Source organism: Helianthus annuus, chromosome 11, assembly GCF_002127325.2.
Source record: "Helianthus annuus cultivar XRQ/B chromosome 11, HanXRQr2.0-SUNRISE, whole genome shotgun sequence".
Classification (NCBI taxonomy): domain Eukaryota; kingdom Viridiplantae; phylum Streptophyta; class Magnoliopsida; order Asterales; family Asteraceae; genus Helianthus; species Helianthus annuus.
Genome location: NC_035443.2, coordinates 169,297,409 through 169,369,497, shown reverse-complemented (window position 1 = coordinate 169,369,497; position 72,089 = coordinate 169,297,409). Strand labels below are relative to the sequence as shown.

The window sequence follows — 72,089 nt, the reverse complement described above, 5'->3', positions numbered from 1 at the left end:
AAAATAATATTATTATTTTTAAATCGATAACATTTTTACTTTTACCCGGATAAAACTCATTTTTCATTTAGCCCAACTAACCCTATGTAAACCAACCAAAAAGTCACAATTTATAACCCAACTGGATAACCCAATCTAATTTATTTAACTCTTTAAACTTTATCGTTTTGCTACAATAGCTTTATTTTGTTTATTCTTATCACAATTATCGTGGTATTATTCATTATTTTATTTGTATTTGTTTATATTTTAGAGGCTCTTTTGTTCTAGTCGAATATGACCCCTGAATTCTCATGGACGACCTGCAAACAGATGCAACATGGCACATGCATGACATAGGGGTGGGGATGGCCAGGGCCGGCCCAAGCATAAGCGAAAACAAGCTAGGGCTTTGGGCCACTAAATTTTAAGGGCCTCGTTCTAAAAACAATCAAAGCGTATAATGTGTATATTAATCTTGTTTCGACAATAATAACAATTAATTTGAATGCAGTCTGGTGGAAGAGTTGCTTTCTTTTCCCACATAGGCCTGGGTTCGAATCCCAGGTTTGACTACTCTGGCAACAATTTTTTTTTTTAATTTTCCTATTTATGCATTAAAGTCCTTAAATTCTGTGTAAATTCCAATAGGCACTGGAAATTTGAAATAAATTTTATTCCTTTTTTGGTAATCTATCCAAATTTCAATAATAAATTCATTTTATTTTAGTTTAAAACATTAGTTTTTCATCTGTTCAAGTTTCAATAAGAAATTCATGAATATTTTAGCTGCATATTGCTACTTTTATAGTAGAATATTACTTTTACAAATATTAATATTGTTTGTGTTAATTATAAAGAACAATAAAAAAATGTATGAAAATGTATCAAATATTAGAGAATGTTTATATGTAGCTGGTTAAACCTATGATCCTCGTAGACTATAGCATATTTCGAGTAAGCGATTTGAATAAAGTAAATAAAATAGTCTCTAAATACCTCTAAGTTTCCTCATACATAGTAATATTATCAAAGAAACACTCATAACTTTATTTGACCAAAAAAACACTTAGTTTATAAATTCATTAGTAAGCCCAAAATATAAGTGAAAAAGGGGCCTCGGTTTTTTATTTCGCTTTAGACCTCCGAATTGGTTGAGCCGGCACTGGGGATGGCAGTGATGGTGGTGGTCAAGGGTGGAGCCACATGGTAGCAAACTCAGTTTATATAGTTACAAGTTTGAGGTGAACAAACTTATTGGCTGCGTGGATCAGATCAGATCAGCCAAGTCTAATAGTGGGTTATGAAAGAATAGTGAACTAGATTAGATTGCCTGTCATCTTATCTCAAAAAGACAAGCTGACAAGAAGAAACAGTAGTAAAGTTAGAAATGTATTTCTAGATGTTGAAACCCACTTAATTTCCAGAATCAATCAGATGTTATATGGCACCCCGTTGTCACAATGATAAGCACCTTTTAAAGAGTTCACTTTCAAACTAAGTAGAATTTTTAAATGTTGTTCAACATGTAAGAAAAAACAAACCAAAAAATACTCAAGTTAGATTCATTTAGCTTATTAATGTGAAAGATAACTAACTATAGGTGTCAATTCCTTACACGACACTAAAGTAATTACTAATTAAATTTTGTGTTTTCTTTTTTAATTACCCATTTAATAAACATGTTGTGTTCGGATTGACATGTTTGAATCAACCCGTATAAAAATTATTATATATATCAAATGACAACACCACTTTGGTACAGTGTTGTTGTCATTTATTAGAATAAAAACTATTTACTTTATAAGGTCAACATGTTACACCCTATAATAACTAACTCATTAGGGTGTTTATGACCTATTTTACTATTTAACTTGTTTACAGCTTGTTTATAGCTCACACACAACCTGCTAACCCTTTTACAACAGGCAACTCCTTTGACCCGTTTAAATAAATGGGTTACACGGGTCATTTTTGGGTTACATAACTTTAAGTGGGCTGTTAGGGTTGATGTTACTGATAATAGGAGTGTCAATTCCTTACACGGCACTAAAATAACTAGGTTTTGTGTTTTTATTCTTAGTTATCTGTTTAATAAACATGCCGGCTTTGAGTTCATCAGTTGTACCCATCAACACCATCTATTTCTACATTAAAAAATATAATGACATTGAGGATGTTGATTGAGCTTTCAATTATTAGTATCCTTCATTTTCTAATATTAGCAGGCTGCCAAAATTTGGTACATTGTAAAATGACTTTTTAATATTTGATTGAACAAAATTTGGAGTTTTGTATACTATAAGACATGAAGAAGTTTCTTTGCAGCAAGAGTCTATACTCCATTATTGTTAGCTGATTTAATACAGGTTGGAGACTAGTGACCATACCTTTAATATATGACATGATTGTTAAAAAAAATTACCTTTAATGACCATCTTCTTTAGGGACTTTGAGCTCCCTATATATACTTTGTCACAAAATTTGAAGTTATTTATTCATCTCTTAAGCAATGAGTAAGATCCACAGGCCCAAATGAAAACAACTGAAGATGGAGAAAGCCTGAAAATGCAAAAAACCAAAAGAAAACCCTCAAAATTTGATATATTTCATCAAACATATATATGAATTGTAACTCATAAGTCATAAGGGGGTGTTTAAGATCGCTTATTAATAATGTATAGTTACTTATTTTTTATATGCATGCAGTTTGGAATAATAAGCAACTTCAAACTCCTTATTCAGAACAGTTTACTTCACTTTCAAATAATCATATAAGCAATTAGGAATTTGGATACGCATTGCAAAACTAAAACATATGTGTTACTTACATTTTTACGTGAGGATGAATAGTCCATTCTTGGAAGTGCATAACTTTGTACACCAAGGTCATACACCAAAGTGCCACTAGGATAATACAACCCGAAGTTCCTCTCTGAAGTCGAACCGTTCTTCATATTTTCATTAAAAAGGGCAAAAATGTAAATGTCAATGGGCTGCGAAGGACGGGCCGGAGTACCTTGCCCTTGTTGCATCCTTTGCATCAGATTTCTATTATACATTCCTGCATTTTCTACTGTTGCTCCAGCTTCATTTTCATCGCCTTTAGAAGGCCATCCAGTCTCAGAGATTTTGACCTCAACATCAGTATGACCCAATGCTTTTATAGCCGAATAAACCGCATCAATTTGTGCATATAACATGTTATCATACTTTAGATTCGTATTTGGATCAACTGTCCCTTCGTTTGGTTCAAAAAGCGTGTATTCCAACCTGACATTGTCCGGGTCACTTTTGTATGCAAAGTAAGGGTAAGCATTGATGAAAAAAGGCGAGTCAACTTGCGAATGAAAGTCAAGAATCGGCTTTATGTACTCAACCATGTCTTCGCGAAACACCCCTTGTGAAGGGGGCGAAGAACTTGCCAAGATCTTAAGCGAATGAGCTGTGGTTATACAAACTTGTTTGTTTAATCCAAGATTAACTAAAGCTGCATACATAGTCTTCATAGCTGGAAGAAGATATGAATCATATGATGCTGATTGACCATCATCTGCTCCTAAAACTTCATTTCCGACATTGATACATGTGATTTTAGTTTGTGAAAGATAAGGTTGTATGTTTTGTTGGATCCATGTTTGAGCTTGTTGAGGATCACTCATTTTTTGAAGGAATTCGTTCCCTAAACCAACGATTAACTTAATACCAGTTCCTGCAAATGCTTGCAACACTTTGGGGTCGGAATCATAAACTTTTACTCTATTTATGTTCAAAGATTTAAGGAGGTTTGGAACTTGCGATGGAGATGGAAGATTGTTGGCAATCCGTCCATAGTTGACCCCAACTCCAATGCTGAAGATACCAACATATGATTCTGGGAAACATATATTCAATAGATTTTAGATTAAAATCACCAGAAAACAAAACAAAACAAATCTTGAATTCAAACAAAAACCAAGAGCAAACATCTCACGTATTTGTATATATATATTCTTGTCAAAATTATTGGTGTCTAGTACTAGTAGAATGGTCACCTAGTACTAATCTCGCACAGTTTTCTTTCCAACGTCCGTTTGAGGTTAGGCTTACGTTAAAGCCCCTACTTTTAAACGGCCGTTTGAGTTTTTCATCAATTGGCGTAGGATTAGGAGGGCCCCTAGTTCCCCTTGTAGAAAATAGGCAGTCATGTAGAAGAAAACAAAGAACTCTCAAATCAGTGACTTATTTGTGACCAAAGTCATTATCGACGCAACATTTACAACGAGCTAAACCGCCCAGTTTCAGTTGTCATTCGGTCACATAAATCGTAAAAAGTAACTAATTGAACCAAATTATAAATACCAGTCACCCGCATCAAAAATATAACATAAATATCAGTTGCTAAACGGTAGCTGAAACGGGTAGCATTAATAAGCAGTCGCAACTCAGTCGCAAAATAACATTACAATATAAAGTATTTGCATCCGTTGTTTCCGTCGCAAAGTCTATTTGCGACGGAATACGCAGGCACAATTAGTTTTCTAGTAAAGTAAATAGAATTTTAGAGTGTTACCTGATAAAGTGAGCAGGAAAAGAAGTGTACTGAAGATAGCGGCCATTAAAATTTAAAATTGGCTTCTCGGCCGAAAAAATTTCCGGTGTTCAAAGTTGAAAGCCGAATCAAACAATGATTAAGATGGTGTGAATGCATGACCCTTTTTAATAAGGACAGTGACGTCAGAGATCGATTTTTATTTTTTTTAGGACGGGCCAATAAGTGGACGACATACGACTCAAGCCCGCCGACTTTTAAATATAATATTAAAAAGATATTGAGATAACTAGAAAAAAAGATAACTAGAAAATCTTAAACCAGAAATATGTATGGTAAAGATAAATATGGTAAGTATTTGTACGTGGATAGTAATTTTGTTATTTGACATCCATATTTTTTAGTTTAAGTGATTAGTTTTGGTATCGATTTGTATACAAAAAAAAATTAATCATAATTAAGTAGGAAATCACGTAAATATAGAATTGAGATTTTAAAATAAAGAAAGATCTTATTGTTGTATTTAAATAATTAAACGTAAGTTATCAAATAATTCTGAAAATATTATAAATACTAGCATAAAAATGTAGAGAGTGAATAAGTGTTGCTAAACGTACCCTCTTCCCTTAATTTTTACTGAACACACGTCTCTCTCAAGTTTTACGTTAATACAATTCAAACTTTTTTGTTGTTTTTATCATTTTGTTATATATTAATATTGTTTAAAAAAAAGAAGGTTTTTTTGAATTTATTGTTTAAAGAAGGCTTTTTTATATTGTTTTTATAACATTAATTAATAATATAATATTTCTAAAAATAATTAACATCTAACTCTAATAAAAGACTCATGTTAATGTCACATGGCATTTTCTAATCTCATTCTAATTTCATTAAGTACACCTGGCATCTTCTCCTCACCTTGAACATTCCAAGCACACGGGTCTTCACCCACCCACATCCTTACCCGGTACCAATTTATCAGATTTCATTTTCACTCTAAACCCTAATCCTCATCTCCCTCATAACGCACATGAAAGTTGTCTCCCTCTTCCCCACCACCACCCCCAATTCATATCTATCACTCTCAGGCCTAATCAAGGTCGTCTCCGCCACAACACTTCTGAACATACACGGATGAGATGGTTTTCCGGCTTCAGCTTCTGGCAACGTCACCACCACTTTATATAGATATGAAAATTGGAAGTGATGGGCAAGATGAGAACACTAATGGCTGAAGATTTCAATTAGCATGCCCAACAATTCTTTCTTGCTTGAAGTAGATTCAAGGTAACTAAAAACTAAACAATGGTGAGGCTATTTTTAGTGGGAGGTCTTGGGTTCAATCCCAAGCAATGGTGAATTATTTGTAAATATAGGAGTTTGGGAGAGTAACGTTAGCTATTCAAAAAAAAAACTAAAAACTAAACGTTAAAACAACAGTAAGAATTTAAAAGGCTATTTTGTTATTAATGTAGTTTTCTGTTTTGTGGGTATTTTGTTTAGGTAGAAGGATCTAAGTTTGTGTTTGAATCAAAGACTATAACGAGAATGGAGCTTTTGGTGGTTGATTCTCTTCGATGGAAGATGAAGTCGATGAACCACATTTTCGTTTACCGATTACATTATGCGAAGGCTTGGTTTTATCGCTCATCATCAAGGTTTAGAGTTTATTTAGAGGTGTGAAAGATTTGTTATTCCTGGTTGTCTGCAATTATGCTTAAGGGGGTGTTTGGAAATGCTTTTTGGATGTGGTGGTTTTTAAGAATAAGATACTATTGAAAACCAATAAATTGTATTGAATCACATTTGAGCAATCCAAATAAATTAAATTTTATGTTTGATGTGAATATGAACTGAATTCGTAACTTGAGTTTTAAAATTTTGTTATTATTAAATATAAATATCTTTTCGTTTGATTAGAGTTAAAAGAGTGAATGCCATTTACTTCTGCTTTCGAATTAGCAACGGAGCTGCAAAGACAACTGGTATGTTTATTCAGTCAGTCAGGTTCGGTTGTTGGTAGATCGGGCGCGGGTCTCTAAAATTTTGATATTAAATTCGAGTACTGACCCGTATTTTTTTTAGTTAGCTTTTTGGATATGGTTGTGTGACAGAATAAGATAACCAGTCATGACAAACCAGTTTATCCTGCAGAAGATGGTGTTTAGATGTTCTTATGCAGTGTCTTTTCATTTGCCGGCGACGGCAACAGAGCTGCAAAAAAGACCGGTATGTTTATTCAGTTAGTCAGGTTCGGTTGTTGGTAGACCGGGTCGGGTTAACCGGGTCTCCAAAATTTTGATATTAAAATTGAGTATTGACCCATATGTTTTTTCAATTAGTCAGGTTCGGTTGTGGTTAAAAAGTGTTTTAGAGTAACTATTAGGATTATCGCTTGAGATACACATATTTTCTCTAAACTGAGATCATCAAATACCAAAGTCCTTTAACTAAAAAGCATATTTTTTTATTAATTTTTTAATGTACATTGGGTTACGGTTGGTTAGAAAAAAAATCAAGCCCCACACCTCAACCAACAACTTAACTAGGACATCGTTGTTTAAAAATAAGCGACGCTCATTAAATCATTGAAGTCGACCGAACCGCTTAAACCGAAGCATATTTGCTGGTTCGGCCGGTTTGAGATATATGCTGCTCAGTTCATTGTTCGGTTTTGTCCAATTCACAGGTGTTTTCAAACAAATTCGAGAGGTGCCCCAAAGATGACACGTGTATTACAATTCTTTGGTTCAGAAGTTTTTACTTTTTGAGGCGCTACAAAACTCTTTAGAGATCTATTTTTAAGTTTTAATAAACAAAGGGTAAACATCATATTATTATACCATCATTTGGTTTTATTCGTCAACCCGTGTAACACACGGGGCTATAGACTAGTATATTATATATATGGCCACGTGTAAGAAATATATCTCCCACATACAGTTTAATGAAAAGAGAACGCGTTCAAATTATGTGGATATGTAGGGTCGGCTCTAAGAATTTAAATGTTTTGTACGAGTTGAAAAAAGACCCTTAGGCCCTAACAAATTATATAAACTTTTTTATTAAACAACAATTGACGTTATAGCAATAAACTTAGTAAAATCATAGTATTAAAATGACATAACGTAATTCAGAAATCAAAAACATTATCAATTACTCAATTCAAACAAATACGTTCAATAAAACACCCAATTTAGGGCTCAACAAAACACGCAATTCTAACAATTAACCAATTAGTGCTCAAAATTTATAGTCGTAATATGCAAAAAAGGGCATCAAAACGTGTTCAGTTCGTTATTTTTTCTTATTAAATATTAGTTAGATAATAAAAAGAAAAGCATTTAAAAAATCATTAAAAATCGTTTAGTTAAACAAGTAAAAAAAATAAAAATCAAACCCAAACACTACTAGAAAACTGCATTATTCTCACGTCAATTTCTGTGGGAAATCCGTGAGTAACTACAATTACCCACATATTTCCTACGAAAATGGGCTGTAGGAATTCTACTTGTAGGTAATCTTTTTCTAACGCATTTTCTACGGATTTTCCTACTCCTTTCCAACATAAATGTTTCGTTGGAATTCTCCTACTTATTTTTCACGGAATTAATTTTCTTAACTTTCCAACGCATTTCCCATGGATATACGTGGGAAATTTCCGACACTTTTCCTACGCATAACAATTTGTGGCTTTTTTGTCGCTTTTTTGTCACAAAACTAAGACCCTTTGTTGTTCGTTAGGGATTTCGTGGGAAAAATGTCAGAATTTTCGTTTATAGGAAATGCGTATGAAATTTTGGTAGGAATTGTAGCAGATTTCTAGTAGTTAAAGTAAATGACTTAATACATATGAAAGGATGGAAAAACATATGTTAAAGAAATATATTTTTAGTGCTAGGCCATTCTAAGAGAAGCAGGAGCCAGGAGAAAGAAAAAAGAAGCAAAATACAAGGGAAGCATTGTCACACCCCGATATTTACAGCTCAGCCGGAGGGCCCGGTGGGGAGTATCTGTCACACCCCGATATTTACACGTATTACCGGTGGGCCCGGTGGGGAGTATCGTGACGTAGTTCATATCATCATAGTCAAATTATCACAGTTTAATGCACAGCGGAAGCTAAAGATAACGGCATTACAAACCGAATGAAAGTAATATCAATTATTACAAAAACGGTTGTAAGGGATCCACAGGCGGATCAAGATAAAAGGAACATTGTTCAACAGATTTATAAACATCTAAGCTTGCAAGACTCTTTATTGATGCTAGGAGTAGCCAGCCCATTTCCATTAGTACCTGCACTTAACCTTTTTGGAAAAATAGGTGAGTTTTCACTAGTAAATACAATTAACCGACTCATTTGGAAAATGTTTAAGAAAATTGATTTGAATACACAAGGCACAAAATATCTTTTATAACTTGGGATAATCATTTAAAAACAAACTTGTTAAAGAATTACATGTTTATTATACGTTCAGTCCCTGGTTGAATACCGGGTTAAAGATTAATAGACACACCACATAATATATCCCACGGCGAGTTATTCTCGAACAGGTGGGTACATTATTTTACATACGCACCGGCAGGTGTATGCCTACACCCCGTGCTTAAGTCGTGGCCATTTCAATGAATGAGCCGAGGATATCCAGGACATGGTCATTAACCCCCCAAAGGCTTAAAACAAACAAAACAGAATAAACGGGTTATCTCAATGATTTAACCTTCATACGATTAAAAATTCAATACACGACCAAGCGGTATTTTATATACCGTACCCCAAGCCCGTATAAGGGAAAATAAGTTAAAAATATTTACCTGAGCAAATTATACAAATTTATCCCAGCCGTACAAATCAGCAAGTGCAAGTATCTTTTACTGGTCTCCTAAATCTGGAACGAAGGTTTTAATTAACCTATTAGATTCCTAACGGGTCTTACTTAAGTTTAAACTTAGACCGGTTAGTTTTAAAGAAAGGTATTTGGTTCAAAACACAAGATTAAGTGAAGACCGGATTAGAATGTGGTTTAGACCCGACAAGTATGAAGACTTGTATAATATGGGTAAACTAAACACATTCTGGATTTTGAAATAAAAATGATAAGGTTTGACCCGTTTCGGTTAATTTATGCAAACTAGTTACATAAACCACACCGAACGCGAAAAATGCATAACGGGTAAACAAATGAGTCATGAACAGGTTTCCTAAGTTAATATGCCTTAAATATGTTGTGATGTCAGTAGGATACCTTCCATTATGCCTAAAATGAATTTAAACTCAAATTAAGCCCCGTAGGGGTATTTTGGTCATTTTAAAGGTTATAAAAGAGATTAAATATTAATATGAGGTTCAGGTCTGAAATGATCAGTAAAAATATTTAATTTAATAAGTTATATCAGTAGGGTATTGCATATATGTGAAATTTATCATTTATAACCAAACTATGCACCGTAAGGGCATTTTGGTAATTTCACATAAGCTTTAAAGGTCAAATTTAGAAATCTGAGTTCAAAACTTTTGCTTACTGTTAAAGTATAAAATTTTACTTAAAACATCAGTAGGTATTAAGTCTTATATGTTAAAAATAGTTTTAATCCATACTATGCGTTTAAAACGCGCAAAAATCGGTTTTAAGCGATTTTCAGGTTATAATAGGAAATCTAAGTTTTTGATCAGTGTATAAAGTTCAAAATATTTTATTTATCATATAAAATCAGTAGCAAAAAGTTTGGTATCAAAATGTTATGTAAAACTCATTTTATTAACAAAAAGGGTATAACCAACAATTACCGAATTAAAGCAAGAACCCTATGTTATCTTCAGTTTAAAAATAAATAAAAGTCTTCAAAAATCCCAAAATATTATATTACATCATTGGGTAAAAAGTTTGATGTCAAAATTTGGGTTTAGATACGCTTTATGCTAATAATGCCGTTTAATTAATAAAAAGCTTTCTAATTACGATATTGAGCATAACTCCTAATTTAGATCTCAAACTGATGTCAAATTTTTAGGACATGTTTATAAATCAGTAATAAAGCTTTTTGTCTTCTCACGTTTTCAAAAATCTCGTTTCAAGGTCAAAAGGGCATAATGGTCAACATTTAAGCAATTAACGGAAACATGCAAATGAACCGGATTAATTAGGAACCAAGTTGTACAACCTCAGAGGGTTATACTAACCTATAACCTGGTCCTAATGGAACTCTAAGGAATATCTAAACTAAGCTAAATCAGGTCAGAACTAAAAGTCAAAGCAAAAGTTTTCTTTCCAACGTCCGTTTGAGGTTAGGCTTACGTTAAAGCCCCTACTTTTAAACGACCGTTTGAGTTTTTTATCAATTGGCGTAGGATTAGGAGGGCCCCTAGTTCCCCTAGTAGAAACTAGGCAGTCATAAAGAACAAAAAAAAAAAAAAGAAGAACTCTCAAATTAGTGACTTATTTGCGACCAAAGCCATTATCATCGCAACATTTACAACGAGCTAAACCGCCCAGTTTCAGTTGTCATTCTGTCTAATTGAACCAAATTATAAATACCAGTCATCAGCATCAAAAATATAACATACTATCAGTTGCTAAACAGTAGCTGAAACGGGTAGCATTAACAAACAGTCGCAAAACAACGTTACAATATAAAGTATTTGCATCCGCTATTTCCGTCGCAAAGTCTATGTGCGACGGAACACGTAAATCGTAAAAAGTAACTAATTGAACCAAATTATAAATACCAGTCACCCGCATCAAAAATATAACATAAATATCAGTTGCTAAACGGTAGCTGAAACGGGTAGCATTAATAAGCAGTCGCAACTCAGTCGCAAAATAACATTACAATATAAAGTATTTGCATCCGTTGTTTCCGTCGCAAAGTCTATTTGCGACGGAATACGCAGGCACAATTAGTTTTCTAGTAAAGTAAATAGAATTTTAGAGTGTTACCTGATAAAGTGAGCAGGAAAAGAAGTGTACTGAAGATAGCGGCCATTAATAATGAAAATTGGCTTCTCGGCCGAAAAATTTTCCGGTCTTCAAAGTTGAATGCCGAAACAAACAATGATTAAGAAGGTATGAATGCATGACCCTTTTTAATAAGGACAGTGACGTCAGAGATCGATTTTTAATTTTTTTAGGACGGGCCAATAAGTGGACGACATACGACTCAAGCTCTATCCGCCAACTTTTTTAAAGATAATATAAAAAAGATATTGAGATAACTAGAAAATCTTAAACCGGAAATATGTATGGTAAAGATAAAATATGGTAAGTATTTGTACGTGGATAGTAATTTTGTTAGTGATTTGACATCTATATTTTTTAGTCTTAGTGATTAGTTTTGGTATTGCTTTGTATGCAAAACAAAAATTTAATCATAATTAAGTACGAAATCACGTAAATATAGAATTGCGGATTTTAAAATAAAGAAAGATTATATTGTTGAATTTAAATAATTAAATATAAGTTATTAAATAATTCTGAAAATATTACAAATACTAGCATACAAATGTTGAGTGAATAAGTGTTGCTAAACGTACCCTCTTCCCTTTATTTTTACTGAACGCACCCTCTCCCTCAATACGTGGGAAATTTCCAACATTTTTCTACGCATAACAATTTGTGGCTTTTTGTCACAAAACTAAGATCCTTTATTGTTCGTAGGGATTTCGTGGGAAAAGTGTCGGAATTTTCGTTTGTAGGAAATGCGTAGGAAATTTTAGTAGGAATAGTTGCAGTTTTATAGTAGTGAATAAGTGTTGCTAAACGTACCCTCTTCCCTTTATTTTTACTGAACGCACCCTCTCCCTCAATACGTGGGAAATTTCCAACATTTTTCTACGCATAACAATTTGTGGCTTTTTGTCACAAAACTAAGATCCTTTATTGTTCGTAGGGATTTCGTGGGAAAAGTGTCGGAATTTTCGTTTGTAGGAAATGCGTAGGAAATTTTAGTAGGAATAGTTGCAGTTTTATAGTAGTGAAAGTAGATGACTTATGGGTTGTTTGTTTACCTCTTAATGAGACTCTTAATGGTTCAGACCTCTTACTGGTTTAGCACTTAATGGTTCAGACTGTTTGTTTCGTGAGCAGATGTCTAAATGGTTCAGACTGTTTGTTTCGTGAGCAGATGTCTAAATGGTACAGACATTTACCTCTGAATGATTAAGTATTATACAAAGTCTGAATAGTTAAAACCTCTAATCTGAATTGGTCAGACATTTGCCTCTGAAGGGTTAAGCATTATACTGGCTCTTAATGGTTCAGACTTCTTACTTGTTCAGCATTTAATGATTTAGACCTCTTACTGGTTCGATACTTAACCATTTATAAATTGCCAAACAGCCCCTTAATACATATGAAAGGATGGAAAAACATATGTTAAAGAAATATATTTTTAGTATTGGGCCATTCTAAATACATATGAAAGGATGGGAAACATATGTTAAAGAACTATATTTTTAGTCTTTACCCAAAAAAAGAACTATATTTTTAGTACTGGCCATTCTAAGAGAAGAAGGAGCCAGGAGAAAGAAAAAAGAATAAAAAACAAGGGAAGCAAGGATCGAACCCATGCCCTCCCTGTAAAAGATACAAACCAAAACCACTAGAGCACTAGCCACTCTGCTTATATATATATATATATATATATATATATATATATATATATATATATATATATATATATATAAGTTTAAGGCCCTTGGGAAAAACGGGCCTCGGCTAGGGTTGCGGCGCACCCACACCAGGGCAGACCCTATGGATATGAGTTTGTGTATCATAGAATTTTTCGTACAAAGAAAAGCATAACCAAGTTAAGTTGTCGCCTGTGCATAAACAACGTAACATGTAATAATATGAACGTATGCAACAACTCATTCGAACATAATGACTGATACGAACAATATTTAAGTTAGAGGCCATCCTCAGATCAAATATAGATTTAGTCTATTTGTTCAAAGTCTTTTATTCTGGTTTAGTCGATTTGTTCAAATTAGTTTATTACTTTTCTTTGGGAGTTTCAGATCATAAACCAATGTAATCATCTCCGTTACCATAGAGCATGAAGGGATCTTAGGTACCTCTATCCACCTGCCCACTTCCCACCACAATGCCTTTGCTGATAAACAAGTTACATAAATATGGTCCACATATTCGATTGCATAGCCACACTGCGGACACAATTGATTCCCAATCTGCAACCCTTTTTTTCTAATTTCATGCTTTTTGGTATTTTCCCAGCCATTGGCTCTCCACGCTAAGGTATAGCCCAATTACACCAACTCATCGCCATCTATCTTTGGTTTGGGTTTAAGGCCTTGCAGAGTTCTTCCCATGCGTTTTAGCGTCAACGTCTGAACCACCATCTGTTTTCCAGTCAGACCTTGCTAATACTTTTCCAAATTCTTGTTGATGATTTCTGACCCGCTGCCAACTCTTTACCCCATTTATTTCCAGGGATTGCAAATATTACTTTTGCCCATAGATCACTACAATCTCGCAGCCTCCACCACCATTTTAGGAGTACAACCAAGTTTGCATCCTTTAATCCTCTAATTCCGAGACACTCAACTTTCCTTGAAAGTAATATTTTCTCCAATGCCACCCACTTTATTTTCTTCCGCATATTTGACCCACCCCGAAGAAAATTCCTTCTAATACCCTCCAAAGTTATGAGTACCTTAACTAGGGATTTATAGAGAGACATGAAATACGTCGGTAGATTTTAGAGCACACTTTTGAGCAATGTTACCCTCCTAATAAAAGAGACATTCCTTGTTTTCTAACTAGACACCCAAACATTAAATGGATCAATAGTTGTCTTCCAACTTTCAGTTCTATTCTATTCATATCGGCACCTTTTAACATTCCAATATATGGTAAAGGAAATACACCTATTTGGCACTTAAGTATCTCGGCCACCGATTGTAACTCATCCTCTTCCAAACATTTACCGAATAACTTGCTCTTTGTTAAGCTCACCTTTAAACCTCAAACAAGAAAAATACAATGTATAATGTGGTTAAGATTTTTGAAACGGGTGATGTCACCAACAAATACGACATCATCCATGTCGGTAGGTTTTAGAGCACACTTTTGAGCAATGTTACCCTCCTAACAAAAGGGACATTCCTTGCTTTCCAACTAGACACCTAAACACTAAATGGATCAATAGCTGTCTTCCAACTTTCAGTTCTATTCTATTCTATTCATATTGGTACTTTTTAATATTCCAAGATATGGTAAAAGAAATACACTTATTTGGCACTTAAGTATCTCGGCCACTGATTGTAACTCATCCTCTTCCAAACATTTACAGAATAACTTGCTCTTTGTTAGGCTCACCTTTAAACCTCAAGCAAGAAAAATACAATGTATAATGTGGTAAAGATTTTTGAAACGGGTGATGTCACCAACAAATACAACATCATCCATGCAAAACAGGTGTGCCACAACCAGACCCCCGTTCGGTAATTCGACCCTCTAAAAATTCTGAGCTTCACAACTTTGATCATTGTAGTGTGGAGTGCCTCCATCACTACAATGAAGAAGAAGGGTAATAAATGATCTCCCTATCATAGTCCTCTCTCCAAATTAAATCCCCGTTTAGTGACTCGTTCACCAATACCAATGTCGGCCCCACATATAAAATACCCATAATCCAACACCTCAATTTTTTTGGAAAATCCATGTGTCATGGCCGACATTAAAAACTTCCAACTTAGGCTATCATATGTAACACCCCTAAATTTACTAAACTATATATATGTTGTTATACATGTATAAGTTAATATAATAATCATAAAATAATAAGACTCGTACGTAGGAATAATAAACCTAGTTATAAAATTAATAGAAAAGATGGGGAAAATTAAAGTGTTTTAACTCTTTTTATAAAACATGGAAATTGAGGGACCAAAGATGTAATTCTTGAAACTTGATTGTTAAAAATCCTGGATAAACATTAGGATATACACTTTGTGTATATCCTGTTCGATCAAGAAACCCATGAGCGACCCAGGTCTTTCCCAAAACCCTAGTTCCCCAATTTCATTAAAAATCAAGGAAGCAAAACTGAATTAAAGGTGATTCAAGGCTATAGAAGTGATCTTCATCATTAGTATATTCAAATGTATGCTTAATTCTTGAGAAGTGAAGATGTTGTGATGATTTTGATTTCTCATAACATAAATTAATGGTAAATTAATGGATGTTATGGGTAAATTATGATGAAAACAAGTTTAGAAATGAGTAATTGACTGTAAATTTATTCATTCATGTTATAATTCATGAGTTTCATTACTAGTTATACAAGGGTATATGGGTTTTATGAAGAATTCATGTAGTCTTGAGATATTAGATGTTGATTGATGATTATGATGAAATTTCTAGTGTGATTATAATATTCTTGATGAATGAACTGAACAATTAGGCTTAAACATGGTTAAAGATGTTAATCATGAACATGACAATACTAGAATGTTAAGTATGCACACTAGATGCTTGATAAAATGTTTGAATGAATTGAAATACTTGAAAAGTATGAATTAACCGTGTAATTAACTAAAAAGAGTATGAAATATCGAATATTGAACCATGAGTTTTAAATAATATATTCGAATGAAATTGTATAGGTGATTTCGGTGGATCATCGAGTGGACAAGGCGGATCGGATAACCGCTTAAAAGGAAAGCTCTAAAGGTACGTGGCTATTCGCTTCGAAATGTAGTAATTAGTATTTTATGTTGCGTACTCGAATGAACAATCAATTGGTTATAATGTTGGATAATACCAAAACGAAGGATTTGTTTTGTAGTTATCAACATGAATAAGTATGAAATGCGAAACGATAGAAATAATGCAAGAGGTGGATTCCACTTGAAAGTTTAAACGGGTCAAATGGACTCGAATACTACATGTTTTATTCAAAAATGGCAATGGAGTTTGTCAAACGAATCAAACGGGTCAAAATCACCGAAGTATTGAGACTTTGGTAAGTTAAAGTGATAAACATCGCTAAACAAGTTAAACTAGATAATTAAGGAATATGATCCTTGTTACCGACAACTGAGCTTTAATAGAATAGGTCGTAACAAGGAAGTATGTCGAAATATAGTTTTATAGAGATTTAGAGCTTGTAATCACATGTTATGCATTATTAGTGCAAACGGGTCGAATAATTCTGAAATGTCAGTAATCCGAAGCCTTAAATGAAAGAAATTTGTTTATGTGAAAATAGGATTTTGACTCCATATTATAGGACCTTGAATTACGGTCACGTAGGAAGAAACGAGACTTAATTCGGATCATTAACGGACAAGTTATGTTCATTTTAGTAAATGGGAGTGAAGCTGGGAATGTGCAGGTTTTTAAACTGCATTTTCTACCGAAAAAGGACAGTCGCGTCACGCGACGCCCGATGCCAAACACAGTCGCGCAGCGCGACGGCCTTCGCGGGCCGCGTAGGATAAGGGGAGCTCCGTCGCGTCCCGCGACGGCTCCCCCGATGCAGAAAAAAAAACTTTGTTTTGCTTGTTTTGCCATTGTTACTTGTATAAACCATCTTATAACTTAACTAATTGATGTTTTGGATGGTTTTGGTCATAGGTACATATAAGGACTTGCGGATGAAGATCAAGCTATGTTAAGAAACCGAACGCGCGCATAAAGAAGCTTCCGCAAATCAAACTAGATCTTTTGTCACAAACCGTTTTAATTGTTCTGTTTCCATACTTTAGTACTTATGGTTATGTGTTTAAGAAAGGCTACGGTTGTTGGGTTTGAAAACAGGTTTTGTTAATGTTGTAAACATTTTGTATGGTTTTCAAACTTATCTAAATATTGTTAATTCGGCGTTTACTATAAAAGCGTGTAGTAAACAATAAAATAAGCGTGAAGGGTCTTACAAGTTGGTAATCAGAGCCTCGTTAAGACAAAGCGTGTTCGGTTCAAAGCTTGATCAAGAAATCCGGTAAGAGTTAATTATAAATAAGTTCAAATGTATAGATCTAGATGATGTAGTTATACAAAAAGTGTATGGGAGGAGTGTATTATTACACTCGAACCCGGGAAATACACTAAGTAAGAAAGGTAAGGCAATATATGTACTTGACCAAACCTAAAAAGAAATACACATTACTTATGATTAAGTATGTGTAATATAAATTTCCATGTAATAAGGTGGAAATAAAATAGTTATTGATTAACTATTGTGAATATTTCAGTCAAAGAAATCGTCAGTGAAACTGGAAAGGAATCAACATCTAGTGTAACTGAAGAGATGAAAGCTACTATTTCCGAGGAAGTCGAAAAAGCTTTAAAAGCTAGTCTACTTGTAACACCCCAAATTCCATGAGGTTGTTAATTCAAGCTAATTATAAATATGTAAGGATAGTTTTAGTTATATTAATACAAATAGTATTCTTGAGGGGCCAAACATGTAAAATGGTAAGACTTGAAATATTAAAAGAAAATAAAAATTAAAAACACACACATATGCGTGTGTGTGTGTGTAGTACGATCGATCAGAGGCAGGAGAACAAGGTGAAACCCTAGTTTCACCAATTTCATCAAATTGGACAGAAATCTCATGGATAATCAAATGCATGTGATCAATTCCTCGGTTATCTAAGGATTTTCCATCATGGGGTAAGTCGAATTTTGTGAATTTATGCTAGATGATGATAAGGGTTTTGATTAATCCATGAGGTAGTTTGAAATTGAACTTGCTTATGAGTTAGAATCATCAAATAGAGGATATTTTATGAATAATACTGATTTGTTTGAAAGTTTGAATAAAAACCCATTTGGTCTAGTTGAATAGTGAACTAGTAGTGAATTAATCAAGAAATTCAAATGGGTGATTGTTTGTGTGCAAGTTATAGACAGATTATTAGGTTGTAGAATGAATAAGTGAGGTGGATTTAGTTGATTATATGATTCATGAAGACTACTAGTGAAAGTGTGCATTGTATACTTGTACATAGAGCTTACAATGTTACATGCACGCCAAGTGTTCGATTAAATGCTTGAATGGGTAATATTATAAATTTGAATGAATAATGAAGTCTTGTGTTGCATGTAGAAAATTATGGAATTGGTCTTTTATATAAAAAGTGTTATGGAATGCATACTATATGTGAATGCAAGAGTTATGTAAGTGTATGATAAAATGTATACAATGTCGTCCGTATAGTCGATTATGATGTTACGGGCATATGTTGATAAGTCGATAGTTACCTATGGTTAATAGTTGACTTTTGGAAGTCAACAAGCACAAGAAACATGATTTGACTCGTTATCGTAAAAGCAGGATTATAGGAAGTCGTTTGATACATGTTATGTTAATATGTGTTAATTTTGATTACCCGATGAATTACGTGTGTTGGAAAGGATATGAAGTTGATTAGATGTTTTGATGCTTGTTAGAAATGACTAAGGAAAGTTAAGTATGAATTATGCGAATGATATGATTGTTACATGTCGTACAATATGAGTGTGGAATGTAAATGATGTTTATATTATGGTCTACCATATTAAAACGGAGTCATGTTCTTGATTTGAATGTAATTAGGATAGTTGACTTTTGGAAGTCAACCATGTATAAATGCCGTAAATGAGCTTTAGGACACAATTGAATAAGTGTATGTATGCTAATAATGATATGAATATGATGACATGTACGGATAGGAGGTATGTCATCATGGACACAAGCATGGAAGGACAACGGGTCAAGTTAAACACGGAAGCTAAGCATGGACTCGGATGCACAAGGTAAGTGATTCCGTAATCACTTCTTAGTTGTTTATGTAATGTTATATGCAATTTAATTATATGTGATAATTGAGGTCGAATAGGAATGAATTGTATGATGTCAATGAAGTATTAAACGGATCTTAGTTTTGATCCGAGCAAGGTAGGCGTGATTAAGAAATTGTAGCTAAGTAGTGGAATTGGTTACTTATGTAAGGAATTCCTTTGTTATTAAGGATAGAGCATAGTTGACTAAAATGCCCTTGATAGGTATATCGGCCAAACGACCTTAGAAGTCGTTTGGAAACAAGCTATTCGATTAGAGTGATGTTTTGGACAAGTATGAAAGCGAAGTATAGGGTTTGGTATGTCATAGTCCACTTATTGCGCAAATACCCATAACGGGTCAAAATAATCATTCAAGTATAAATGAGTTTAAGATTGTGCATAAACTTGTGAATTGAACCTAATATGTTAGACAACATTGAAATTATAAGGTTCATGTGAAATCGGGATCAAACAATCATGTTTGTTTGATAAAATGCATAAACGGGTTGAAATTCGGTAAAAAGGTGATGAGTCGAAGGCTTAAAAGTCTAAAAATTTATTTTGTTGGATGTTGGGTTTCAACTCCAAAAGATGGAGGATTAAATTACGGACGCGTGGGAAAAAGAATCGGGTAAAACGGATCAATAACGAAGAAGTTATGGCCGTTTCCGTAAAAACTGGCATAGCTGAACTGAGCTGCAGATCTGCTGGAAAAGCGCCTCCCCCGCGCCACGCGAGGGAGCAACATGGCGCCGTCACGTGGCGCGAAAGAACCCATTTTTGTTGAAAAACTTGTATTTCAATCAGTTCAGCTTCCTGGACTCGTTTTGACACGTTTTAAAGTACGTATGACTGATTCAATTCATGTTTTATGCATTGTAGGTTTATTACGTTTTTATGAGCTTAAGAGTATGCACTTATGTAGATAGGTATGTATGTATGTTTATAAGTATGCGAGCAAGTACGTGGACCTATGATGGTATGTATAGGAGTAGGTATGTATAAGCTTGGTATGATGCAAGTAGGGATGTATGTATGTGTACATGTATAATGTCATGAGTGTATGTAATGATGTAGGTATGTGTACTTGTAGATATGTATATAATGATGTAGATGTGTTTATATGTAAGTATGCATGTAGGTTGACATGTATGTGTGTGAGTATGTATGCAAGTAGGTATGTATGCATGTGTGTACGTATGTATGTATGGAAATAATATGTATGAAGTTAGGTATGCATGTAGGCTATTCAGTACGCTTAAGTGTTTACGTTGTTTATTCGTGTACCTGGAGCTTTAAGGGAAATGCAGGAATAGCAAAGAAGTCTCACCACGGATGGTATGACAGGATGGGAAAGCTGGGATGTAAAAAGTTGTCAAAACGAGAAGTAAACATGAACAAACCTTGTGTGTTTATTTTGCGTACTAATATTGTAAATTTTATGTGGTGAGCGCAGGTAGTATCAGTCATGAGGATATCCAAGGATTTGGAAATCGAGGATCGAGTCACAAGACAGATTGTACGGGAATGCTTAATTATGTAATCTAGTGAGGATAAGTTATGTTCTAATATTATAAAAATGAATTTTTAGAATGTCAAGACGTATATCATGAAAGAAATTTTTATGGCACGAATTTCCGCTGCGTCATTTTAAGGTATTACGTTTTAGGGCGTAACACTACTGCAGTTCATCGATAGACTACAAACTACGCTTCTAGCGTAATAGACGATAAGATGAATGAAAAGAGAGATGTGGGTAAATCGAAAGCGTGTCCATATAATAAATTTATGGCATGCAAACCCCCGTTCTATCATGGCGAAGTTGATTCGGTCGTTTTTCAACGATGAATTAGCGATATCGAAGGGGTATTCGAAAGGACCCATTGTGATGAGACTGATTTCGTGGCATACGGAACCGGTCAGTTGAGAGGCCAAGCTAAGGATTGGTGGGATAATCTGAAGAAGGAACATAGAATTGAGGCCACGAGAACTATGACATGGGAAGAATTCAAAACTCCGTTCCTTAGACACCATAGTCCGAAAGCTGTGATCAACAGGATTAAAGAAGAATTTATTCAGCTAAGACATAGTGGTGAGTCGATAGAGAAGATTACGGGAATCTTTCTTGATAAGCTCAGGTTTTGTGATGAGTTGGTTCAGAATGAAGAATAGAAAATATATTATTATTATAACATGTTGGCGCGGAGTATCGGGAGTTTATGACTCCTTCAAAATACGGGCATCTTACAGAGATAGTGAATGCCGCACTATAACACCCATCTAATTACTATTCGACTTTAATAAAAATTCATATGATTTTATATAGAGTGCGTCTAAATTAAATCATAGGTTACCAAAACCAAGTTCTAAGTAATCCATAAAACTAGTCAACTACTATCTAGCTTGAACATTCATGACATGATTAACAAGTTGTTTACATCCAAAAACATTTTCTAATAAAGTTATGATATCGCGGAAGCTTTAAAAGTTGTGTTCGGTTCTTCAAAACTTGCTTGACCGCCATCCATAAGATCCCCATCATAACCTAAAGTCAAAACCACTTAAATAGTAAGTTTTGACATTGAAATAGATCATAATAACAAGTTCCAGCATTAACCATAAAAAACATAATAAAAATTTAGATTTGGTCCTGTCGCGTGTCGCGGCAAAACCCACTACCACCTGTCGCGTATCGCGATGGCTTCCGCGTGTCGCGGGGGATCTAAAGGATCCTGCCGCGTGGCGCGGGGGGATACATTTTTCCAGCAAGTGCAGGTTTTTGACCTGCATTTGCTGCCAGCTCCGGAAATTCAGATTTTTAACTTCGATTGACCATAACTTTTGACTCGTAAGTCCGTTTTAGGTGATTCTTTTTCCTATACGTCTGTAAATTCATTACCAACGTACCTATTACAATTATCATACTGAAAATTTAACTTACGGGCCGAACGGATAAAAGTCACTATGCAATTATTCGACCCATTCTAACTTCACTCAATTAGCTACCATTTAACTAGTAAGCCTATGGCACCTTATACCCAACATCCGGGGCTTATCATCACCCGCATTTATTTACCAATCTCATGGCTTAATGCTCTTGTCATTGTTATCGCCATTGCTAACTATTAAAACATAATTACTACAATTAACACTACTAATCGACCCGTTGTCATCTTGTGGAATCCTCCAATGTGATGACTACCAAACTGTTTCTTGTCGACTCTAAGCCTATTATTTCAAGTAACGATCATGGTGGCTATAAACAACGTAATTTCTATCCTACAATACGACTATACATAATTTATCAACAATTCACTTAATGTAACGGGTCAAGTTACATACCTTCAAAGCACGCCCTTCAAACGCAAGTCGCCACCGGCTTGTCCACTCGACGCTCCGGTATCTTTTCCTATAGAGTTCAATCATGATACGTTTAGAACCCCTTTTAAATCATATGTCGCATAGTTTGCCAAAACATCACAATTATGCCTTTTAACTTTAAATTTCAGCTTTGAGCCTCCTTTGAGGCATTTCTACGAACACTTTGAGGGCAAAAAATTACATGATTATATAATAAGTTCCTAACTTATCATTTAGCCCGAATTTACATCAATCAAACCATTTTACATAATTGTTAGCTCCTATAATTCTGAAATCATTCACTAGTGTCAAGTTACACTAAAACAACCCCCAATTTCCTAGTGCTTATCAAATTCTACATAAACACACTAATCACCTACAAGGGTGTTCATGGATTTACTAAAATTAAGCATGATTTCAACATGTGCTTATCTAGGGTTTACTCCTAGACACTACAATGCTTCTATTTCATCTATTTATCACACATGCATCATCAGATCTCGAATTCTCTATGTTCATGAGAATTTCAAGTAGAAGATTTTTTACCAAATTTCACATACCTTATGATCTCCTTACAATGGGGATCACTAATCCAGGCTCTAATTTCGTTTTGTGACTGATCTTGACCTTCAATTTGTGAGATTTAGGAGAGTTTAGGGCTTGAAGAAAAGCTCTAGATCGCCCCCCTGTGTTTCAGTCGACCAAGCACACCTTTTGTGTGTGTTTGGTGTGTGTTTTGATTATTAATAAAATCTAGTTTCAATTTTAACACTTTCAGTCCTTTGACTTTCATTTTTATTTCGTTTTCATCCTTTAACTACTCATAAGTCATCATCTAACTAGGTTAGTACCATTCCTAGTTAGTTTATTTTACTAATTTATTTACAACATGATTGTAATTTAAGTATTTGTATTTTCGGGATGTTACAAGTCCACCCCCCCCCCTTAAAAAGGGTTTCGTCCCCGAAACCAGAGTACGTACCGAATAGTGTAGGGTAGAGACGTCGCATCTCCTTTTCGGACTCCTACGTAGTGTCCGAACCCTTCCTATGCTCCCACTTGATCTTGACTTGATCGATTTGTTTGTTTCGCAAGCGCTTGACCTTTCAATCTAAAATCTCCAATGGCCTTACTGCATAATTCAGGCTATCATCCACCTCGATATCGTCATAATGGATATAAGTTGTTTCCTCCGCTAGACATTTTCGCAATTGCGACACATGAAACATGCCATGTATCCCACTCAACTCTTCCGGTAGCTCGAGGCGATAAGCCACCTTGCCAACCCGTTCGATGATTTTAAATGGCCCGATAAACCTCGGGCTTAGTTTCCCCCTTATTCTGAATCTGATAACGCCCTTCCATGGGGAAACCTTTAGCATAACCATGTCGCCTATCTGAAATTCAATCTGTCTCCGTCTTTTGTCGGCATAAGACTTTTGCCTATCTTGGGCTGCTTTCAAATGGGCTCGCACCACTTCAATTTTCTCATTAGTGGCTTGAACTATGTCTTTATGTGCCAACTCACGTGGACCCACTTCACCCCAACACACCGGGGTTCTGCATTTTCTAACTTATAGCATCTCGTAAGGTGCCATGCCGATACTCGAATGGTAACTATTGTTATAAGAAAATTCGGCCAAAGGTAGATAAACATCCCAACTTCCACCGAAGTCGATGATACAAGCCCGTAACATATCCTCTAGCGTCTGTATTGTTCTTTTACTCTGCTCATCCGTCTGAGGATGGTAGGCGGTGCTAATGAAGAGTTTTGTTCCCATTTGTTCTTGAAAATCTCGCCAAAAATTTGAAGTAAACCGGGTATCTCTATCCGACACAATGGATACCGGTACTCCGTTACGTGCCACTATTTCATTTGTATGTACCTCGGACATCTTTTCCGAAGTATATGTTTCGCGTATAGGAATAAAATGTGAACTCTTCGTCAATCTATCCACAATCACCCATATAGCATCAAATCCCCGAATCGTTTTAGGTAGTTTGGTCAATAGGTCCATAGTGATATGTTCCCATTTCCAAACCGGGATTTCCAAAGGTTGCAATTTCCCATATGGTTTCTGGTGTTCCGCCTTGACTTGTAAACAAGTCAAGCACTTCTCCACATATTTCACCACATCCCTCTTCATTCCGGGCCACCAATAATTTCATTTCAGATCGTTGTACATCTTGGTTACACCTGGATGAATAGAATATCAGGATTTATGAGCTTCATCAAGTAGAAGCGTCTTAACCCCACAAGAATTTGGGACCCATACTCTCCCGGATCGGGTCTTCAACCCGTTCTTTTAATCCGAAAAATCTTTCAACTGGCAGACTATTCTTTCCTTCTTCCATTTTTCGTCTTTCACTGCTTCTACTTGTGCTCCTCGGATACGTTCAAGTATACCCGAGGCCACCACAAGCTGCATCGACCTCACTTGTATTGGGACATAGTCCGCTTTTCTACTCAGAGCATCCGCCACCACATTTGCCTTTCCAGGATGGTAGTGTATTTTACAGTCGAAATCCTTCACCGTTTCTAACCATCACCTCTGTCGCATATTTAACTCCTTCTGATCGAAGAAATATTTTAGGCTCTTGTGATCGGTGAATATGGTGCACTTTACCCTATATAAATAGTGCCTCCATATTTTTAACGCAAATACCACCGTAGCCAATTCGAGATCGTGCGTGGGGTACTTCTTTTCATGTATCTTCAATTGCCTCGAGGCATAAGCTATAACTTTGCCCCGTTGCATCAGAACGCATCCGAGCCCCGATAATGAGGCATCCGAATAAACCACCAAGTCTTCGACTCCGTCCGGCAACGTTAATACCGGAGCTTGAGTTAGTTTCTCCTTTAGAGCTTGGAACGCTCTTTCTTGTTCGACACCCCAAATGAATTTCTCCTCTTTCCGAGTTAACTTAGTTAACGGAGATGCAATCTTGGAGAAATCTTGAATGAATCTCCTGTAATATCCTTCAAGCCCTAAGAAGCTTCTAATTTCCGAAGGGTTCTTCGGGGAATTCCATTTTGACACGGCCTCGATCTTTGACGGATCTACCAATATTCCATCGGCACTTATGATGTGGCCGAGGAATTGCACCTCTCGTAACCAAAAGGCACACTTAGAGAATTTCGCATACAACCTTTCTCGTCTAAGTGTCTCTAACACCTCTTGTAAGTGGTGTGCATGTTCAGCCTCACTTTTCGAATACACCAAAATATCATCGATAAACACGATGACCGATTTATCCAGCATTGGCTTGCAAACCCGGTTCATGAGGTCCATGAAAGCCGCGGGTGCATTTGTTAGCCCAAACGACATCACGAGGAACTCGTAATGTCCGTATCGCGTGCGGAAAGCTGTCTTCGGCACGTCTTCCTCCTTGACCTTTAGTTGGTGATACCTCGATCTAAGGTCAATTTTTGAAAACCAGTTCGCACCTTGTAATTGGTCGAATAGATCATCTATTCTCGGAAGCGGGTATCGATTCTTTACCGTGAGTTTGTTTAACTCCCGATAATCGATACACATGCGCATGCTTCCGTCTTTCTTCTTCATGAATAGTACCGATGCGCCCCAAGGAGACACACTCGGCCTTATGAATCCTTTGTCGAGCAGGTCCTGAATTTGTGGCATCAACTCTTGTAATTCCGACGGCGCGAGCCGATACGGTGCTCTAGCTATGGGTTTTGCGCCTGGAATCAATTCGATTCCGAACTCTACTTCCCGTTCGGGCGGTATCCCCGGTAAATCTTCCGGAAACACGTCTTCGTAGTCCCGTACTACCGGTACATCTTCAATCTTCAGTGATTCCTTCTCGGGCTCATTCGCGTATATCATAAATTCTTTACAACCTTGCTTCATAAGCTTGTGAGCTTTCAACATCGAGCATATTATGGGGTTACCTCCTTTTTCTTCATAGATAGTGACGTTTTTTCCGCTCGGAGATGTTAGCTTTATCTCCTTACGAAAACACACGACCTTTGCATGGTGCTGAGATAGCCAACCCATCCCAATGATTACTTGAAACTCCCCCATTCACATCGGAATTAGGTCTATCAAGTATTCTTCATCATCAATGCTTAATTTGCAGCCTCGACAAATATCACAAACTATAAAACTTTTGTTGTCCCCTATTTCAACTTCTAAGGGCACAAGTAATTTTGTCAATACAAATGAAGGATGCCGAAAAAATCCATGTGAAATGAAGGATTTATTCACACCCGTATCAAACAATACACGTGCAGGAATTGAGTTAATTGTGAATATACCTGAGACCACATCGGGTTCTGTTTTCGCTTCAACCGCCGTAAGTTGGAAGGACCTAGCCTTTGCCTTAGGAGCTTCTGCTGGAGATTCTTTAACGTCTCTCCTTCCAACCAAGTCTGGGCATTCGGACTCTTTGTGGCCGGGCTGATAACATTTGTAGCAAACCGAAACTTTACTCGGGCATAGAGACGTCGTGTGCCCCGTTTTACCACATATGGGGCACGGTTTGTCTTTGAAACGGCACTCTCCCTTGTGCCCTTTTCCACACACTTTACAACTTGGCGACCCGCCATTAGCATCCATCTTCTTCCCTGATTCTACAGTTCGAGCTTTCTTTGTAGGGCTTGGATTCTGTTGGGATTGAACCCTATCAGAGGAACAGATAATTAAAGCCCAAACTGGATCAGAGCAGTGGATCCAGAATAAGTAGATGTTTACATACAAGTCTCTCCCCTTGAAAGTGATTAAAACAACTGATGACCTCCTGTCTGCTGATCTTGCAAAGTGCTGACCTACAACTGCTGCTCAAGTAAAAGATCTGATGGAAGACTAAAGTCCTGCTGAGTCAATCTACTGCTTTGAGTCAAGCAATGCTGATCCGGACAAGTGCTGCTGGGTTCACAGCAGTAGAAGGTTGCAGCAGCTGTTCTAAAGTCTGTTTTGTAATAGAATGTATTAGCAGTAGTTAACACAAGGAGTGTCTGTATAGATCAGAGGTTAGAGTTTGTTAGGAGGTTAGATGTCACTTTCATGGTGACGTCAGCTAAGATGCTCAGTAGTTTGCAAGTGCCTATAAATAGTTCGGTACTTTGTACTGTTCTATTACCTCTTTTGCATCATTCGTCTTCTTTGCACGAACAAACAACTGAGCTCTGGCTGAGGGGGAGTTTGCATTCATTCATCAATCATTGTAATCGTTGTTGAAATAAATTCAATCTTTCGGTACATTGTGTAAAGATGTTTGATCAAAGTATTACTCTCGTTTGATTGTATGCAAAGTTTGTTTTCATCTTAATTCCGCTGCACACTCATCCACTCTCATCTTAATCAAACATTTATCTTTTTGTTGGTTTTCTATCACTCCATCAGCCAGTCAAGTACCAAGAGGCACTAAAAGACAACAGTTGGGTAGAAGCCATGTAAGAGGAGCTCCAACAGTTTAAAAGACAACAAGTATGGGAGCTTGTACAACTGCCAGAAGAGGTTAGTCCCATTGGCACAAAGTGGGTCTTCAAGAACAAAACAGATGAAAGGGGCATTGTTGTCAAGAACAAAGCCAGGCTTGTGGTTCAAGGTTACAGACAGGAAGAGGGGATTGATTATGATGAAACATTCGCCCCTGTTGCAAGATTGGAAGCTATTAGACTGTTCCTGGCCTTTGCTGTCAACCACAACATGAAGGTGTTTCAGATGGATATCAAAAGTGCTTTCCTCTATGGTACATTGCATGAAGAGGTGTATGTCAACCTCCAGGTTTTGAGGATCCATTTTATCCTGATCATGTCTACCGGCTAAACAAAGCCTTGTATGGCCTGAAACAAGCACCAAGGGCCTGATATGAAACTCTTTCCAACTTTCTACTCTCAAATGGTTTCAAAAGAGGTACCATTGATAAAACACTGTTTCTTAAATGGAGAGGGAAAGATTTAATGATTGTCCAAATTTATGTGGATGACATTATTTTTGGAAGCACATGTACCAAAATGTGTGAAGAGTTTAGAGAACTCATGACAGCTGAGTTTGAAACGAGTGCAATGGGTGAGCTGCAATGCTTTCTTGGTCTCCAAGTACAGCAATTGCAAAATGGAACTTTCATTCATCAAAGCAAATATGCTAAAGAACTTTTAACCAAATTTGATATGAATGATTGTAAACCATGCAGCACACCCATGGCAACAAATAAGCTGGTCATGTCTGATGAAAAGGATGAGCTGATTGACCAAACACTTTATAGAAGCATGATTGGGTCTTTATTGTACCTAACTGCATCTAGACCAGACATCATGTTTGCAACATGTGTCTGTGCAAGAAGTCAATCAGCTCCTAGAAAATCAAATCTCATTGCTGTAAAAAGGATTCTCAGATACATAAAAGGTGCTCCCACACTTGGTATCTGGTATCCAGCTAATGGGAATATCAAGCTTTCAGGTTTTTCAGACAGTGACTTTTCTGGACGTCACACCACAAGGAAGTCCACTTCAGGAGGGTGCCAGTTTCTAGGTGATTGCTTAGTTTCTTGGCAAAGCAAAAAGCAAGCAGCAGTTTCAACATCCACTGCTGAGGCTGAATACATTGCTGCTGCAAGAGGTACAGCCCAACTCCTGTGGCTTCAAAATCAGTTACTGGATTTTGGTATCACTACCTTAAAGACACCACTCATGTTGGACAGCCAGGCAGCAGAAAATATCATCAAATATCCAGTTTCCCACTCTACCACAAAGCACATCGACATCAGACATCACTTTGTGGGGGATTGCTATGAAAAAGGTTTGATTTCTCTGCATCATGTCCCAACTAAAGACCAGCTGGCAGATGTGCTCACAAAAGCACTTGATACAGCCATTTTTGAAAGTCTGGTCTCTAGGATCGGGATGCTAAACATGGAATAACAAGCAACATCTTGTTTTCCCATGAATAAAAGCAACAAAATGTTTTCAGAAAATCAAAAATCCATCCTTGAAAATAGCTAAAAATGAAAATTTCATTAAAATCCTTAAAAGTCTGCCATAACCACTGATTGTTCAAAAGTCTGTTCTACTTCAAAAAGCCTGCCCACTGCTGAAAGGCAACCTCTGTTCTCTCATTTCTTGATAACCTCTGTTGTACAAAAGCAGTGTCTTATCCACTGATATGCTATCCACTGATAGTGAAAATCATCCACTGCTTCCTTACCACTGCCTTCATCAGTTGCTTTCATCAAAGTACTGTCCTTTATTTTCCACCAGGGGTTGTCACGTGGGCAGTACATAGCAGTCAGACCTTTTGTAACGGCTGCCACGTCAGCATTCACTCTCTTCCCTATAAACTCCCCCACTCACCACCAAAACCGGGTTTTACTGTCGAATTGAATTCTTAAAAATTCTCTTCTCAACGCAGTTTTTCTTCTCATTTCTCACAAATTTCTTCGATCATTCGTTTCAAAAATGACAAAATCGAAGCCATCTGCAAAACCCTCATCCAAATCATCATCAAAACAGCCTCTCAAAAGGCAACTTCCACTGAAATTCCATACAAATCATCTCACAATCTCCTGGGTCTTCTAACAAAACCAGGAACCACCGATGTTTTCGATTCCATCATCAACATCATGGCAAAATCAAAGTACAAAACTTTGTTCACCGCCGATGCACCAATCTATTTGGCGACCCAAAGGGAGTTTTGGAAGAATGCAACCCTTGAAAAACAAGGAGACATTGCAACCACCATACACTCTTCTATAAAGGGTAAAAAGGTCTAAATCACGCCACAATCCATCTCCGAAGTCTTTCAACTCGATGATCAGGCAGGTAAAACTTCCTTCACTAAAAACGAGTTGCACATTGACTTCATTGAACGAGGGTATGAAGCCACAATGATGAAGAAACTTACCTTAGAAAAAGGCTATTTTCCTCCTGCAACCAGATTCCTATTTCATACCCTCCTACTATGTGTTTCAAACAAAACCACTTCTTTTAATGAGATCCCTATAAAGATTCAAAATCTGGGATATGCAATTCTTCAAGAAGAAAATTTTAACTATTCTCGGGAAATCTTTAAAGATTTGGTTAATAATGTTGAAACCAAATCATTCTTACTGTTTCCAAGGTTTTTAAGTTACTTTTTTGAAAAGAAATTTAGTAAGGATGATTTAGCTTTAATAAACCAAGGTGAGATAACTGTAATAAACTGCCTAACATCTGAAACTTTTTCACGAATGTTAGCACCTTGCAAAACACAAGCAGGGGTGCCTGAGCAGAATTTAGCAGCTACCACTGCTCCTCAGGTATCTGCTGCTGAGCCCACTGCTCTAGGTGATCAAAGCAGCAGACCAACTATTTTGAAACCCACACCTACAAAACCCAAAAAGCTTTACAAAAAGAAAAATCAAAAACCCCCAAAACCAATCAAAACGGCAACTCTGGAGGATGAGATACCAGAGTTAATGCCTGTGACAACACAAATGTCACAAGAAACCACAGTTGCTTCTTCCTCACAGCAGTTGGTACAAATATCTCAACCCATAACCATAACTCCTCCTGCTTCTTCACAAAAAGAACAGGTTGTACACAAAGGGCCACCACATTATGATGCTCTGGATACACTCGTTTCCATCATCCATAGCTCAATGCCTGGAGCAAATCCGCTTTCTACACCCACCATCACATCCTCAATTCCACCAAAAACATAACTGCTGTTGGATGCAATTGATTTGAACTAGGCATTACTCAGTCCTTCTCAATCACCTGTCAATGAGAATATACCTCAACAAATGACTGAGCCTGCTGTATCATTCTTTGCTAACCCACCAACACAACCTGAGGAGGTTACACCCATTGAGTTACAAGTAACTCTTTGTGGTAATCCAAGTGAAGCAGCCACTACAACTGTTGAACCCACTGGTTTATAGTTGGACAGTGGTTACATCAATAAGACTTCCTTGGAGGCAATTCCTTTTATAGCACCTCTGCCAACCACCAGTGGATTTATTTATCCTACTGGCAACATCAAAAGGTTGTCAAGTGTTGAAGGAAGAAGACCCCAGTACCAAGAAAAAGGGGCATCAGTGGTTAATGTTTGGAGTAAACTCCCTACTTCAACCACTGATAAAACCACTGTTAGTGGGAAATCAGATGATCCTATTAAATTGGGTGATGATTTAAAGTACCAGAAATTGACGGCTCGTGTTGAAAAACTTGATAACTCTGTTGCAGAGCTCAAAGATATGCTACAACAGTTGTTACAGGTACAAAAGGTACAATCCACTGCTATTCCACCTCAAGCACCTGCTCTCCAACAGGCACCTGCTACAAATGAGCTCTGGAATCTATTTCAACCTTTTCTCCATCATCAAGCACAAATAGCAGATCAGCAACATGAAAAACATGTTCAACAGCTGAGAAATGCATTGGAGTCAAGGTTCAAAAACACCCAGGCAGATCTAAAGGCTCTCAAATCTCAGATCCTGCACACCACTGGCACTGCTCCTCCACCAGTTTTCTTCATTGATAAACTTCCCGAAGATAATGCCAAAAGGGGGGAGAAAATTCAGGAATGGAGAAGGAAGGGAATAGAGGATGGTCTTTATCTTGCACCAGAAAATTCAAACATGACCAAAAAGTTCCCTTTGCCAGATGGGAGCAAGAAAATTGATGTGACTACAAATGCACTTGCAGAAGTAGTTGCATGTGTAAAAAGGGATAGAGAGGCAAAAAAGAAAGCCAGGGTGGATTATCCGGATCAGGGTACTTCAGGGTCAAAAGATGATGAAAATCTTATTGATGAAAAGAAGAAGCCTACAAGAAGAGTAAGGCTACCCAAATCCATTCCAACCAGACGTTCAAAGTCTGTTCAAAAACCACCACCTAAAACAGCTGTTGTAACTCCTGTTGTATCTACTGTTGTTGGTACTTCAGTGGTTTCAATATCTGTTCCCACTTCAACACACACCACCTCAACACACACTACATCCACTGCCTTATCTCCATCACCACCAAAAACAAAATCACCTCCTGCCAAAAGGCAGAAGACAGCAGTTGTTAAAACATCTGCTGTAAAGACAACAGTGGTTGGAACACCAGTTGTTTCAACAACTGTTAGTCTACCACAAACCACTGCCACTACAACCACCATTCCATCCAAAACATCATCAGTCCCTCCTCAAATAAAAAGGAGAAGGCTAATTCTTAAAGATGATGTCACTTCACCATCCCAAACTTCTTCAAAATCTTTAGCTCTTGTCACAATACCAAAACCAGTTCCTCTTTCTTCAGTTCCAATGCACAAGCCCTTACCTCCTGCAGGTGTTCAATTTCCTCTTGAAATAGAAGCTGTTAGAGAAGAAATAAAATCTTTTTATTATGAGGATGACCCTGCCAAAAGGAGTTTGCCATCAATAAAAGGATATCCCTGGCCTAAAAATGTTGATGAGTACTTGAAAATCAAGGCCAAGCAAGCAGAGGATATCTCAAAGAAAAACACTCAAGGGAAATCTGACAAAGAAATTTCTAGAAACTATCAATATCTGCTCACACAAGTCAGCTCCCTTGAATGATTTGCAAAAAATGTAAGTCAACAAATTTCTGAAAGAGCAGCTGAAACTTTGAAGAAAGACTACATTGAAAGCATCATGGCTCACAAGAAGTACAAAGGAGAGAGATACATGTACAAAGAGTGGACTGTTCCTGAGCTGGAAATTGAAGCAGCAAGAATTCAAGACATGATAAAAAGGAAAGTCACTCACACTCCTCCTGATTGGGCAAAGTTTAGAAAGAATGTACCTGACAAACAGGTAGAACTGAAAAGAATGAGAGAAGAACTGGTTGCTGCTGAATATGGTAACAAAAGACAAATTGCAAGATGGAAAGAAGATGTGGTCAGGTCAACCTATAAAAGGTTGGAGGAATTAAGAAAGAAAGATCCAAAAGTTCCTCAAAAACCTGACTATTCTGAAGCAGCGGTTTCAAAAAGACCATCAAAGCTGCAAGTCAGGAGAGCCACTGCTCCAACTGGTACTGCCATCTACAAAAGAAGGATACACAAACAGTTGGGAGCTGAAACCATCCAAGAGTTGATAAAAGGAGATGACCTTGTAAAAGAAGGCATAAAGAAAATGATCATAGAAACTCTTAGGTTGGGTCAATCTGCACAAACTGCTCAGCCAGTTATGAACAGGCCAGCCTCACCAAATACCTCTGCAAATAAGCATCTCCCAAGAAACCCACGAGGCTCAAAAATACAAAAGTGGGAAACTGACAAACAGACCTGCGTATTGACTTTGCACAGGTCTGGTGGAGAAGTGGAGAAAATATCAAGGGAACAAGCTCTTGGCCTGAGTCTTGAAGATTTGCAGGATCTCCTTGATCTTCCACTTAGCAGGGATGATGAAGACACAGATGCCCTTGACTTTGAACTACAATTTAAAGGTCAGATAAGGGAGCTGTTAATGAGGCAATAAAATGTCCACAATAATGAAGAGTTTTAGCATTATCTGTTCCAGGGGGAGATTGTTGGGATTGAACCCTATCATAGGAACAGATAAGTAAAGCCAAAACTGGATCAGAGCAGTGGATCCAGAATAAGCAGATGTTAACATACAAGTCTCTCCCCTTGAAAGTGATTACAACAACTGATGACCTCCTATCTGCTGATCTTGCAAAGTGCTGACCTACAACTGCTGCTCAAGTAAAAGATCTGATGGAAGACTAAAGTCCTGCTGAGTCAATCTACTGCTTTGAGTCAAGCACTGCTGATCCGGACAAGTGTTGTTGGGTTCACAGCAGTAGAAGGTTGCAGCAGCTGTTCTAAAGTCTGTTTTCTAATAGAATGTATTAGCAGTAGTTAACACAAGCAGTGTCTGTATAGATCAGAGGTTAGAGTTTGTTAGGAGGTTAGGTGTCACTTTCATGGTGACGTCAGCTAAGATGCTCAGTAGTTTGCAAGTGCCTATAAATAGTTCAGTACTTTGTACTGTTCTATTAGCTCTTTTGCATCATTCGTCTTCTTTGCACGAACAAACAACTGAGCTCTGGCTGAGGGGGAGTTTGCATTCATTCATCAATCATTGTAATCGTTGTTGAAATAAATTCAATCTTTCGGTACATTGTGTAAAGATGTTTGATCAAAGTATTACTCTCGTTTGATTGTATGCAAAGTTTGTTTTCATCTTAATTCCGCTGCATACTCATCCACTTTCATCTTAATTACAAACACAAAATACAATCAAAATCAAACTCAGATCCAACAGATTCACATCTCGTGCCCTTCGTTCACCCCTTTCAACATGTTTCTTCAATTTGATTTCCCGTTCCCGAGCAACATTTATGATCTCGGTAAGGGTCTCGTATTTTGAAGGAGTCATAAACTCCCTATACTCGGCGCTCAACATGTTATAGTAGTAGTATATCTTCTGTTCTTCAGTCGCCACCAATTCATTGCAAAACTTCATTTTATCCATAAACGTCGCCATAATTTTGTCTATGGTGTCGCCCTTGTGCCTAAGTTGCATGAACTCTTCCTTGATTCTATTAATGACCGCCTTGGGACTATGATTTTTAAGAAACGGCGTCTTAAACTCCTCCTATGTCATGACCCTCACCGCTTCAGCTCCTATTTCATTCTTTTTATTGTCCCACCAATCCTTGGCTTGACCCCTCAATTGACCCATTTCGTAAGCAACAAAATCACTTACATCACAGTGGGTCCTTTCAAACAACCCTTCGACGTCACTCAGCCATCTTTGGCAAATTATCGGGTCAACCTCCCCGTTGTAGATTGGCGGTTTACACGCCATAAACTCTTTGTACGAACATCCCTTACGTTCTCCCGATTTCTCTTTCATAAGGTTGACACTATCTTCCAACCTTTTGACTCGTTCTTCGACAAGTGACAACACTGTGTTTTGAATTTTGTCTATAAACCCAGATAGACTACCTTCAATTGCCTTCCCCACTTCCTAGGTAATTAACTCTTTCATTTGTTCGGTGCTTGTCTGCACCGGATCATCATCGTTTCTTTCCGACATCTTGAAACTGAAATGTTTACATTAAACGTTAAACATTTCATTTATAACATAGCTTCATTTGTTTCGGTTTAGCTAAGTTCCTAACTTGCTTTAACCGTTCACATTTGGTGCACTTTCTAGGTTTGAGTGTGTTAACACGCTCTTCCCATGCACATTAATTCGCATCTCATTTCTTACGTAAGATATAATCTACTAAAATAATAAATTAATTCTTACCGGATGATCGATCAAGCTTGAACCGAACACTTTGTTGACAACCTTAAGCTCTGATTACCAACTTGTAACACCCATCTAATTACTATTCGACTTTAATAAAAATTCATATGATTTTATATGAAGTGCGTCTAAATTAAATCATAGATTACCAAAACCAAGTTCTAAGTAATCCATAAAACTAGTCAACTACTATCTAGCTTGAACATTCACGACATGATTAACAAGTTGTTTACATCCAAAAACATTTTCTAATAAAGTTATGATATCGCGGAAGCTTTAAAAGTTGTGTTCGGTTCTTCAAAACTTGCTTGACTGCCATCCGTAAGATCCCCATCATAACCTAAAGTCAAAACCGCTTAAATACTCAGTTTTGACATTGAAACAGATCATAATAACAAGTTCCAGCATTAACCATAAAAAATAATAAAAATTTAGATTTGGTCCTGCCGCGTGTCGCGGCAAAACCCACTACCACCTGTCGCGTATCGCGACGGCTTCCGCGTGTCGCGAGGGATCTAGAGGATCCTGCCGCGTGGCGCAGGGGATACGTTTTTCCAGGAAGCGCAGGTTTTTGACCTGCATTTGCTGCCAGCTCCGGAAAGTCAGATTTTTAACTTCGATTGACCATAACTTTTGACTCGTAAGTCCGTTTTAGGTGATTCTTTTTCCTATACATCTGTAAATTCATTACCAACGTACCTATTACAATTATCATACCGAAAATTTAACTTACGGGCCGAACAGCTAAAAGTCTCTATGCAATTATTCGACCCATTCTAACTTCACTCAGTTAGCTACCATTTAACTAGTAAGCCTATGGCACCTTATACCCAACATTCGGGGCTTATCATCACCCGCATTTCTTTACCAATCTCATAGCTTAATGCTCTTGTCATTGTTATCGCCATTGCTAACTATTAAAACACAATTACTACAATTAAAACTACTAATCGACCCGTTGTCATCTTGTGGAATCCTCCAATGTGATGACTACCAAACAGTTTCTTGTCGACTCTAAGCCTATTATTTCAAGTAACGATCATGGTCGCTATAAACAACGCAATTTCTATCCTACAATACGACTATACATAATTTATCAACAATTCACTTAATGTAACGGGTCAAGTTACATACCTTCAAAGCACGCCCTTCAAACGCAAGTCGCCACCGGCTTGTCCACTCGACGCTCCAGTATCTTTTCCTATAGAGTTCAATCTTGATACGTTTAGAACCCCTTTTAAATCATATGTCGCATAGTTTGCCAAAACATCACAATTATGCGTTTTAACTTTAAATTTCAGTTTTGAGCCTCCTTTGAGGCATTTCTACGAACACTTTAAGGGCAAAATTTTACATGATTACATAATAAGTTCCTAACTTATCATTTAGCCTGAATTTACATCAATCAAACCATTTTACATAATTGTTAGCTACTATAATTCTGAAATCACTTCACAAATGTCAAGTTACACTAGAACAACCCTCAATTTCCTAGTGCTTATCAAATTCTACATAAACCCACTAATCAAATTCTACATAAACCCACTAATCACCTACAAGGGTGTTCATGGATTTACTAAAATTAAGCAGGATTTCAACATGTGCTTGTCTAGGGTTTACTCCTAGACACTACAACGCTTCTATTTCATCTATATATCACACATGCATCATCAGATCTCGAATTCTCTATGTTTATGAGAATTTCAAGTAGAAGATTTTTACCAAATTTCACATACCTTATGATCTCCTTACAATGGGGATCACTAATCCAGGCTCTAATTTCGTTTTGGGGCTGATCTTGACCTTCAATTTGTGAGATTTAGGAGAGTTTAGGGCTTGAAGAAAAGCTCCAGGTCGCCCCCCTGTGCTTCAGTCGACCAAGCACACCTTTTGTGTGTGTTTGGTGTGTATTTTGATTATTAATTAAATCTAGTTTCAATTTTAACACTTTCAGTCCTTTGACTTTCATTTTTATTTCGTTTTCATCCTTTAACTACTCATAAGTCATCATCTAACTAGGTTAATACCGTTCCTGGTTAGTTTATTTTACTAATTTATTTACAACATGATTGTAATTTAAGTATTTGTATTTTCGGGATGTTACACGCACGTGAAAGGGAAATTGAGTTGAAAAAGCATATTGAAAGGGGTGATCGAAGAGTGTTTGATAAAAACCCAACTCCCGCAAAGAAACAAAAGCTGAATGAAGCTCCGAAGAAAGGAGTTGAAAAAGGGGAATACCTCCATGCAAAATTTGTGGAAAGAATCACAAGGGCGAATGTTATTTTAAAAACAAACCATGTCCTACTTGCGGGAAAGTGGGACATCTGGTTGCAAATTGTCTAGGAAAGGTGTCGGTATGCTATAAATGTTATAAACCGGGACACAAAAAGTCTGAGTTCCCGGAGTTAGCTGGAACCAAAGACACCACTGATGTAAAGCTTGATGCCCAGAAAGCAAAGGCTAGATCTTTCCACATGACAGCTGCTGAGGCTAAAACCGAACCTGATGTCGTTTCAGGTATATTTGTTGTAAATTCAATTCCAACACGAATTTTATTTGATACGGGTGCGAATAGATCTTTTATATCACATCGATTTATTCAACACCCTACATTCACATTAACAAATTTACCTATACCACTAGAAGTAGAAATAGGTGATAATAAAAGTTTTATTGTTTGTGATATGTGTTGGAATTGCAAACTGAGCATTGACAATGAAGAATACTTTGTTAATTTAATTCCTATCTCAATGGGAGAATTTCAAGTGGTAATCGGGATGGATTGGCTAGCTCAATATCACGCGAAAGTAATATGTAACTGTAAAGAGATACAACCAATGTCTCCAAGCGGGAAACATGTTACTATTTATGGGAGAAAAGCTGTAGCCCCATAATTTGTTCTTTCATCAAAGCTTGCAAGCTGGTTCGACATGGATGTAAAGCGTATATGGCCTACATACATGATTCAAATAAAGAGGCTCCAGAAATCAAAGATGTACCAGTAGTACGAGAATTCGAAGATGTTTTTCCGGAAGATCTACCGGGATTACCACCAGAGCGTGAGGTGGAGTTTGGCATTGAATTAGTCCCGGGTGCGAAACCGGTAGCCAAGGCTCCTTATCGATTAGCGCCGTCGGAACTACAAGAATTGATATCGCAATTGCAAGACCTTTTAGATAAAGGATTTATTCGATCGAGTGTTTCTCCATGGGGAGCGCCAGTATTATTTGTAAAGAAGAAAGACGGAAGTATGAGGATGTGCATTGATTACCGGGAGTTGAATAAACTCATGGTAAAGAATCGGTATCCGCTTCCTAAGATCGACGACTTGTTCGATCAATTACAAGGCGCGAGTTGGTTTTCAAAAATCGACTTAAGATCAGGTTATCATCAGTTAAAAGTAAAAGACGAAGATATACCCAAAACAGCATTCCGAACGCGTTATGGACATTATGAGTTTTTAGTAATGTCTTTCGAATTGACTAATGCACCGGTAACTTTCATGGATCTTATGAACCGCGTCTGCAAACCAATGTTAGATAAGTCGGTGATTGTTTTCATCGACGACATTCTGGTGTATTCAAAAAGCGGAGTGGATCATGAATGTCATTTGCGTGAAGTACTTGAAACGCTTAGGCATGAAAGACTTTATGCAAAGTTTTCAAAATGTGCCTTTTGGCTACGTGAAGTGCAGTTTCTAGGGCATGTTATTAGTGCCGAGGGAGTTTCGGTAGATCCGTCCAAAATAGAAGTTGTGTCAAAATGGAAACCTCCAAAGAATCCATCAGAGATTAGGAGTTTTCTAGGTCTTGCGGGTTATTATCGGAGATTTATACAAGATTTCTCCAAGATCGCAACTCCATTAACTAAATTGACTCGTAAAGAGAAGAAGTTTGATTGGGGTATTGCACAAGAAGATGCCTTCCGTATCCTTAAAGAAAGATTGACCAGTGCCCCGGTACTAACGTTACCAGATGGGACAGAAGACATGGTTATTTATTCAGACGTGTCTCAGCTTGGTCTCAGATGTGTACTTATGCAGCGAGGAAAAGTGATCGCGTATGCTTCCAGACAATTAAAGATTCATGAAAAGAAATATCCGACACATGATCTGGAATTGGCGGCGGTAGTCTTTGCCTCAAAAATATGGAGGCATTATTTATATGGTGCGAAATGCACTATTTTCACTGACTATAAAAGTCTCAAGTACTTCTTTGATCAAAAGAGTTAAATATGAGACAACTACATTGGTTAGAGACGGTGAAAGATTATGACTGTGAAATTCATTATCTTCCCGGAAAAGCCAACATAGTGGCAGATGCACTGAGTAGGAAAGAAGAATATTCACCTATTCGGGTGCAGTCGATGCAGTTAGTAGTAACCTCGGGGTTACTTGAAAGAATCAAGGAGGCGCAAACTGAAGCCATAAAAGAAGAAAATGTGAAGAAAGAAAGAATAGTGGGTCAACTCAAAGACTTGCAAGATAATAGTAACGGATTGAAAACCTGTTTCAATCGAATTTGTCCAAACTCTTGCAAAACTCTTCTTTTTTACGAAGCTCATAAGTCCCGCTATTCTATTCATCCGGGAGCTCCCAAGATGTACAAAGACTTAAAACAAAATTATTGGTGGCCTGGAATGAAACGAGACATAGTAAAGTATGTGGAAAAATGCTTAACTTGTTTACAAGTGAAAGCAGAACATCAGAAGCCTTATGGTAAACGTCAGCCGTTAGACATACCAGTATGGAAGTGGGAGCACATTACTATGGATCTGCTAACTAAACTACCAAGAACATCACGTGGGTTTGATGTTCTATGGGTAGTAGTTGACCGATTGACCAAGAGTGCTCATTTTATTCCAATTCGGGAAACCTACATTTCTGAAAAGATGTCGGAAATATACACGAATGAAATTATATCTCGCCATGGAGTACCGGTGTCTATCGTATCGGATAGATATACACGGTTTACTTCAAATTTTTTGCGCGAATTCCAAGAGCAGATGGGTACTAAGTTGTTCATTAGTACCGCATATCATCCGCAGACCGATGGGCAGAGTGAAAGAACTATTCAAACACTCGAAGATATGTTACGAGCATGCATTATTGATTTTGGCGGTAGCTGAGATATCTACCTACCCCCTAATAAACAAAGCTCTGCCTCGTTGTAAGTATCATAACCACGGTTACGTATTAGATACGCTGCCCGATTGATCCAGGGTTCCGTAACGGCTGTCGAGGTTCTGCCCGACGTAGTCGTTGGAATACCGTCTCGGGGAGGGTATTACTAATGTAAATATTGGGTTATTATACTAACACGTGTGCATTGTTTATTTAATTAGATTGTAGCCAGGAAGCCACAAGAAATTATCAAAAAAAATAGCAATGTGAGTAATCCTCTTTTTGTGTAAACCTTTTTGTGAGTAATCCTTCTTTTTGTAAACGATTTTCATAAAACCTTAAATATTTTACAATGCAATTTAGCAGTGATTGAGTCTTTGTAATTCTTCAATTACTGCCGGTATTATGGGGTTTTGTATACATTACTTGATAACCTTCACAATTGGACAACGGGTTAGCCAATGTGTGATATGACCATAGCCACAGATCCGGTCGAGTGGCAAGTACTGAATGAGTAATTGTGTAGATATAAACATTGTAATCGCTCTCAATACTGTTTAAATTAAATTAACATTTCTTGATTAAACTGGGATTCACTCAACAGTATTTCCTGCTGATAAAATGTTTTAAACACGTGTTTCAGGTAACTTAGTATGAAGCTAGTAGAAGTCAGCTGGAGAGCACTGAAGGCTTAGAAAAGTGGCTATAAAAGTTACTTAAATAAAAATGAGATTTTATTTTCAATACTTAGGGTTTATCCCTATAAATGTATTGTAAAGAAAACTTGGATTTTATCCCATTTGTTTATTATAAAAATATGGTGTTTTAAACTCTGATAAATATTTCCTAACTACAGTCTTGATGAAAATTTCCGCTGCCAAATTAATAAACACCAATACTATCTGACTGGCTCACGGCTCCCGTTTCGAGGATGGGGTCAGGGGCTGTGACACACTAAATGCTTACAGTCACCTTTGAAATTATTTTTGCACAACCCCGATTAGTGATATAGGTCTGAATTCCTTTGAATGTTTAGGGTCATCATCCTTAGGGATTAGCGATATAAAAGATGAAGCACTCCCTTTTGTACATTGCACCATGAAAATGGAACTCCTCCAATACCGATACAAAGGTTGGACCTATAACTTCCTAATATTTTTTAATGGAAACAAAAGACATACCATCCGGTTCGGGCAACTTATCACCTCCACATTCCATAATAGCCCGCTTGATTTCCTATTTCAAGAAAGGATTGACAAGGATCGCTGCTTGTTTTGTGGATAACCTTTTATAGCTGTTGCCTTTGATTCTTGGTCCTTTTATAACAGACTCTTTAATTTTTATTACAGAAGGACCGAAAAGCTTCTTTAACTAAACTAGGATTTGAGACCCAACGGTTGTCTACAAAGATAGAAATAAGTCTTCTTTTGACCAAGTGGCTATTTATTACCTTGTGAAAGATCGTTGAGATTTCATCACCGAACTACACCCATCTTACCTTCAATTTTTGTTGCAAGTCCATGTTTTTCTTTTTCTCCCATTCTGTGTTATATCCCTTGCCTCCATTCTCTTTCTTTTCTGCTCCTCACTAAGATTCCTTGTTTCTACCAACAGTTCTAACATGTTAGCCAAGGTCTTAGCTCCATTGACTTGTTCCGTATCTTCATTCTTTAATCATGATTCCATAACCTTTGTATTCATAACTAAAGTAACAATTTCTGAGTCAGGGATCTTCCATCTAGCTACTGAAGAACCGCAATGGAAAGGGGCCGTAATTATCCCCGAAGACCGATAAAATAACCGATCTATGATCCTATCTTTCCTTAGGGAGGGCATAAGTTTGTCATCGGGTCATCTTCCAATAAAGTTGTCACATACTAAAATATGGTCTAACTTATTACACTTGGAACCATCATCAAATTGATAAGTAAACTGTGCACCACCCATGTGGTACTCGAATAACTGACATTTCTAAAAAAATTATTGAACGCTAATGCATTGCTAGGATTGAACATCGAATTTCTCCTCTCATTTGGTTTGTCTGACATCACTAAAATCCCCTAGGACTATGAGTATTTTTATTCTCCAACAACTCCTCCCATAGTCTCTTCCTCTTCGTGATATCATTCGGAGCATTTGCATTGATGAAAAAGAATTCCCTAACGACGCCCATCAACTCCCCTCTCTTCATAAACCAAAAAAAAATACATACATTTCTGCATACACTAATTATACGGAAAAGGTTGAATACAGTCTCTAAAAATAGGAAGTCATGGGAAGGGTATCAAACGGACCCCCAATTGAACTCATTCAAGCAGCATCGGAACCGTCTCGTCAAACTCTACAATAGGTTTTCGCTTTTAGATTTTTAGCTTATATATTTTAGAATTTTTGTTTAGATGATTATGTCTTTTTATTTGTCATTGTGACTTTTTTTTTATTTGCGTCACTGTGTCTTTTTGTGACTCGTTGTATCTTTTTTCTCGATATTATGTTATATTTTTCAGGAGTGAATTGCAAGTTTTGTCCTTTATCTTTAGGCCATTTTGCAAGTTTTGTCCTTTATGTTTAAATTTGACGAGTTTTGTCCTTTATGTTTGAAAATCAAGCACGTTTTACCCTTTGGGGCAAAACGTGCTTGATTTTTAAGGACAAAACATGCTTGATTTTTTAAACATAAAGGACAAAACGTGCTTGATTTTTAAACATAAAGGACAAAACGTGCTTGATTTTTAAGGCCCAAAGGGTAAAACGTGCTTGATTTTTAAACATAAAGGACAAAACTCGTCAAATTTAAACATAAATGACAAAACTTGCAAAATGGCCAAAAGATAAAGGACAAAACTTGCAATTCACTCTATTTTTCAGTATTGTGTTATATTTTGCAATCTATTATGTTTTTAAACCTTTCTTGATTTAAAAGAATTTATAGAATAACTTTACCTCTATTTATGTATTTATACAATTTTCATTTTATGAATAGCATATGTACGCATATGTACAGGAGTCCACAATTTAATACGTTATTTAATTATTTTTTTATTTACTCTTTTGTTTCTTATTTCTTTTTTTAATTATTTTTGTTTTATTACTATTTTCGTTAGTTGTGTCAGGATCATAATGATAATGAACTGAACTTATATTTTGGTTTTTTCTTTCAGTTGCGATGCTATGTGTTGATGATTTTACACACCCAATCAATACCGACCGAATACTCTCATATTACAATACGCGAACATGTGTACCTAGTTTTCTACACAAATGATTGATAGAAGGTGGTGTTTTCAGTTTTCACCCCTCTTTTCTATTTTTCAGCAAAAATCTTTTAACTCAACTGACTCATGTTGTAGAACACTAAATTCCAAATATTCTACAATCACATCGTCATTTAACATTTATTTAAACTTGAAAGTTATAGTTCATTCATCATCACAACTTAACAACGTAATATATTAAATATTAAATTTTAAAACTAATTTCACTTAGTATATTATAAATATTTTATAAATTTCAATGTATTCCAACTTTTTCAACACTTAATATATTATAAATATTTATAAGTGTCAATGTATTCCAAGTTATTCAACATTTGACTACACAATAGAAGTCTAGAAGACCAAACAAACGTGGTTTTGAACGGGAAAAGAAATGTTTTTTGGAATTTTCGAAAATAAGTCATTATGGTTCCTTGATAAATTAAGAGGACTACTTCCTAATCTTTATTTGTTATCCTTACTTGTATAAGAACACACTCCTTCATGTTACAACCACTAACCATTTACAGATTCGAGCACATAACACCGTTTATTAACACAGACTACATATATAGCTCCATGGCTAAAGCTGTCGATAAATCCGAAAATAGTGTTTCGAGCACTTTCGAATGTAATATCTGCCTAGATACCGTCCAAGATCCGGTGGTGACACTTTGTGGCCACCTCTACTGCTGGCCATGCATTTACAAGTGGATCCAGTACCAAGAAACTTCATCCGAAACCTTTGAAAACGAAAACGCAAAGTGCCCCGTATGCAAAACCGAAATCGCAGAAAAGGATATCATCCCATTATACGGACCAAACCTTGTCACCTCAAATAATGGTACCGATGAAAAAGGTCCTAGTGACGTAGGAGAAATCATCCCACCCAGGCCACCTACTCCAAGACATCGCGGACTAGGAATGTTAGGTCGTCATGGATATCGACGACTTGCACCATCACCTCTAGCTTTGCCTGGCCATGATGATACAAGTACTATGGACAGTGCGGTGGTACCGAGTCCTACAATTGGGATGCTTGGAGAAATGGTCTCTGGGAGGATCTTAGGCGAGTTGGGATCCCCTTTATTTGGTACACCGAATTCGTATAATCTAGTCACGGTTACTAGACGAGAAAGATTGAGGACAACACATGCTGACAGATCTCTTAGCCGAATATTTAGTTTTTTCATTTGTTGTATAATGTTTTGCCTTCTCATGTTTGCTTAAATCAGTCTTTCTTTCTGCTTTTTCACGTTTTGCCTTCTCATCTTGTTGACAAATGACTGCTAGACTGTTGGACACACTATGTTACACATTTGTTTGAATACTCTTAATTTCAGTCTTAGCAACTCTTTGCTGAATTGGTTTCTACCTATACAGGATGATCAGTCATTATGAATCATATTCATACTAAATTTGATTTCTATATAACCCTTTTAGTAACTAAATTTTCTAATCAAAATAGGCCTCTAGATAGGGCTCCAAACGAACCGAACGTTTCGCATACAATTCGTAAACCGTCTAGCGGGAAGTTCGTTTGTGTTCGTAATTAGGGATGGCAATGGGCCGGGTATGGGTCGGGTGTGGCCAATCCCATACCCATACCCGGTTGTAAAATCTTGTCCCAACCCACGGGTATCGGGTATACCCGTTCGGATTTTCATATAAATATATATAATATTCCTTTATAATTTTATGTTATAACAATCTATCTATATATATTAAATTATGATAATTAACATACATATCAGCATCATAATAATAATAATATTTGATGTATTTAAAAATGTAAATATATTATAATATTAATCTCAAAAAATAATTTTGTATTTCATATCATATATTTATATGAATAATATCACCAAAGTATATATTTCAAATGAAAAGTTTATTTTTCAAATAATAAAGCTATAAAAAATAATACAATAGTTAAAAGGATATAAATATAAAGCTTAAAAGTTTTCGGGTATATAGTTTTAGGTAATCGTGTCTGATAATACAATAGTTAAAAGGATATAAATATAAAGCTTAAAAGTTTTCGGGTATATAGTTTTAGGTAATCGGGTCTAATATCATCTAATCACATAACCGTACACCCGCGAAATATTTTTTTCCATACCCATACCCGGCGTCGGGTATTGGTATACCCGTCCCAAATGCTTCGGGTTTTGGGTATACCTGTCAGGCTCGGGTATTTTTGTCATCCCTGTGTCTATTTGTTAAATAAGCAACTATTTGATAGCCACTTGAGTTTTATTACGATGCTCAATGAAAATTTTACCCCTTTATCCCTTCAACTGTATTCATAACCCTCACCCGGCCACTCACGCACCATCTCCTCGACCCACCACCACATCAGCGTACTTTTACAGGCTCAACACTTACTTGTTCAAATTCTCTTACCCAATCAGACCTCTTACAAACAGCCCCTAAATGAACGAACACGAACAATAAATTTTGTTTGTTTAGCTAGATAAACGGACATGAACAGAGGCCGTGTTCGTTCATCTATGTCCGTTTGTTTTTGTTTGTTTATGTTAGTTTGTTATCGTTTGTGTTTGTGTTTGATAGTTTATTAAGGTTTTTAATTTTTATACTATATTTAAATATTTTAAAATTTCCACTTATAAAACATTTAATAAATATTTAATAAATATCAGAGTGTATTGCAAAAGACCTCTAAGGGAGGGTGAAGAGCTTTGGAAATTGGAATGAGTGTTTTAAGCTTCTGAATCAGATAAAGGTGGGCTCTCTTTGAGATCGCTTGACTCGTGATTGAATATAAGCTTTGTTTCGTTTCGATTCTAATTAAGTTCTAGTGGAACAAGTGGATTCCAATTAAAGTAAACTTTTTGGGTGGAGATTGATGCAAAGCATACTTCCTATCTTGATTAACTTGTCTAAAAGAGAACTGGCTACATTCGTTAATTTGAGTCTCGTGTCAGTTTTTCTCGAAAGAGACGGATGATCTTTTTATTAAATGTGAACGGGTGAAGGATGTTTGGAGGCATTTGTCTAGATGGTGCAAAATTATATATATATATATATATATATATATATATATATATATATATATATATATATATATATAGGGGACCGCTAAAATGAGAACCACCTCCAGTTGTAAGAACTGAGAGAACCACTTTCTAGCCTTTAGATCAAGGAGATGGATGGATGAGATTTAAAGTAACTAAAATTAATATTAAATAGATTTTGTCTTATTATGTCTTTAATATTATAATCCAAAAGGGTAATATAGTAAAATTACACTATTTTGTCTTTATATATATATTATATTTAATTGTCTTTTTGTTTTATTCATTAATTACTTTATATTAAAAAATCAGAATTTTATGTTAAACAAAAATTTCAAAATTCAGATTTGTCTAACAAATTTTTATTAAAATCATTTTTTTAATTCAGATTTTGTGATAATTTTTTATTAAAAGAATATTTTTATTAAAATCTCTTTTTAAATTAACATTTTTTTAACAAACCGAAATTTTTTGCGCGCCGGTTTTTGGCGTCGCGTTTTACCGTTACGTTTTTTACGCGCCGGTTTTTTCAACGCGCCGGTTTTTGGCGTCCCGAATTTTTTTGCGCGCCGGTTTTTGGCTTCGTTTTTTCAACGCGTCGTTTTTTTCAACGCGCCTTTTTTTTACGTTAACGTTATTTACGTTTTACGTGCCGGATTTTTACGTTAACGTTTTTTTACGTTTTACGGACCGGTTTTTTACGTTAACGTTTTTTTACGTTTTACACGCCGGTTTTCTACGTTAACGTTTTTTACGTTTTTACGTTTTACGCGCCGGTTTTTAAATGACATTTACGTAAAACTTTTTACGTTTTACTAAAAAAACTTTATGTTTTACGTTTTACCTAAAACTTTTTACGTTTTACGAAAAACTTTTTACGTTTTACGTTTTACCTAAAACTTTTTAAGTTTTACGTTTTACGTAAAACTTACGAAAAAATTTACGTAACGCTTTTTACGCTTCACGTTTTTACGTTTTACGATAAAAAGTTTACGGTTTACGTTAACAAGTTTACGGTTTAATTTTTTTTTTCCAAAAACGTTTTTACGCAAAACCGAATGCAACAGAAAAACGCCCACTCGGGGGGGTGTCTCAGATAGTTTGCTATCATCATCGACGCCTCAAAAAAAAAACCAACAAACAAAAATCATAAGAACGAGTGGATTTTTGAAAAAAAAAACGAAGTTTTGGCGAAAAACTTTTTACGTTTTACGAAAAACTTTTTACGTTTTACGTAAAACTTTTTTACGTTTTACGTTAAAAAGTTTACGGTATAACTTTTTTTTTTACAAAAACGTTTTAAGTTTAACGTAAAAATTTTACCTTTTACTAAAAAAATTTACGATTTACGTTTTACCTAAAACTTTTTACGCTTTACGAAAAACTTTTTACGTTTTCCGTTTTACGTAAAAAAATTTAAGTTTTACGTTTTACGTTTTACGTAAAAGTTTACGGTTTAACTTTTTTTTTTACAAAACCGTTTTTACGCAAAACCGAACGCACCCAGAAAATCACACACTCGGGAGGTGTCTCAGATAGTTTGCTATCATCATCGACGCCTAAAAAAACGGGGTTTGGCTCAAAGTTTTTTATAATCAAGGCTGCAAAGTGGGGTTGCAGGTTCAAAAACCTACCCTCCACCATCCTCGCCGCGCCATCGTCATCAATTTGTCGGAAAAATTGTTTCGGACTATCACTGCCAATCTCAACCCCCCAATATCAAAAACACAAATCAAAAACTGTCTGTTTCAAAAACACAAATCAAAAACTATCACTGCCAATCTCAACCCCCCCCCCCCCATGTAAAAAACACAAACCAATCACCGGCATCACCGGCACCACCGACATCTACGGCACCACCAACATCGACGGCACCACCGACATCGACGGACACCACCGGCAATCAAACAAATTAACGGGCACCACCCAATATCAAAACCACAACCCAATCACCGGCACCACTGGCATCGACGGGCACCACAAGCCAATGGTGTAAAAGTTTTCTTGTTTCACAATCACAAGCCAACTGCAAAACAAAAAATTCAAAATAATCACCCTTATGTCGCACAAAGATTCAAACACCGACAGCGACTACACCACCGACATCGACGGGACCACCGGCACCACCGACATCTACAGCACCACAGGCACCACCGACAATCGATGCCACCACCGGTACCAAAAAAAAAAGATTTCAGAAAACCCAGAAAATTGTTCCAACACATATCAAAATCTCAGCAAAAAAAAAAAAAAAAAAAAAAAAAAACTTAGAAAAACCCATAAAGTTCGTTACCCTTTTTGAAGTTCTATTTCAAAAAACCCAACATAATTTCAGAAAAAGCCACACTTCAAAAACCACAATTTAAAAATATTCAATCTGTCAAGATAACTTACAAAAGAGATAGATACGGTGATTTCCCTTGATGCTCGAAATGTTTAGCCATTATAGACCATTCAATCGGGCCCCATTCTTCCACTTCAAAACAATTCCCAGTGCAGATTTATACAACTAACCACAAACTAAAAGCTTTCAAAACTCTGATTCACAAACAAATTTTTGGCATGCACTTAAAATATTCAACCCAACCCTGTTTTGGCACTTAAAAACCATAACAAACCTATTAAGACACCAGATGGTGGCTGTTAAGACACCAGATCTGAGAAGGGTTATCGACGTGGTGTTGTTGCCGACGGCGGGTGGTGGTTGATGACGGGGACGTCACCGGTGTGGGTGTGGTGTTTGGGGGTCGCCGGAGAAACGAGCGGGGTGCCGGTGCGGGTGTGGTGTTTTTGGGGGGTCGCCGGTGTGGGATGTGTTGCTGGTAACTTGATCTGTGTACTCAGATGAAGATGATGAACATATTATTTTTGATTTCTTGAGATGACTTATGGGTGAACGGTGATGAGAGATCAGGGGTTTCAAGAGAGAGATAGATGAGAGATGAATGAATAAATGAGATTTGTGAGGTCTTTAAAAGAAAGAGACAGATGACATAGACTGACAGAGACATATATGACAGTGTGTGGAAATGACCATAATACCCTTTGAGTTGTCAAATTCTGATTGGTTGAGAGTGGTTCTCATGGTTCTTACAACTGGAGATGGTTCTTATTCTAGCGGCTCCCTATATATATATATATATATATATATATATATAGGAGAATAATCCACTAAAAAGTGGATTTTGCCTAACTAGCCTAAGAAGGATTGTGATGATAACATGTGGCACTCCTAAAAAGTAGGAATCAAGGGCATTTTGGTCCTTATAAATAGGAGTGGAAATGACATGTGGCACCCCTTTTGTTTTTTAAAAATACAAAAAAAATCTAGTACAAAAAAATCTAGCACAAAAAATCTAGTACAAAAAAATATAGCACAAAAAATCTAGTACAAAAAATATAGTAAAAAAAATGTAGTAGAAAAAATATAGTACAAAAAATGTAGTACAAAAAATATAGCACAAAAAAATCTAGTACAAAAAATATAGCACAAAAAAATTTAGCAAAAAAATGTAGTACAAAAAATCCAGTACAAAAAATTAAGAAAAAAAATTTAAGATAAAAAAATCCAGCACAAAAAATTTAGTACAAAAATATAGTACAAAAATCCAGCACAAAAAAATGTTATACAACATAGAAATACAACACATTTTAGTGGGTTTTTAGTCTTCATATTTTATATAGCAATATGGTACTCAAATTAAAGATAAAAAGACGCTCGATTTTATGGTGAAATTTTTATGAAAAAATAAGGTCGTATAAAAAAGTTATGAACGTTTAAAAAATGGGGGTGAAATATGCATGTGCCTTGCATGTGGAGAGAGAAAGTCCATAAATAGGTTTTTCCCAAGATACCCTTGCACTCCTCCTTTCTCCTACAGTTTCATCTTAGCCATTGATTTGAAAAATGAATGGTTGAGATTCCTTCTTATCCTACTTAGGCAAAATAAACTTTTTATTTGATCTTACCCCATTAAGTGTAACCAACTCTTAAATCAATCTTCATCATTGGATTTGGCTGAGATTAAATCTGAGCCACTTAAACTCCAAAAAATAACTCATGTGGTGGCAGTTCAGGGCAGTTGTGTACATTCCTATGGTTTGCGGCCCATCTTCTCCATTTGGCACGGTTGCTATGAAAGTGGGACGTGGGTAGAATGCAGTTGCCCAGTGGTCTTATATAATATAGAGACCCTCGCATCCAAATATTCGCCTCCATACATCTTTCCTTTTGTAGCAGATATGATATATGCACAGAAATAAACACACCGATGGTACCGCGTTCTTCGATTGCGATCTCAAACCTACATTCAAGCTTTCTTCATTCAAGATCTGGTAAGCATCTAGATTTTAGTTAGGGTTTCTTATGATTATATTTTTTGTTGTTTGAAATCGGATAAAATTGGGTAAAATTAATGATATCTATTATAATTTGTTCGAAGTCGATACCTAAATTTCCCATTGTTGCTAATTCTGCATCCCAATTTCTATCGATCACCAGCTTCACATGCCTTTTCTTCTTCAACACTCGAGTTTCGTGGTCGGTGGTCAATTGGTGTGTAATTTTGTTTGTGGTCTTATCCCGTTGTTTAGCGGATATGTGGCTTCGAATCTGAGTGATACTCTCAGAAACTTGCTAAGCATCAGTTATGGTAGCACAAAGTGGCAAGTCTCTTTCAGACAAAGATATATATTATTATGCTTCTTGAAATTAGTTCATGATTTCATGCTTTTATGAAACTATAATCCTGATTTCATGTTTATGATAATATTGAAATAATAGGGTGGAATTATATATATGTATCTACTGATCATGATTAGAGATTTATGCTTGTCTTTTTGTCTTTTGGTGTTAATTAATTGTTCAATGTACTAACTATAATTACTTTTTTTTGTTAGGATGATGAAGAAGAATCTTTGGGAACTAAAAGAACAGGCGCTTCTCGAAATGCTACAGGCTCTAAGAGAAGCCGAGCTGCTAAACTTTATAATTTGTCTAAAAGGGTGAGCAAATTCTTCAAATTTATGCAGTGGGTATTCTGTTAATTTGTGTTTACATATAGCATTTTGTTAGTTATACAATAGGCCTTCTTTGTCCAATTTAGATTTACTTTTGAGGTATCTTTGGTTGGACAATGGGTGAGCTACCTAGCTTTTGGATAATACTTTTCAGGTATCTTTCAGCATCTTTTACCGTTTAATGCTTGTAGTATATGACCGGACGATCACAAGCCGATATGACTGAGAATGAAAGTTGGAAAACTCTTGTGAGGATGTTGCCAATCAGCATAGAATTCTAAGTAAAATTTATAGTATTTAGCTTGCTTATGTGTGGAAAGGCCTACATTATGGTAGTATAAAAGGTATGTTGCCTCTGTATGTCAGGCATACCGTGCCATAATTGTAATATTGTTTATAGAGATGGATACGAGATTCAGATGTTATTTCACAATCAGTAGATGAAAAGTTCCCTGACACGCCATTGGTGACTCCACTAGAGAAAGCTTTTGTGTACACTCATGCTCTTTGTGCCCCTAAGAAAGTTTGTTTTGCCGTATTATCATGCATTGATTCTTCACCTTTCTATTTGGGCTAAATCTATTTACTGTACGCCCTTTTTAAGTTAATATTATCTTCAAAATACGGTAATTGAATTGTGGTTGTCTACAGGTGTAAACTTTGACATTTCTACCTGAGATAGAGGTGGGATTTGATGTATATTGATGGTGTTTCGGTTTGCTTCTCCTTTTCTTCTTTTCCATCTCCTATTTGAAAAAGTTACAACTATCTAACTTTTTCTTTTCTTTTTTTCAAACCACTAAAACTCATTCTCAAAACACATTATCCAAACACTACAAAAATGAGCTATTAACTTTTAAGAAGTCAAAAACTTAAAAGGAGCTCAAAATAAGCAATCCCAAACACACACGTTAAGTGGACACATGGTATAAGTAGGCCGGGTACCGTAACGGCGTAATGAAATAAGTATACGTAGTACATGATAATGCAAAGAATAAAACATCTATAATGTATGCATACGTAGTACATGATAATGATAATCCAAGTAATCATGTGCGTATCCAACCAGTGCCAATTCTAAGGCTTTTTTTTCGAGAACGACATATGATTCCAAGGTTTCTTATAAATACTTATGGCAAAGAAAATATTCGCAAGTTAATGTGGTAAAAGTCAGTTAAAGAACTCAATATATTACTGTAAACCCAAATTAGTATCACAATAGCAATAAGAAATAAAAATCATGTTTAAATCAGTATTAAATACAGAACTTTCTTACAATTTTGTAGCTTGATTCAGAGAACATGTGACACCAAGCCAATTACAAGAATCCGGGTCAAAGAAAACCCAGTCTAATAAAAACAAAAATGGGTCTTCAAAGATACTTTCTTTGGAGTGAATTGAAGGCATGAATTGCAAAAATCAAGAACTGGGTTACATGAAAAATATTGAATGTTAACTGTAAATATAAAAAAAATTAACCTACATACCTTGACCTTGAGCTGGTTGAATGTCCCCATAAGCAAGTAGAAAGAACCCTAAAGATAAAAAACGTTTGGCCAAAAGGTGCTACGAGTCAACACAACGGGCCTGGCCCGTATGACCCGTTACCCAACTTGCATGACCCACCTGTGTTGGCCACTTATATAGCTATAAACACTTGATTGTTTTAACTGATCCAGAACATATAAGAATCCTACATTGTCAATTGGGATGCTTGGAGAAATGGTCTCTGGGAGGATCTTAGGCGAGTTGGGATCCCCTTTATTTGGTACACCGAATTCGTATAATCTAGTCACGGTTACTAGACGAGAAAGATTGAGGACAACACATGCTGACAGATCTCTTAGCCGAATATTTAGTTTTTTCATTTGTTGTATAATGTTTTGCCTTCTCATGTTTGCTTAAATCAGTCTTTCTTTCTGCTTTTTCACGTTTTGCCTTCTCATCTTGTTGACAAATGACTGCTAGACTGTTGCACACACTATGTTACACATTTGTTTGAATACTCTTAATTTCAGTCTTAGCAACTCTTTGCTGAATTGGTTTCTACCTATACAGGATGATCAGTCATTATGAATCATATTCATACTAAATTTGATTTCTCTATAACCCTTTTAGTAACTAAATTTTCTAATCAAAATAGGCCTCTAGATAGGGCTCCAAACGAACCGAACGTTTAGCATACAATTCGTAAACCGTCTGGCGGGAAGTTCGTTTGTGTTTAAAAATGTAAATATATTATAATATTAATCTCAAAAAATAATTTTGTATTTCATATCATATATTTATATGAATAATATCACTAAAGTATATATTTCAAATGAAAAGTTTATTTTTCAAACAATAAAGCTATAAAAAAAATAATACAATAGTTAAAAGGATATAAATATAAAGCTTAAAAGTTTTCGGGTATATAGTTTTAGGTAATCGGGTCTGATAATACAATAGCTAAAAGGATATAAATATAAAGCTTAAAAGTTTTCGGGTATATAGTTTTAGGTAATCGGGTCTAATATCATCTAATCACATAACCGTACACCCGCGAAATATTTTTTTCCATACCCATACCCGGCGTCGGGTATTGGTATACCCGTCCCAAATGCTTCGGGTTTCGGGTATACCTGTCAGGCTCGGGTACTTTTGTCATCCCTATGTCTATTCGTTAAATAAGCAACTATTTGATAGCCACTTGAGTTTTATTACGATGCTCAATGAAAATTTTACCCCTTTATCCCTTCAACTGTATTCATAACCCTCACCCGGCCACTCACGCACCATCTCCTCGACCCACCACCACATCGGCGTACTTTTACAGGCTCAACACTTACTTGTTTAAATTCTCTTACCCAATCAGACCTCTTACAAACAGCCCCTAAATGAACGAACACGAACAATAAATTTTGTTTGTTTAGCTAGATAAACGGACATGAACAGAGGCCGTGTTCGTTCATCTATGTCCGTTTGTTTTTGTTTGTTTATGTTAGTTTGTGATCGTTTGTGTTTGTGTTTGATAGTTTATTAAGGTTTTTAATTTTTATACTATATTTAAATATTTTAAAATTTCCACTTATAAAACATTTAATAAATATTTAATAAATATCAGAGTGTATTGCAAAAGACCTCTAAGGGAGGGTGAAGAGCTTTGGAAATTGGAATGAGTGTTTTAAGCTTCTGAATCAGATAAAGGTGGGCTCTCTTTGAGATCGCTTGACTCGTGATTGAATATAAGCTTTGTTTCGTTTCGATTCTAATTAAGTTCTAGTGGAACAAGTGGATTCCAATTAAAGTAAACTTTTTGGGTGGAGATTGATGCAAAGCATACTTCCTATCTTGATTAACTTGTCTAAAAGAGAACTGGCTACATTCGTTAATTTGAGTCTCGTGTCAGTTTTTCTCGAAAGAGACGGATGATCTTTTTATTAAATGTGAACGGGTGAAGGATGTTTGGAGGCATTTGTCTAGATGGTGCAAAATTATATATATATATATATATATATATATATATATATATATATATATATATATATATATATATATATATATATATATATAGGAGAATAATCCACTAAAAAGTGGATTTTGCCTAACTAGCCTAAGAAGGATTGTGATGATAACATGTGGCACTCCTAAAAAGTAGGAATCAAGGGCATTTTGGTCCTTATAAATAGGAGTGGAAATGACATGTGGCACCCCTTTTGTTTTTTAAAAATACAAAAAAAATCTAGTACAAAAAAATCTAGCACAAAAAATCTAGTACAAAAAAATATAGCACAAAAAATCTAGTACAAAAAATATAGTAAAAAAAATGTAGTAGAAAAAATATAGTACAAAAAATGTAGTACAAAAAATATAGCACAAAAAAATCTAGTACAAAAAATATAGCACAAAAAAATTTAGCAAAAAAATGTAGTACAAAAAATCCAGTACAAAAAATTAAGAAAAAAAATTTAAGATAAAAAAATCCAGCACAAAAAATTTAGTACAAAAATATAGTACAAAAATCCAGCACAAAAAAATGTTATACAACATAGAAATACAACACATTTTAGTGGGTTTTTAGTCTTCATATTTTATATAGCAATATGGTACTCAAATTAAAGATAAAAAGACGCTCGAATGGTGAAATTTTTATGAAAAAATAAGGTCGTATAAAAAAGTTATGAACGTTTAAAAAATGGGGGTGAAATATGCATGTGCCTTGCATGTGGAGAGAGAAAGTCCATAAATAGGATTTTCCCAAGATACCCTTGCACTCCTCCTTTCTCCTACAGTTTCATCTTAGCCATTGATTTGAAAAATGAATGGTTGAGATTCCTTCTTATCCTACTTAGGCAAAATAAACTTTTTATTTGATCTTACCCCATTAAGTGTAACCAACTCTTAAATCAATCTTCATCATTGGATTTGGCTGAGATTAAATCTGAGCCACTTAAACTCCAAAAAATAACTCATGTGGTGGCAGTTCAGGGCAGTTGTGTACATTCCTATGGTTTGCGGCCCATCTTCTCCATTTGGCACGGTTGCTATGAAAGTGGGACGTGGGTAGAATGCAGTTGCCCAGTGGTCTTATATAATATAGAGACCCTCGCATCCAAATATTCGCCTCCATACATCTTTCCTTTTGTAGCAGATATGATATATGCACAGAAATAAACACACCGATGGTACCGCGTTCTTCGATTGCGATCTCAAACCTACATTCAAGCTTTCTTCATTCAAGATCTGGTAAGCATCTAGATTTTAGTTAGGGTTTCTTATGATTATATTTTTTGTTGTTTGAAATCGGATAAAATTGGGTAAAATTAATGATATCTATTATAATTTGTTCGAAGTCGATACCTAAATTTCCCATTGTTGCTAATTCTGCATCCCAATTTCTATCGATCACCAGCTTCACATGCCTTTTCTTCTTCAACACTCGAGTTTCGTGGTCGGTGGTCAATTGGTGTGTAATTTTGTTTGTGGTCTTATCCCGTTGTTTAGCGGATATGTGGCTTCGAATCTGAGTGATACTCTCAGAAACTTGCTAAGCATCAGTTATGGTAGCACAAAGTGGCAAGTCTCTTTCAGACAAAGATATATATTATTATGCTTCTTGAAATTAGTTCATGATTTCATGCTTTTATGAAACTATAATCCTGATTTCATGTTTATGATAATATTGAAATAATAGGGTGGAATTATATATATGTATCTACTGATCATGATTAGAGATTTATGCTTGTCTTTTTGTCTTTTGGTGTTAATTAATTGTTCAATGTACTAACTATAATTACTTTTTTTTGTTAGGATGATGAAGAAGAATCTTTGGGAACTAAAAGAACAGGCGCTTCTCGAAATGCTACAGGCTCTAAGAGAAGCCGAGCTGCTAAACTTTATAATTTGTCTAAAAGGGTGAGCAAATTCTTCAAATTTATGCAGTGGGTATTCTGTTAATTTGTGTTTACATATAGCATTTTGTTAGTTATACAATAGGCCTTCTTTGTCCAATTTAGATTTACTTTTGAGGTATCTTTGGTTGGACAATGGGTGAGCTACCTAGCTTTTGGATAATACTTTTCAGGTATCTTTCAGCATCTTTTACCGTTTAATGCTTGTAGTATATGACCGGACGATCACAAGCCGATATGACTGAGAATGAAAGTTGGAAAACTCTTGTGAGGATGTTGCCAATCAGCATAGAATTCTAAGTAAAATTTATAGTATTTAGCTTGCTTATGTGTGGAAAGGCCTACATTATGGTAGTATAAAAGGTATGTTGCCTCTGTATGTCAGGCATACCGTGCCATAATTGTAATATTGTTTATAGAGATGGATACGAGATTCAGATGTTATTTCACAATCAGTAGATGAAAAGTTCCCTGACACGCCATTGGTGACTCCACTAGAGAAAGCTTTTGTGTACACTCATGCTCTTTGTGCCCCTAAGAAAGTTTGTTTTGCCGTATTATCATGCATTGATTCTTCACCTTTCTATTTGGGCTAAATCTATTTACTTTACGCCCTTTTTAAGTTAATATTATCTTCAAAATACGGTAATTGAATTGTGGTTGTCTACAGGTGTAAACTTTGACATTTCTACCTGAGATAGAGGTGGGATTTGATGTATATTGATGGTGTTTCGGTTTGCTTCTCCTTTTCTTCTTTTCCATCTCCTATTTGAAAAAGTTACAACTATCTAACTTTTTCTTTTCTTTTTTTCAAACCACTAAAACTCATTCTCAAAACACATTATCCAAACACTACAAAAATGAGCTATTAACTTTTAAGAAGTCAAAAACTTAAAAGGAGCTCAAAATAAGCAATCCCAAACACACACGTTAAGTGGACACATGGTATAAGTAGGCCGGGTACCGTAACGGCGTAATGAAATAAGTATACGTAGTACATGATAATGCAAAGAATAAAACATCTATAATGTATGCATACGTAGTACATGATAATGATAATCCAAGTAATCATGTGCGTATCCAACCAGTGCCAATTCTAAGGCTTTTTTTTCGAGAACGACATATGATTCCAAGGTTTCTTATAAATACTTATGGCAAAGAAAATATTCGCAAGTTAATGTGGTAAAAGTCAGTTAAAGAACTCAATATATTACTGTAAACCCAAATTAGTATCACAATAGCAATAAGAAATAAAAATCATGTTTAAATCAGTATTAAATACAGAACTTTCTTACAATTTTGTAGCTTGATTCAGAGAACATGTGACACCAAGCCAATTACAAGAATCCGGGTCAAAGAAAACCCAGTCTAATAAAAACAAAAATGGGTCTTCAAAGATACTTTCTTTGGAGTGAATTGAAGGCATGAATTGCAAAAATCAAGAACTGGGTTACATGAAAAATATTGAATGTTAACTGTAAATATAAAAAAAATTAACCTACATACCTTGACCTTGAGCTGGTTGAATGTCCCCATAAGCAAGTAGAAAGAACCCTAAAGATAAAAAAACGTTTGGCCAAAAGGTGCTACGAGTCAACACAACGGGCCTGGCCCGTATGACCCGTTACCCAACTTGCATGACCCACCTGTGTTGGCCACTTATATAGCTATAAACACTTGATTGTTTTAACTGATCCAGAACATATAAGAATCCTACATTGTCAAAGTAACAAAGATCACCAGTTCTTAGCCTTCCATCCAGTCACCATTGTATCTAAAACTTCTCTATAATCAACATAAACTGATCGCAAAAATATAAAGGTTCAGATCAAACATTTTTGTCAGGGCGCTTAGTATTGACCTCAGAACAGTTTTGTCCATTTTTTCATCTTCTTGTGTAAAAATTCTTAGAAACTATCAAGTTGTTTATAGTAAACTGATTCCAGAAGGTTGATATGTTGAAAACATTCTTTAGTGACCTTCGACCCAACCCATTATGTTTCATATATATACTTAATATAAAACCTAAAATCCTGCTATCTTATACCTATATCATCCCGTTATATTGAACAGAAAAAAAACATAAAACTCTGTTGGATCGTGTACGTGACCCTAAACAGTCAGTAAAGGCAGTTCATCATTGATTACTAAGGCGGAATCATAGCAAACAACGTCAAAACAGCTTGTATCCTTTTAACTTTCTTTCTATTGCTTTTCTGAGACTTTACACGTGTTTCCGAACAAATTTTGGCAGCACCTCGTCTCTACACACAAGATCTAATTCTGCTCCAATTGTTATGCATGACAACACAACACAACACACCTATATATACTAGTTCTGATTCCGCTTGAAACTACACAACTAGTTCAAGCAGAATACCTATGATACCTGTTTGAGCGGAATCACAAGGTACTAGTTGGAGCGGAATCACAAGTTTAACCAGATTTCGCTTGAAATGACTTCTGGTCATTTCAAGCGGAATTACATCATAAAACCACTAAACTTGTTTCCAAACCCTATTCAACCTATCTAGACCTAAGACTCGATTAAGACGTAGTAAACAGACATTCAGTGCACCAACAGACTCCCCCTTGGATGTTGACGAAGTCTTCGGCGTCGAGTCTTCAGTCTTTGTCTCTTTCCAACTTTGTCTTCACATTGTAAAAACTCTCTCTACACAGGTTCACGATCTCATCCTATCTCTATCTACAATCTCCCCTTTGACTGTTGATCGAGAATTCTGACTTCCCCTTTCACAGTCTCCCCCTCTCGAAATGTTGGGGCTTGAATTCTGATTCAAACTTTGTCATTTTGCTGCCATGGGGATTTTGAAATCCACAACCTGTTTCTCAAACATATAACATTACAATTTATTGATTTTCAACAATAAATCACAATCTATCAGTTTCAGAAATCCACTCAAGTATTCAGGTCCAAGTTAATGACCCTGATTACTCAATTAATCTACCAAGTCCAACTTAATGACCTTGGTTGAATTTAGACAAATCAAACTGATTTAGTTCAAGGATTTTCAAACATTTTCTGAAAATAACAAGTTTCAAGTTAATGAACTTGTTTTTAGCTTTTCATTAATCAGCTTTTAGCAAGATAAGCTCTCCTCATCCTCCAGTCCAGAAACTTCCTGCATCTGCTTTCAACTTCGAGATTCAGACAATCAACTTTCTACTCTGGTTTGTCGGAAAATAAAGCAGAAATGAAAAATCTTTTTGGATTTTTAATAATGTTTCTAAACTAGAAATGAAAAACAGAAACTTAGATTGCAGAATGTAAAGAAAGTAAACTATTTACAAACGTATTTTTGGTGAGCGTGTTAGGGAATCATATCAGTTATCAGACAAGTCACTAGTACCGTTAAGCTTAAATTTCATACTCAGAATTAAACAATTCACGTAGATTGTCGATATACTGGTCCACTTAAATTCATACACAATTTTCAATCTGTTCAGGATACGATTTAAGTGAATTAAGGACTTAAACTCATTCATGTGTCCCATTTCTTGAATATACTCCCGTATCCAGAATCCCAATATTCAGTCTTACAGGTGAGTATACCACAAATGATATCTGTAAGGGGTTAGATGCAAGGGTCGTGAGAGCTCAGGTCGATACTTCCGTATACGCAATGAGATGACGGCTTCATCTTTCCGGTGTGTCCCCTTTAGAGGATCTTTTTTACAACAGCAATGACTATCAATTTTATTGTTTCATCAATTTGCTGAGGGCGATGCTATGTTTCAAGCAATGCGGAAAGTATTATTCGGGAAATAGGTCAGAACTTCCATTCAGCAGAAGTCCCGGAATAATACCCCAGATATCACTGAGTATAAAGAGCTAATATTTCAGAAAGAGGGACCTTTCAAACAAGATTTCAGGGGTTACCTATATATCCAAGTAGTGTTCCCCACGAAATAAGTAAGTTTAAATTTTAGGTTTATATCCCGAACAAATCTACTAAATGTGTAAAAACCTATCGACACATCATCAGTGAGACTGTTTAATGCTTTAAACTTTACAAATCTTTAGCATACAGTAACTGTCAAACCGATGTACTATCATTTTCCCTTTTTTACACAAGCTCTTTTTCAGTTTTCTATTGTTTTTGGATTTTTGAAATTTTCTCATGTTTTTGTATTTTTGAATTTTTTACTGATTTTGTATTTTCTGAAAATATATCTACTCCCCCTAAATACCAAAACAAGTAAAAAATCGACAAACCATTGCAGATTGTTTCTCATCGTCATCCACAACAGTACCTTCATCAACGCCAATAATGCCATCCGACGCCAAGATAAGCTTCATACCATTTAGTTTTAAAAGATATTTAAAACGCGTTTTGTCAAAAGCTTTGGTATGTAAATCAGCTTTCTGATTGTCAGTGTGGATTTTCTCAATTCGAATCAACTTCTTCTCGAAGCAATCTCGGATGAAGTGATGTCGAATTTCTATATGTTTAGTTTTAGCATGATGTACTGGATTTTTTGTTATATTTATTGCGGCCTCATTATCAACAAATAGAGGTGTGTTAAGAAACTGCAAACCGTAATCATGCATCTGTTGCTGTATCCACAGGATCTGAGAGCAGCAACTGCTAGCAGACACGTACTCCGCTTCACATGTGGATAGCGCCACGAACGTTTGTTTCTTACACTGCCAGGTGACCAGACGAGGTCCAAAGAACTGGCATCCTGCTATTGTTGATTTTGCATTGACTTTGCAGCATCCGAAATCCGAGTCGGAATACCCTTCGAGCGTAAAGTCGCCTTTTCTAGGATACCACAACCCCAATGTTGGAGTTCCTTTCAGGTAGCGTAATATCCTCTTCAAAATAATCATGTGTGAAGCTCTCGGGTTAGATTGAAATCTTGTTACGAGGCACGTTGGGTACATGATATCAGGTCTTGAAGCAGTTAAGTACATCAACGAACCGATTATGGAATGATAAAACGTCTCATCTGCCCTGTCTCCGGTGAGATCTGGGTGTATTCCATGATTTGTTGCTAATGGGGTTGACGCTGGAGTAGAGCCTGACATTCCAAATTTCTCTAGAATATCATGAACGTACTTCGTCTGGTGAATGAAAATTCCCTCAGGTAGTTGATCAACTTGTAATCCCAAAAAGAATTTCATCTCCCCCATCGATGACATTTCGAATTTCTGCTTCATAACTGATTCAAAATCTTTACACAAATTCTCATTTGTTGACCCAAATATTATGTCGTCCACATAAATCTGTACTATCAGAAGATGTCCGTCGACCTCTTTGGTGAAGAAAGTGGCATCCACTTTCCCTCGGATAAAGCTGTTGGCTAGTAGGTGTTGAGACAGAGTCTCGTACCAAGCTCTCGGGGCCTGGTGTAAACCATACAGTGCTTTGTCCAGCAAATAAACCTTGTTTTTGTGGATTAGATCGGTGAAGCCCGACGGCTGTCCGACATAAACCTCCTCTTTAACCTTCCCATAGAGAAACGCCGATTTTACATCTAGCTGATATACTTTGAAGTTTTTCCACGATGCAAATGCCAGGAAGATTCTGATTGCTTCTAGTCGACCTACAGGAGCGTATACTTCAGTGAAATCAATCCCCTCCTGCTGACTAAAGCCCTGGACAACGAGTCGAGCCTTGTTTCACACAACAACTCCTCGATCATCTCTTTTACACTTAAACACCCATTTTGTGTTGATCTTCCTGTGACCTTCAGGTAAATCTACCAGCTTCCACACTCCCAATTTCTCAAACTGACTCAATTCTTCTTGCGTAGCATTGACCCAAGAATCTTCAGTAAGCGCCTCTTTGTAAGTTCGCGGTTCGATCTGCAAAATAAAACAACTCAATGAAAATTCAGTTTGTAACGGTGCTACTGTAGAATAAAAACATGTAAGTCCTTGGTCAATTTAACGTCTAGTGCGAACGCCTGATTGTAGTTCTCCTATGATCAGCTCCTCTGGATGGTATGAAAGAGTTCGTGGCATTGCTTCACCTGGAACATCCACTTCGCCCTCCAGATTAGTAACATTCTGATTTGCACCATGTTCACCAACTGGGTTTGTTTGACTCGAAAGCTGAATTTGCTCCCCCTTAGAATCTGAATCACTATGATCAAATACTGGCATGTTCTCAGATTCTTGATTATCATCCTGTGTCGTCTGATTATCATGAGCAACTTCATCTTGTTGGACATCATCATGTTCACCAGCATTGCTTGGACCTGATTCATCGTCATTCGAAGTCTGTCGTGGTCTCCATGAATACTCGGCTGGGAACCTTTCCTGCGAAGACTCATACTCTCGCAAAATATCCAACTCATCAAAGAAATCTTCTTCTTCTTCTGGTTCTTCCATCATGTCAAACGAATCCCACAACTTGTCGTAATGATAACGCCATGAATCTCCAGGATTCTGCGGCGGCATTGTATAACCTTGACATTCAACATTTGGAGCTTCAATAATCCGCTTCAAACTTGGAACGAATATACGTCGTAACGGACTTGCATAACCTATGAATATCCCTTCAATACTCTTCGGACCAAACTTTCCAAAAGGCTCTAGAACTGTACAGGGTGACCCGAACTGATGTGTGTAAAATGCAACATATAAATCACATCAATTAAGGCATAAAACTAACCCTTTTTAAGTACTAATGTTGGAAAAGGAGTGTTTTGTCTTCCTTTTGTATTTTCAGGATGAAATGAGCTCAAAATCACAAAAGAAGCAAAAAGACAACTAATTCTACCATAAAATACAAGAAAAGGAACAAAAGTGGACTGCCCGGACCCTCAACGGCACCTCCCAAGGCAAAGGAGAAGAAACAGAGTCTGAACACGCCCCGTGTCCAGCGAACACGGGGGCGTGCCCAGGAAGCAGCAGAAAAGACAAACCAGTAGAAGCTTCCATTGCCCACCACGGGGCCGTGTCCAGCGAGCACGGGGGCGTGGTGAAAGTACAGCAGGCGCATTAATTGTAATTCGCAATTACAATTAATGAGGAGAGAGAGTGTCAGGCGGGCACGGGGCCGTGTCCAGCGGACACGGGGCCGTGTCCAGCCTTCTGTTCAGCCTATAAATAGAGGAGCTTGGCTTCATTCTCTCTCATCCCTTGGCACACCACCTCTCTCACACTTCATCCACCACCCACCACCACCATAACACCATCACCCACCACCATCATCCATTGTCCATCGTAGAGTGTGTGAGTCGTCTCGGGATCCAAGATTGATCGTAAGAGTTCTTGACAATCAAGGCCATGTTTGCCTAAGTCTCTTACATCACTTGGTGAAGACAAGTGTTTAGTATAATACTTTTTATTTTTAATCTTTTGCACTTTTTATTTGGTTTTGTATTAATGACTTTAATAACTAGTTACTTATGTTGAAGGTGATCTTTCCTTATCGTTTGTCCGTGGTGTCTTGGCATTATTTTACTGTCTATATAAAATAAAAGATTTTCACCATTCATATCTCCACGGTCTATATGGAGGTATGTTGGCTACCTGGTCGGGGGTTAAGGGAACGGTTTGGTAAGGGTCTTGCCCTTGTTCAGCGTTTAGAGGTCCTGCTTGGGACCTGGGTCAAATTTAGTAGGATCTCCTTCAATGCCCATAGGTATTGGATGGCGGGGATCCAAACTCTTTGACCCCCTCATAAGTTAACTACTATTAATACTATAACCCGGCTATTTAGGACTGTATCCCTGCTGACTCAGACTACTTAGCCGAGGGTAACGTCACCGCCAAAAGCGGGGCCTACCACAATTTGCATTAATAACTTAATTCATTATCTTTCAATAATCCGACCCTTTAGGATTGTATCCTTGCTGACTCAAACTACTGGGTTGAGGGTAACGTCGCCTTCAAAAGAGGGGCCTACTACAATAACTAAGATAATCTCTTAAACAAGTGCAAAAGTGCGAAAATAATCAAAGGTTATACTAATCGTGTCGGATCCAAGTGATTCATCTTGTCTATCTGTTTTTATTTTATTTTTATTTTCAGCATTTAGTTAGTTTTTATTTTTTAGTTTAAAACATTTTTCTAACCTTTTTGATTTGATTAGACGTTGAGGATAAACCGGTATTAAAAGCTCTTGTGTCCTTGGACGACCTCGGTATCTTACCAACACTATACTACGTCCACGATGGGTGCACTTGCCCATATGTGTGTTTAGTGTTAGTGAATATCGTGTTTTATAAATTTAAAACTTGGTTAAAAGTGTAAAAAGGGCTTAAATACTCATCAAAAATATATACACACCGACACACATCAAGTTTTTGGCGCCGTTGCCGGGGACACAAGGATTTTAAGAAAGTTAGGAATCAACGGCCTAATCATATTTTTTATTTTTCTTTAATTTTTTAGGATTTTTCTTAGATTTTCAGCTTCTGCAGAGCTCAGCACGGGGCCGTGCCTGGTCGGACACGGGCCGTGCTCAGCAACGTTACTGGCAGTTTTTGTTTTTCAAGTTACAGAAGGCTGACCACGGGGCCGTGCCGGTGCAACACGGGGCCGTGTCCAACTTCCAGTAACTGGGATCTGAAAAACAATCACTGTAATTCCGACCACGGGGCCGTGTTCGCTCAACACAGGGCCGTGGTGAACCTTCTGACCAACATTCTTTTCTGTTTTTATTGCAGGACTTGGAACCCGACGTCATCCTCACGTAGTGTATGAGCTCCAGTTCCAATAAAGACATAAAGGAACCGCTAGAAGAACCCGAACGCTTTCTCAGAAAAAGGTTAAAAGCCAAAAACCAAGAGAAGGTTTCGGGTGATCCACCCCCAATGGCGGACCAACGTACCCTTATGGATTATCTACGGCCCACCATAGGTAATCTAGGCGCCGCTATCAATGCTCCGAATGTCGAAGCCAATAACTTCGAACTTCGACCGCATTTGATACAAATGCTCCAAAACTCCGCAACCTTCCACGGGCTTGCGGACGAGGATCCGCATCTACATATAACTAATTTCTTAGAAATATGTGATACCTTTCGGATCAATGGAGCGTCAAACGACGCCATCCGCCTCCGTATGTTTCCATTCTCACTAAAAGACCGAGCAAAAGCTTGGCTCAACACCCTCCCAGCTGGATCGGTAAACACCTGGGATGAACTAGCCCAAAAGTTTCTATATAAGTATTTCCCTCCTTCTAAAACTGCTAAATTAATGGCTGAAATTAATACATACTCACAAGAGGACGGGGAATCCTTATATGAAACTTGGGAAAGGTTCAAGGAGCTATTACGCAAGTGTCCCCATCACGGCCTCGCAATATGGCAACAAGTATCCACTTTCTACAATGGATTGTTGCCACACACTAGGCAGACACTTGATTCTAGCTCCGGGGGACTTTTAGGTAATCGACGCCCACACGAAATATATAATCAGATTGAGGAAATTGCTCAAACCAATTTTCAATGGCACACTCCCCGGGGAAATAAGTCTATTGCCCCGGGCGCCCATAAGGTCGACGAAAGCACCTCTTTACAAGCCCAAATCGAGGCCCTTTCTTCAAAAATAAAAAAATTAGAAATGACAAAAACAGTCTCGGTTATGGCTTGTGAAGGGTGTGGTGGGTCACATGAAAATTGGAGTTGCATGAAAGAAACGGACGATCAACAAGAAATGGTAAACTACATTGATAATAGACCTAGGCCGTCGGGTCCTCCAACGGGAACTTACAACCAAGGATGGCGAAATCACCCAAACCTTGGTTGGAGGGAAACCGACAATAGTAGTAACCAACAAACCCAACGAACAAACTTTCAGCAATCAAGAAATGAGTCACAAAATTTCACTCAACAACAAGGTGGACGAGAAAGGCTCGAAGATACTATATCTCGCCTCGTCTCTGACACTGATAAGAAAAACTCGGAAAGATTTCTACAATTAGAATCTAATTTTAGGAATCAACAAGCTAGCATTCAAAACATAGAAAAACAAATAAATCAACTAGCACAAAATTTTTCCGAGAGACCGCAAGGCGCATTACCTAGCAATACCGAAACAAACCCAAAGGCGCAAGTTCACCTCATCACACTACGAAACCGCACCGTAGGACCTGCAGACGTACCTCCACCAACGGAAGAAACAATGCCAACACATCTGCAGGAAAAGAACTCTCCCCCATCACCAGAGCCTACCAAGGCTCCTCGAGTTCCGTACCCCGGTAGGTTAATTCGTCAAAAGACCAATGAGCAGTTCGCAAAATTCGAAAGTCTGTTAAAACAATTGCATGTCAATATTCCTTTTATCGAAGTCCTAACCCAAATGCCCAAATATTCTAAATTTATGAGGGACTTCCTTACACATAAAAAGAAAATTGAAAATTTGCAATTAGTTAATTTAGGCGAAGAATGCTCTGCCCTCGTACTCAATAAACTACCCCAAAAGAAAATCGATCCCGGAAGTTTCACGATTCCATGCTCAATAGGGGAATCACCCGTTCGCAATGCCTTGGCCGACTTAGGGGCTAGCATTAACCTCATGCCCTCATCGATGTTCAAAAGGCTTGGCTTGGGAACCACGAGCCCTACAAAAATAAGCATACAACTCGCTGATCGATCAGTCAAGTTCCCACAAGGTGTCATCGAGAATGTCTTGGTAAGGGTAGCAGATTCGTTTATCCAGTTGACTTTGTCATACTCGACATGGAGGAAGACACCGAGGTCCCCCTTATCCTAGGGAGACCCTTCCTTGCCACAGCACAAGCAGTGGTAGACATGAATGACGGGACACTGACTTTGAGGTATGGGGACAATGAGGTGAAGTTCGGAGTTGGGAAGAAAATAGAGGACGACGACCCAGTCAATTACATGAAGGTTATTGATTCAAGCTTGGATGCCGCTCTCCGACGGTGTAACTTGGGAAGCAAGGCACTCCACTCAGAAGATATATAACCAGGAATCGGGTCTAGCCAAGGACCCTTATAAACGTGGCGCACCACGGAGGCATTCCGCGGATCTATCCTTAGTTTAGTTTAGTTTAATCTTTTAGTTTTTGCAGAATAAAACACACTCATGGTGGTAATGGATGAAAAAGGGAACGAGAAAAATGGAACCATGCACAAAGAACAGAGCAACCCGACAAAAATCTCCATCACAGAAGGCTCAACACGGGCCGTGCCCAACCAACACGGCCCCGTGCTGAGCCCCTGCAGAAAATCACCCAGTTCAGGTAACTGGACACGGGCCGTGTTCAGCGGACACGCCCCCGTGTCCAGGCTTCTGTTTCAATTCTGTAATTTTTGTTACTGGCACTTGACCACGGGGCCGTGCCCGGTCAACACGGGGCCGTGTCCAGGATGCCAGTAACATAAATCTTTGCTTTTTAACACACTTTTATACATTCTAATCAACCAAAAACCTTATTTTTGGACACATTGAGGACAATGTGTAATTTAAGTGTGGGGGGGATGCTAAAACCTTGAAATTTTGCAAAATCCTAAACACAACCCTTACACAAAACTCTATTGGAACCGCTAAACACCCCAAATTTTTTTTTCAAAAACTTTTTCATTTTTTTATTTACTTCTCTTAGTTTAAGTTGGGAATAACAAGTTCTAAAAAGGTTATATTTTTACAAGTTTACAACCGATAGCGCCGTGATAAAAAAAGGAACCAACATAAGAAAATTATGAAACGGTATAACAAGTCTAGTTTAAAATTCAATTATATATGCTTGGTCACATTAAAAACCCATTCCCACAAAAGTGAGTTTTGAGCCTTTATTGAGCATAAAAATACACATATTTAGATTAAATGCTCATTTTTCGTTTCTTGTGTGAATAGCCGCTCGGTCCTTACAAATCTAGAACTTGCCACGACGATACATTCCCGGTCCTTACCAACTTAAACCCAAGTAAGTAAATGATGGAGGCATTAGGACTAACCATTTTTTCTTTCAAAACCATTATTTTTCAATTTTTTTACCTACCCAAAATCCCCCTAGATAGCCCCTTTGAGCCTAAACCTTTCATTTCATTACCCCAAAACCCTTTTTACCCACCAAAAACCTTTTTATTTATTTTTTTTTTAGTAACAAGTCCGCTTTTTCGTAAACATCACCTTTTTATGTGATGATCAAAAAAAAAAAAAATATGATGAAGTCAAAAACAAACAAAAGCTATAAAAGCTTGTTTGGAGAAATACTTCAAAATAAAAAGTCACTAAAACATGGTACTTCACGAAAACCGACGCTTGTTACGATTTTCGCCCTTTTTACTAACCACTAACCAACCACCCACCTTTAAACCCAAGCCTTCACCCAAAAAAGTCCTCTTGATATTTACAAAGGTAAAAAGTTAAAAAGGAGGAGGATTGATTGCTTGGCAAGCCTATGGAAGACGTAAGTTCCGTGCCGCTCTCGAGCGATTCACTAAAATATACACCTTCGGCCGAGTGTTGAGTGATCTCCCGTGAGGTATGTGAACTTGTATATAAATGGAATTTTAATAAGGCATGCTATGCCCAAATAAGTAATTCATCTTATGAAACGTTCAAAATAAATCATAACGAATAGGATTGTAAATAAATAAAAATAAAACCTATAAAAACCTTGGATTCCCGACACTCTAGGACAAGCTAAAAAAAAACTTCTTTTCTACCTATTCCATTCGGGAGTGTAAGCCACATTTAAAGAGTTTTGCTTGAGGACAAGCAAAAGTTCAAGTGTGGGGGTATTTGATGTGTGTAAAATGCAACATATAAATCACATCAATTAAGGCATAAAACTAACCCTTTTTAAGTACTAATGTTGGAAAAAGAGTGTTTTTGTCTTCCTTTTGTATTTTCAGGATGAAATAAGCTCAAAATCACAAAAGAAGCAAAAAGACAACTAATTCTACCATAAAATACAAGAAAAGGAACAAAAGTGGACTGCCCGGACCCTCAACGGCACCTCCCAAGGCAAAGGAGAAGAAACAGAGTCTGAACACGCCTCGTGTCCAGCGAACACGGGGGCGTGCCCAGGAAGCAGCAGAAAAGACAAACCAGTAGAAGCTTCCATTGCCCACCACGGGGCCGTGTCCAGCGAGCACGGGGGCGTGGTGAAAGTACAGCAGGCGCATTAATTGTAATTCGCAATTACAATTAATGAGGAGAGAGAGTGTCAGGCGGGCACGGGGCCGTGTCCAGCGGACACGGGGCCGTGTCCAGCCTTCTGTTCAGCCTATAAATAGAGGAGCTTGGCTTCATTCTCTCTCATCCCTTGGCACACCACCTCTCTCACACTTCATCCACCACCCACCACCACCATAACACCATCACCCACCACCATCATCCATTGTCCATCGTAGAGTGTGTGAGTCGTCTCGGGATCCAAGATTGATCGTAAGAGTTCTTGACAATCAAGGCCATGTTTGCCTAAGTCTCTTACATCACTTGGTGAAGACAAGTGTTTAGTATAATACTTTTTATTTTTAATCTTTTGCACTTTTTATTTGGTTTTGTATTAATGACTTTAATAACTAGTTACTTATGTTGAAGGTGATCTTTCCTTATCGTTTGTCCGTGGTGTCTTGGCATTATTTTACTGTCTATATAAAATAAAAGATTTTCACCATTCATATCTCCACGGTCTATATGGAGGTATGTTGGCTACCTGGTCGGGGGTTAAGGGAACGGTTTGGTAAGGGTCTTGCCCTTGTTCAGCGTTTAGAGGTCCTGCTTGGGACCTGGGTCAAATTTAGTAGGATCTCCTTCAATGCCCATAGGTATTGGATGGCGGGGATCCAAACTCTTTGACCCCCTCATAAGTTAACTACTATTAATACTATAACCCGGCTATTTAGGACTGTATCCCTGCTGACTCAGACTACTTAGCCGAGGGTAACGTCACCGCCAAAAGCGGGGCCTACCACAATTTGCATTAATAACTTAATTCATTATCTTTCAATAATCCGACCCTTTAGGATTGTATCCTTGCTGACTCAAACTACTGGGTTGAGGGTAACGTCGCCTTCAAAAGAGGGGCCTACTACAATAACTAAGATAATCTCTTAAACAAGTGCAAAAGTGCGAAAATAATCAAAGGTTATACTAATCGTGTCGGATCCAAGTGATTCATCTTGTCTATCTGTTTTTATTTTATTTTTATTTTCAGCATTTAGTTAGTTTTTATTTTTTAGTTTAAAACATTTTTCTAACCTTTTTGATTTGATTAGACGTTGAGGATAAACCGGTATTAAAAGCTCTTGTGTCCTTGGACGACCTCGGTATCTTACCAACACTATACTACGTCCACGATGGGTGCACTTGCCCATATGTGTGTTTAGTGTTAGTGAATATCGTGTTTTATAAATTTAAAACTTGGTTAAAAGTGTAAAAAGGGCTTAAATACTCATCAAAAATATATACACACCGACACACATCACGAA

The 72,089-nt window shown here is 36.9% G+C and overlaps 2 protein-coding genes, 2 long non-coding RNA genes and 1 other non-coding gene across 7 annotated transcripts; 3 read left to right on the top strand and 2 right to left on the bottom strand.

The window, feature by feature from the left end:
- Window positions 1-2,741: 2,741 nt before the first annotated feature.
- Window positions 2,742-4,638, bottom strand: LOC110887304 (glucan endo-1,3-beta-glucosidase 14). Its single transcript, XM_022135019.2, has 2 exons — window positions 4,532-4,638; window positions 2,742-3,853 (listed from the first exon to the last, which is right to left on the bottom strand). Exons 1-2 carry the CDS (start codon window positions 4,575-4,577, stop codon window positions 2,742-2,744), a joined length of 1,158 nt encoding a protein of 385 aa, XP_021990711.2. The 5' UTR covers window positions 4,578-4,638.
- Window positions 4,639-44,795: 40,157 nt separating this feature from the next.
- Window positions 44,796-45,486, top strand: LOC118484178 (E3 ubiquitin-protein ligase RMA1H1-like). Its single transcript, XM_035980159.1, has one exon. The coding sequence runs from the start codon at window positions 44,836-44,838 to the stop codon at window positions 45,484-45,486; it is 651 nt and encodes a 216-aa protein (XP_035836052.1). The 5' UTR covers window positions 44,796-44,835.
- Window positions 45,487-51,554: 6,068 nt separating this feature from the next.
- On the top strand, window positions 51,555-52,473 carry LOC118484135. 2 transcript variants are annotated; one of them, XR_004872838.1, is made up of 3 exons: window positions 51,555-51,629; window positions 52,194-52,298; window positions 52,380-52,473. It is a non-coding gene; the product is annotated as an uncharacterized LOC118484135 (long non-coding RNA). The 2 variants fall into 2 exon arrangements; XR_004872837.1 differs by having other exon boundaries at window positions 52,400-52,467.
- A 4,490-nt stretch (window positions 52,474-56,963) lies between these two features.
- LOC118484134 lies at window positions 56,964-57,882 on the top strand. Of its 2 annotated transcripts, none has more exons than XR_004872836.1 (3): window positions 56,964-57,038; window positions 57,603-57,707; window positions 57,789-57,882. It is a non-coding gene; the product is annotated as an uncharacterized LOC118484134 (long non-coding RNA). The 2 variants fall into 2 exon arrangements; XR_004872835.1 differs by having other exon boundaries at window positions 57,809-57,876.
- Window positions 57,883-66,874: 8,992 nt separating this feature from the next.
- On the bottom strand, window positions 66,875-66,981 carry LOC118484561. Its single transcript, XR_004873670.1, has one exon. It is a non-coding gene; the product is annotated as a small nucleolar RNA R71 (small nucleolar RNA).
- Between the last annotated feature and the right edge of the window lie 5,108 nt (window positions 66,982-72,089).

Bases quoted from the DNA above. Each gene is read 5' to 3' on its own strand.
- LOC110887304 (XM_022135019.2), bottom strand. From the start codon at position 4,577: ATGGCCGCTATCTTCAGTACACTTCTTTTCCTGCTCACTTTATCAG. The intron at 3,854-4,531 runs GTAACACTCTAA...TATGTTTCCCAG, and splicing joins TTTCCTGCTCACTTTATCAG to AATCATATGTTGGTATCTTC.
- LOC118484178 (XM_035980159.1), top strand. From the start codon at position 44,836: ATGGCTAAAGCTGTCGATAAATCCGAAAATAGTGTTTCGAGCACTTTC.